The 72,089-nt window shown below is 35.2% G+C and overlaps 3 protein-coding genes across 3 annotated transcripts in view; 2 read left to right on the top strand and 1 right to left on the bottom strand.

Annotated features, from left to right (window-relative positions):
* The window catches only part of st3gal1 (ST3 beta-galactoside alpha-2,3-sialyltransferase 1), a 14,621-nt gene extending 3,504 nt beyond the window's left edge, over positions 1-11,117 (top strand). Inside the window, exons 2-6 of the mRNA XM_056480085.1 lie at positions 2,522-2,715; positions 2,789-2,968; positions 7,596-7,641; positions 7,757-7,876; positions 10,594-11,117. Of these exons, the coding sequence (XP_056336060.1) occupies positions 2,522-2,715; positions 2,789-2,968; positions 7,596-7,641; positions 7,757-7,876; positions 10,594-10,758 (705 nt within the window). The 3' untranslated portion in view covers positions 10,759-11,117. The remainder of the gene's footprint in view (positions 1-2,521; positions 2,716-2,788; positions 2,969-7,595; positions 7,642-7,756; positions 7,877-10,593) is intronic.
* A 2,929-nt stretch (positions 11,118-14,046) lies between these two features.
* On the bottom strand, positions 14,047-34,469 carry st3gal1l2 (ST3 beta-galactoside alpha-2,3-sialyltransferase 1, like 2). Its single transcript, XM_056480517.1, has 7 exons — positions 34,387-34,469; positions 28,320-28,580; positions 22,415-22,608; positions 20,521-20,700; positions 19,549-19,594; positions 17,427-17,546; positions 14,047-14,454 (listed from the first exon to the last, which is right to left on the bottom strand). The coding sequence occupies exons 2-7, from the start codon at positions 28,560-28,562 to the stop codon at positions 14,290-14,292; spliced, it is 948 nt and encodes a 315-aa protein (XP_056336492.1). The 5' UTR covers positions 28,563-28,580; positions 34,387-34,469; the 3' UTR covers positions 14,047-14,289.
* A 7,936-nt stretch (positions 34,470-42,405) lies between these two features.
* Positions 42,406-53,530, top strand: LOC130246945 (CMP-N-acetylneuraminate-beta-galactosamide-alpha-2,3-sialyltransferase 2). Its single transcript, XM_056480116.1, has 6 exons — positions 42,406-42,699; positions 47,209-47,399; positions 48,994-49,173; positions 49,635-49,680; positions 52,946-53,071; positions 53,141-53,530. Exons 1-6 carry the CDS (start codon positions 42,418-42,420, stop codon positions 53,306-53,308), a joined length of 993 nt encoding a protein of 330 aa, XP_056336091.1. The 5' UTR covers positions 42,406-42,417; the 3' UTR covers positions 53,309-53,530.
* The last annotated feature ends 18,559 nt before the right edge of the window (positions 53,531-72,089 follow it).

Here is a 72,089-nt window from a genome sequence, read left to right as displayed (position 1 = left end):
TGCCCTACCTGCATGTCAACCTGTATATTTGTATAACTTTCACTCTGTTTGCATAGACCATGACACTATGCAGACTGAGAATGGAAGACACACAGCACATACCTTATGTTCATCTGAACCAACAACACCTGGCACAGCAAAAGTCAGAAAGTCAATGTAATGTCAATGAAATGTTACAGCATTGCTATTGCTTTTTAATTCTGGAGGCAGCTGTAATACCATTATCACAATTTTTTAGGAATTTATGACATGTTTATTAGGGGCATAATGCTACACCAATTCTATGAGCAATGTTAACAAATACTAGATGCAACTTTGACTTAAAAGCAATCATAGATCTTAACTATTACTTTATATAAATTTTTACTTTTAAAATTAAAGTTATACTGTATATATTTGTATTGGTTTTTTTATATTAGATATTAGATTTACATCCACTCTGGGGTGATTTAGAATAAGTTCCGGCCATATTAAAGCTCTATTTCGGAATGGTTTTTGGTGACAAATCTTATTTTGACACATTTTGAGAAAATGCTTTGAATATAAAAAATAAAAAAAACTTTAATGTTTACCAAGAAACACATGATTCAGTTTGGCTGTAATTGTTTCTCCAGTCCAATACGGCCACAGACATCTCCAAATAATAAACCTTCTTTATTTGTGTTTTAGAGGAGTAGATTTAAAGAGAGCTTTGTGAGTATTGGGCTTTTGCTTTTAGAAATATTACTATAGTCTCTGTAAAATTGCCTGTCCATGCTTTAAATCAGTATAAATCAGACATTCCATATACTCTAACCTGAATTCACCAGATAGGACATGTTCCTGGATTAACATGTTGATCCTGGAACAGCATTCAGTTCCTTCCCCAACCCTAAACCCAACTGTCACAGTTATTAACGTCTACACCTTCCCCAACCCTAAACCCAAAAGTCAGTTATTAAAGTCTACACCTTCTCCAACCCTAAACCCAACCGTCAGTTATTAACGTCTACACCTTCCCTAACCCTAAACCCAAAAGTCAGTTATTAAAGTCTACACCTTCTCCAACCCTAAACCCAACCGTCAGTTATTAACGTCTACACCTTCCCCAACCCTAAACCCAACTGTCAGTTATCAACGTCTACACCTTCCCCAACCCTAAACCCAACTGTCAGTTATCAACGTCTACAACTTCCCCAACCCTAAACCCACTGTCACAGTTATTAACGTCTACACCTTCCCCAACCCTAAACCCAACAGTCACAGTTATTAACGTCTACACCTTCCCCAACCCTAAACCCAACTGTCACAGTTATCAACGTCTACACCTTCCCCAACCCTAAACCCAACTGTCACAGTTATTAATGTCTACACCTTCCCCAACCCTAAACCCAACCATCACAGTTATTAACGTCTACACCTTCCCCAACCCTAAACCCAACTGTCAGTTATTAACGTCTACACCTTCTCCAACCCTAAACCCAACCGTCAGTTATTAACGTCTACACCTTCCCCAACCCTAAACCCAACAGTCAGTTATTAACGTCTACACCTTCCCCAACCCTAAACCCAACCGTCACAGTTATTAACGTCTACACCTTCCCCAATCCTAATACCAGTCACAGTTATTAACGTCTACACCTTCCCCAACCCTAAACCCAACTGTCAGTTATCAACGTCTACAACTTCCCCAACCCTAAACCCACTGTCACAGTTATTAACGTCTACACCTTCCCCAACCCTAAACCCAACAGTCAGTTATTAACATCTACACCTTCCCCAACCCTAAACCCAACCATCACAGTTATTAACGTCTACACATCTCCCAACCTTTAACCCATCTGTCACAGTAGAATGGGCATTTCCTTAGTTGGCATTACAATGTCAACTACTTATTTTACCTGGTCCGGTATGTCATCATGCTTCAGACTTCAGCAAGGACATCTTGAATGATTGACCAAATCTGAAGTTCTGATTCTCAAACACCTGGTGGCAGCAGTGCATATTATTTGTTTTAGATATGTGTGCTTTACACAAAGATGAATAATATTTCTGCAGTTTTGTTCTCATTCAATTAAAACGGTGTTAAAAAAACGCTTTGATTTCTATTGGCTTTAATTTGATAGAATTAATAATAATAATGTAAAGAGATTAAGTTATTATTGTACCTCAAATAGTCATCAAATCAAACCCCTTTTTGTCACATCAGCAGCAGCATGAGTACTATGATGAATGAAAGATTAGTTGCTGGTTTCAGACAATATAATGCAATATACAACAACATACTCAAAAACAAAACCATATACTGTTAGCAATGTTGACAGTAAATGTGTAAACGACAATAAGTATGTAAGCAAAAACACGTTACACATGGAGACAGACAAGTACACAGTCAAAAAGGTGTACACATAGTTTGCCAGTGATGTCTTTTAGAATAAAATTGCACCATTTTGATGGTATTGTGTGCAAGAGCTACATTTTAAAATGCCTTCAGGATCCTTTTCTGGGAGCTCTGAAACCTTATCCTTTAACATTCTTATAGGGTCTGCAATCTGATCCAAAAAAGGCTAATTTCTCAGATGTGGTGGACGTATTGTTTTCTCTGTTCCCCGATGAAGAACACCATGTAGTCACCGATCCAAATCGATGCAGGACCTGTGCTGTGGTGGGAAACTCTGGGAACATCTTGGGATCCCATTATGGTCAACTAATAGACAGCCACAATTTTGTCATAAGGCAAGTTATTGGTAATATAATGCATAAGATTAAAAGAAAAGTGTTAATGTGATTCTTTATGCTCATTCGTAAGGATAAATAAAGGCCCAACTAAAGGCTATGAGACAGATGTGGGGTCTAAGACCACTCACCGGATCATGTATCCCGAGAGCGCTGTGGATTTGGACAACTCCACTCATCTGGTGCTTCTGCCCTTTAAGATCAAAGACATGCTGTGGCTCATCAGCGTTTTCACCACTAAACACGTCACAAGGTATGATTGCTTGTTGAATATATGCTGCTGACAGATATTAAAAGAGAAATACAGCAATTAACTTAAACTACCTGACAAAGTTGCCAGTTGTAAGAGCAACAAATAATAACTTCACTTCTAGTTTCTGATAAATCATCTGTTGAACTGCATCCCAATCATTACAAATACTGCAGAAGACCAAGACGAGAGATCTGTATAGTGGATGGCAACATCAACAGCCTGAGGTGTCAAGACATTTGTGCTGCCCATTACATTACAAACCACAGGATAGGTCAAATTCTTCAGCAGGATAGCGCTCCTTCTCATACTTCAGCCTCCACATCAAAGTTCCTGAAAGTAAAGAAGGTCAGGGGTTCCAGAATTGGCCAGTCCAGTTACCAGACATGAACATTATTGAGCATGTCTGGGTTAAGATGAAGGTGGAGACATTGGAGATGGGAGTTCTTGGATTGGCCACCCCAGTCACCAGACATGAACATTATTGAGCATGTCTGGGGTAAGATGGAGGAGGCGTTAAAAATGAATCCAAAGAATCCTGATGAACTCTGGGAGTCCTGCAAGAACGCTTTCTTTGCTATTCCAGATGACTAATTAATAAAGTTATTTAAGTCATTGCAGAGATGTATGTATGCAGTCCTCCAAGCCCTTGTCTTTCATAGGCTTTTGTAGGCTTGAGCTAGAAATGTGTTTTTTCCTTTGGGAGTTGATAGGAGGAACATAGTTTTAGGGCTGCATGATATGTACTTTTAGCAATGATATTGCAATATGATCATTTGCAATAGTCACATAGTATGATATGCAAAATTTACATTTACTTGTGTTTTTGAGGCCTGTGACTGTATAATAATTTTTTAATAAAAATTCAGTCATACGAAATTGTACAGTTTGTAACTTTTAATAATGATTCATTTAAATTATTTGTACTATATAATTACTGTATCTGAATACTGTTTGACTGTGTAAACATGATCAAACTCACAAAACTTTGCTCACGCGCCAGAAGTGGCAATAATTAACATTTGTTATGGGTTTCAGAAGTGGGTGTGGCAAAATGACTCGACAGCGCCACCTATGCACATTTGAGCTATGATTGACGCGCACATGAAAATTGGCACACACATCAAACATGACATGTTTTAGTGTAACAAACTCCTCCTACACACTTTATCGTATCAGCACCACATTGGGTGGCGTTATCTGAATACTCTAGCAATGATATATTGCAAAAATCCAGAGTTTGCATTGAAAGGCTTGTCAGTGGCAGCCTGACAAACCTCAGTGTTTCGCTACGGAAAAGCAAGGTGTTATAACTCAGGCTTACTATGTCCAGTCTGCCCCCAATTCCACACCTTTGATTATAGTACTATACTGAAGACATAGCGTTACCTGCTGATAGATGGATGAATGACACAAATATATTTATCAGCTTCAATTATTATTGTCCATTGTGCTCTGTATTCTTAAGGCCACCGGGTGGTGGTGAGGCAGTTTTTAAACTGTTTAACTGTTTTACTAAAAAATGTTATGCAGATGCACATCTCTAAATCATCCCAGTCAATCTAAAATGATAAATTCTTTCCAAATAGAGATTAAGTCATCTGGTGAAATTGTAGTCATATTATAATATATATCGCGGAATAACAAAATATCACAAGATTTTGTAAGATTTTTTCCAATATTGTGCAGCCATAGATGGTTTGCTATTAGTTGATCATAGATTTCAACCATATGAGGTCAACCAATAGCAAACCATTTTCCCTCAATCAATTCCCAGTGGACAAAATCAAAATTTTCGAAATGACACAGGGAAAAAGTATCCCACATATGAGGAAATGGGGTTGTAGAAAGGCAATAAAAGCCCAGACAGCAGCTGAAATCTCACAGTATTTATTCAGCAACCCTCTGCCATTTGTCAATATAACTGAATATTAACTTCTTCAGTCCAGCATCTACATTAGCAGGATGATGATGAAACCAAAGTGGACCTTTCAGCATAACAAAAAACCTCAAACTAATCCAAAACACAGCTAAAAAAAACTGCTTTCAGAGAAAGAAAATCAAGCTGTAGAATGGCCCAGCCAATCACCTGACTTAAATCCTATAGAATTTTATAGATGAGACCAATAGCGTGTAAAAATCTTGATGGTTCTGTGGAAGTCTGTAATAAACTGAAACCTAAGCAATTCATGTGACTTCATTCTCCATATGAGAGGCATCTGTAAGCTGCAATCACCAAAAAAAAAAGCCTTTTAATACATTTTAGTACATCTCAGTAGTTCAGTACTTTCTCCTTCTGTCATTCCATTGTTATTGCACAGCAAATTTTTTTGTCTTATTTTTATGTTTGTTTTGTTTAGGTTTTTACCAAAATCTGGTTCACTTCCATATCAACAGCTCCTTTAGAAATCTTATTCCCAAGAAATAACATGTTCAATACTAACCCCCCTCCCTCCCACTGTATTTGGGGTACTTGCGATACTATTTGTCAGTTTGACCTTTTTTTTTTTACTAATTTAACAACTCTTAAACATCGACTTGGAAATGGTTTAAAAATGTTAGTTTTCCATTAGGGGTGACATTAAACCCAAACACTACATGATTGAGTGTATATGGTATATCATGTCATTTAGGACACAACTGTTAAAGTCTTGTTCAAAAGATTACCAGAAAACATACCACCAATGTGTAATCATTGTCAAGCGAGATAACTCGTGTCATTGGAATGTGGAAAATGTATCCCCAATAAGAATTTTAGTTATCAAAAATTAAACTGAAAAATCATATGTAATGTTTTTTGTTCATTTTGCTAATTTAATGTATTTTATATATTTTTAAGTATCATTATTTTTGTCTTTTACTTAAATTTGAAGCTTTTATTGAAGTTATTCTTATGTAATTTGTTTTTGCATCGATCCTGCCGTAAAATAGCCATAAGTTCCTAATGTGCCTAAAAATAAATAAGAGAACACATGGAGTTAAATAAAATGGGTGCAGAGATGAATTCAATGATCCTGCTTAAACTATTGCTACCACTCACACATTGCTCAGGTGATATATTTTGTATTTTTGACATCCTGGTCCCCAAAATGCTCCAAGATTAGTTCCTTACACATCTTAATTAATGTCTTTTTTAGGTGTGATTTTTCTTACTGTTGTAGCTGTGAAATAACTGAAATCATTCAGTGTTGTGAATTTGATCTGTAATGCGGCAAAAACATGCCTGGAACTACTTCAGCTGTGCATTTATCTGAAAATAATTAAACCCCTTATTTTCATCAGCCAATCAGAATCGAGCATTAAACCTCTAGTGGTATAATACTTTATAATCAATACTATTGACTAGGGTTGGGCGATGTGGACCAATTTGGCATCGTAAATGTCTAATGTGAAACATCACCACGGACCATGGCATCGTCGTTGTAGGCTGCGGTGAATGAATTATTTATGAATAATTAATTTATTCATAACTAATTATTTGTAGCCTACTGTTTCAACTACCTGACCCGCATAATCTTTGTTTTACCCATAACCAAAATCATAAATAAATAAAGATAAGTTACACACAAATGACCACCTGTCAGTCACTTTTTTTTCCACGGGACTCTGGCATGAATAGGCAGAGTGATCTGTGTTGTTATAATGGCGTCGACAAACTTGGTCGGTAAAAAAGGTGCAAAACCAACAGCAACCAACGAACAGTATCTGAGGTTTTTGTTTAAATGACTAAGTACTAGCCTGAAAGCCAAAGATTGAAGCCGTGTACTGACGCTGTGACACTTTACCTGATAGATTCAAAAGACTGAAGAGTCGTTAGATAGAGAAAAGATTAATAACTACAGTGAGATGTGATCCAGTGGTACATCCTTGATAAACTGAGCAAAAAACCCAGAGAGCAGCGCACGTCAGACAAAGCACCCACTGACTGCATGGAGCTCAGACGCACACATACGCTGCAGCACATGACAGAGTGTTTGTGTGTGTGTGTGTGGTCACGTGATGTGCGTTTTCAGCAATATAGTGTGGAAGGAGGGTTTTTTAGAAATGCTAGATGAGACACCAGTGTGGACATGGATTGTTTTCATTCTAAAATGCCATTTTAAAGACATATTAGTGTAAACGGGGCCTAAGTGTGTATTTTTCGTGAGTGGGTTGCTGCTGCGATGGGGCAGGGCAGAGGATCATGATGCCAGCTCAGCATCGTGATGTCTATCGGCCGTCGGCAATGGACGATGGTGCCATCTATCGACCCAACCCTACTATTGACCTTGTTCTTCAATGCGGAAATGTGCTCGTTTTCGCGATTGCTTTAGAACTTCCGATTCAGTTGGATATGGGAGAAATGACTAGGAATATAAACGGCAGAAAATGGTCAAACTACTTGCTCTACAAACAAGTATGTTAGAAAAATATCATAAGAAAATATCACATTGCAACATCAAGCAGCAGAACGAGCTGTTTTTAACGTCTAAAAATGAATGGAAGTGAATGAGACCGGAAGTCTCGAGCCAAAAAGATTCAAATGACTGCACCCACTCGTACACGAAGAATAAGGTCAATAGTATTTCAAGGAAAATTTAATTGGGGACTTGAAACTTTCATGATTTTTCCCACTTTTTCTTTTCCTCAGCACTTATACAAGAGTGAGACCTTCCATTAATGCTGTTCGAGAGAAGGTGAGAATCACATTTCTACATAACTTTCACATGTTGATCTGTGCATTTTGTATTAATATTTGTTTAGAAAATCTACACAAAGTCACAATGACCTGAAGTGCAATCATTTCCTTAGGTGATGATTATCCATCCTGCCTTTATAAAATACGTCTATGAGAGCTGGCTGCGGAAACACGGCAGTTACCCATCAACTGGATTCATTACGTTGATATTTGCCCTGCATATCTGCGATCAGGTAAAGGTTTGTCTTTTCATTCCCTCCAGGTTTTTTTTTTAGTTAGTAGTTATGAAGTTTAGTCTGATTGAAAAGTAAAGGGTTTTTTCGGCATCGTTTAAAGGTCCTGTGAAGTGCTTTGAAATGTGCATTTTTATTCGATGTTTGACGTAATCTCAACCGAAACACAAAGAGAAGGTGGGACAAATAGCAGCTCCTCCCCTTTTGAAAGAACTGCCAATAGTGTTTTGCTTTATCAGCGCTCTGCCAGTGAGAGTGGTTGAGCTCAAGCGCATCAAATGAGAAGCGTCTTGAAGGGGGCGGGGCATGTCAGACACTAGATAGCATTTGATTGATTTGAAATTGAAGTATGAGGTGATGTGGAAAAAAAAAGTTGATCCATTTAGGCCGCAGAAGTGACAAACTGCAAGGTTTACATGTTTATATTAGTTTTAAATCTTCTAAAAATGAATTTTGTCACTGTTTTGGTGTGTACTAGCTTATACAGTGCATCCAGAAAGTATTCATAGCGCTTCTCTTTTTCCACAATTTTTTATGTTACAGCCTTATTCCAAAATGGATTAAATTTATTTATTTCCTCAAAATTCTACACACAATACTCCATAATGACAATGTGAAAAAAGAAAAAGCTGAAAAATCACATGTACATCAGTATTCACACCCTTTGCTATGAAGCTCTAAATTGAGGTACATTGTTTCCACTGATCATTCTTGAGATGTTTCAGCAGCTTCACTGGAGTTCACCTGTGGTAAATTTAGTTGATTGGACATGATTTGAAAAGGCATACACATGTCTATATAAGGTCCCAGGGTTGACAATGCATGTCAAAGCACAAACCAAGCATGAAGACAAAGGAATTGTCTGTAGACCTCCAAGACAGGATTGTCTCGAGGGACAAGGCTGGGGAAGGTTACAGAAAAATTTCTGCTGCTCTGAAAGTTTCAATGAGCACAGCGGTCTCCATCATCCGTAAGAGTAAGATGTTTGGAACCACCAGGGCTCTTCCTAGAGCTGGCCGGCCATCTAAGCTGAGTGATCAGGGGAGAAGGGCCTTAGTCAGGGAGGTGATTAATAAGCCGATGGTCACTCTGTCTGAGCTCCAGCGGTCTAATGTGGAGAGAGGAGAACCTCACAGAAGGACAACCATCTGTGCAGCAATCCAGCAATCAGGCCTGTATGGTAGAGTGGCCAGATGAAAGTCACCCCCCACCTGGGATTTGCCAAAAGGCATCTGAAGGACTCTCAGACCATAAGAAACAAAATTCTCTGGTCTGATGACACTAAAATTGAACTCGTTGGAGTGAATGCCAGGCGTTACATTTGTTGAAAACCAGGCACCGCTCATCACCAGGCTAATATCATCGCTACAGTGAAGCATGGTGGTGGTTTTTCAGAAGCAGGAACTGGAAGACTAGTCAGGATAGAGGGAAAGATGAATTAAAGGAATGGGCAAAAATTCCAAAAGACCGGTGTGCCAAGCTTGTGGCATCATTTTCAAAAATTTGCAACATCAAAACTTTTTTTTTTTTTTTCGCATTGTCATTATGGGGTATTGTGTGTAGAATTTAGAGGAAATAAATGAATTTAATCCGTTTTGAAATAAGGCTGTAACAATGTGGAAAAATTGAAGCGTTATGAATACTTTTCAGATGCTCTGTAGATATCCTAAAAACTAACAATACTGATAATGACATCGATACAAACATCTAAGAATCTTTGTTCATTTCATGGCACCTTTTAAAGGTGTGTAATTTCAAAAAAATGAATGATTCAACTGCACAGAATGGTTAAGCTGAAATCCCTTAAGTTGCATCATACTCATTCTTTTAAAAACATAATTTCCATAAGGAACAGTAAAGCCATTCTGTTTTACTGTATATCAGATTTTATATTTCTTTTATATATATTTTTCTTGCTAATAGACCTTTTATATAGATGTCGATGTCGATCTCTTTTGCTACAAATGTTAAAATCGGATGATTTGGTGCTATTTCTCCTCATCAATGTTAAAAACAGTTGTGCTCCCTAATATTTTTGTAGAAACTTTTGTCAGGATGAATAAAACATAATTAATTAATGCAATTGATTTGTGCATTGCAAAAAAATCATAATTTAATTTTTGTATTTAGTGATTCCCAAGTATTTTCCATTTATTTAGATCTCTGCTCTGTTGACTTTTGATGCTGAATTGAATATTGGCATTTTAATGGTTTGATATAATGTAATAGAGAAATAAGTCTGTAAAATAACAGAAAATGTACCGGCAGTTCAGTACAAAGTTTTTGTAGCGTAATATACGACACCAACCCACACAATATATCACTTTAAACTATTATAAATATTATTAAATGTCACTTTTTCGAACTTTTCAAGTTAAAAGTTGTTGGAAGAAAGATCAAGGTCCCATACTGAAATTCAAAAGCATAAATAAATGGGAGAAAATAAAAACATGAACCACAAAATACAGAAAACTGCACAGTTTTACCCATATTGAGGGAGTTTTCAAATGCATCATTTGCTCCACATGACCATCCGTAAGATAACATCAGTCAAGTGTTAAGGGAGTGGATTTCCACGGAGCCGTCTGCTTATCAGCTCTGTTATTGTGCAATCCACACACACATGCAGGCACGCTAGTCTAATTTAATATTTAACTTTCAGTTCAATAAAGTGCATTGGAGTCGCTGATATGCTGATTCTTCTGTCTCCCACACAGGTCAGTGTTTTCGGGTTTGGCGCTAAGCGTGACGGGAACTGGCATCATTATTTTGACAATAGCTTGGCTCACTTTAGCAGAGGCTTACATCGGGGAGATTATGAAAGCAGAACCATACACGAGCTTTTGCTGATGGACAAGATTGCCTTGCATAAAGGGGTATAATATGACAAGTTGCGTGTTTCTGGTACAAGTGAAGCACAAAATTATTTATATGAATATTTATTATTATCTATTTTTCCTGTTTAATCAGGTGGGTTTATTAGCAAAAAGATTCTTACAATGGCCTGACATGAAGTGGGTTAAATAGAGAAATAAATAATAAATATACCATGTATAAGAAGCCAAAATGGTGTCGCAGTTGAAAACAGTTCTGTAAAGTTGTGGATTTAGAGCTGCTGTTACATTAAATCGCAGTATCTAAATATGCAAAATGATGTGCTCTCACATGATTTATTTATTGTATTTGTGTTGTATTTATTTACACTGGAGTAATACTAGTATATTTATGTACTTTTGTCCTTTACAAGAAACAAATGGCTGGGATTGATAAAATGCAAATCAAAAGAACATGATAGCTACATAAAGGATGTCCTCAGGCATAACTATCAATTCAGACTCCATACACTGTAAGAAAATGGTTCATTGCAAATTGTAACTTAAATAAGCTGAATTTAAACAAACAAATTAAACAAATTAAGTTAAATTTAGTCCATGTAAATTGTTTACAGCCACTCACCTTTAAAAATAAATCCATCAAATCATTTCTTTCAGTGTATATGTAACCTGAACCTGGATATGCTGTGATTGAATGACGTTGATCAAGTTTAAATGTTTAAAGTTTGTCAATTTACGTTAAAATAAATGTTAATAATTATTATTGTATTGTAATTATTGTGTCTGTTCAGTAATCCAGGTGTTGCTGTAACTGGAACATTTGACAATGTAGTGAAACCAATCAAACATTTGTCATTGTCCTTTAATACATTACAAAAGGCAGAATTTAGTATAAACCCAAGCCTATTGGCAGTACAGTAGTGTGGTGATCAATAATAATAAAAGCAATGCGTATATGAAGTCACACATTCTCTAATTCGACACACTCACCTTAAATGCTCTTTTATAAATGCGTTGTCACACATTTGTTTGATTTTTAAATATTTGCCTTGAGTCTCATTATGAAGAGTAAATCTAACCTGTGTGTCATGAACCAAAATTAACTACACTGCAAAACTCTAATTTAACTAATTAATTTAAACTAAGGAAACCGATAGAGGCAAAGCATTAAAGTTTTAAAAGCAAAGGTTTTGAGTACTGTAAACAAAGATTCACATACATTACATATAAAGTTGAAGTCACAGTTATTATTAGCCCCCCTGTTTATTTTTTTCCCCAATTTTTGTTTAACAGAGATCTTTTCAACACATTTCTAAACATAATAGTTTTAATAACTCATCTCTAATAACTGATTTATTTTATCTTTGCCATGATGACAGTAAATAATATTTTACTAGATATTATTTATTAAAAACTGATTTTATTCAAGCCGAAATAATACAAATAAGACTTTCTCCAGATGAAAAAATATTATCAGACATACTGTGGAAATTTCCTTGCTCTGTTAAAAATCATTTGGGAAATGTTTAAAAAAGAAAAAAGAAAAATTCTAAGAGGGTTAATAATTCTGACTTCAACTATATTATTTGTTTGATATCATTAACCATTTACAGTATTAGTAGCTTAAACATTTTAAGTTCAGTTAATAAAAGAAATTAAGTCCAAACAACTATACTCTAATAGTTTTGATATATTAAGATATTTGTATATTAACACATAAAACAGATTTGATTCACTCATAACTTGTTCTGTTTGAGTTCTTCTTAATATAATCAGTTTGAGTTGCCATAACTTTTTTTTTCCTGTTACATCCAAGTACCTATATAAAAAAATAAGTTAAACTAACTTAATTCACTAAGTGATTTTCACGGTTAGGTTTTACAGTGTAGTTTCTTTGTGAACAAAGGCCATGTCTGCACCTACATATGTATTATTTATGAAGAGAGTTTTCCCCGCTTTTGTTTAAAAAAAAAAAAAAAAAATCTATCACCATAAAAACGCACTGTAACAGTACTTGAGTGACTGTAATCTAATATTTCCTGTTCTGTTGCTGTTTAAATTTTGTCTTTTATATCTGTCCGCACAAACAGACTGATTATCTGTAATCCTAAATGTATCATAATTGATATGAACATTTGTAATGTAACGTAATGTGTATTTTTTTGTATGTATTATTATTATGTAGTATTATTGTGTATGGTCATACACCCAAAGCACTTCACAATCATGAGGGGAGGGGGGGGGGGGTCTCTTCACACCACCACCAGTGTGCAGCGTCCTTGGATGATGTGACAGCAGCCACAGGACTATGGTGCCAGTGCGCTCAGCACACACCAGCTATTGATGGAGTGGAGAGACAGTGATAGAGCCAATTTGGTGGATGGGGATCATTGGGAGGCCATGATGTGTAAGGGACAATAGAGGGAATTTGGCCAGGACACTGAGCTTACTCTTTACGAGAAGTAAAATGGGATTTTTAATGACCACAGAGAGTCAGGACCTTGGACGTCTCATCCGAAAGACGGTGCTCACTGATAGTATGGTGTCCGCTTTACTGTACCGAGGTTTTCTTGGGCTGCAGGGTGATATGGCTGTGGCATGTATGGCGTCAATCAGCATGATGATTTTACATTGTCTTCTACACTGTAAAAAAAAAAAATCTGGTTGCCTTCAATTTTTAAGCTGAATAATAATAAACTTCTGAATCATTTGAACTTATATTAAACTGACTTAAAACAGCTTGCGTAACTTGTAATTTTTTTTGTGTAAAATTAAATTAGAACATGTTAAGCTTAATTAATTACAATTACTTAAAAACATTCTCTTGACTAATTGATTGTATATTTTTTACAATGTAGATGCTGTTCATGCTGTTTCCCCTACATATCCACTTGAATTAATATATATATATATATATATATATATATATATATATATATATATATATATATATATATATATATATATATATATATATATATATATATATATATATATATATATATATTTTTTTTTTTAATTATAAACCTCACAGAAAACAACACTTGCTATGTGGGTGAATGTCAGTTTGTTTTTGTAGTGTTATTCAAAAGGTACAATACTGTAAAGTGCTGATCTCATTATGAGCTTTATATTAGATTACTTTTATAGAACGAATGTTAACAATGTTTAGTTTGTTGCTCAGATTTTGCCTCTTAACACCTCAATGTATCATCAGGAGCTATAGGTAATCATTAATGTGTTTTTGTTATTAATTTGGATTTCAAGGTAGCCATGGACGTCCATTTTAAGAATCACAGACAACATTTTCAGCTAAAATCTTATTTAATGTTCTGCTGAATAAAAAAATCACATTGGATGGCCTGAGGGTGAGTAAATTGAAAAAAAAATACATTAATGGGTGAGCTATGAACAAAATGTTTATATTTAAGTACACACTAGGAGAGTATTTATGATTCAATAATCAGTGTTTAACAGTAATACATGCAGCAGTATTTAGTAAGACAGTGAGGTATTGTAAAGTGCATTCATAGTGACGCAGTGTTTGGGTTTAACATTGTGGCAAATCTCAATATCCCATTATCTCCCTCTGAACACCTGGATTTTGCTTTCCAAGTACAACTGCATCATGGTGTCGAACTCGAAGCTGCCACTGTGAGCGCCTGTGCGGACTTTACTTGAAGTCTTCTCAAAGTAGTGGTACCAGTTTCCATATTGATCAGCACCAAACCCAAACGTAGACACCTGCACACAAGAGAAGCGCTAAAACATCTGTACAATAAAGTACACTGCAAAAAAATGCAGGGTTCCACATAATGTTTTATCAAATTGATAAAATTAACAAATTGAAGTGGATTGAGCATAAAACAATTAAGTTGTCCCCACAAAAAACTCAAGAATTGTGTTGTTTTGGCTCATTTTAAATGAGTTGTTTGAACATGCACAAAAGCTTTTTGAGTGTACATCCAGGAGGTTATCTAGGATTAAAGCCCAACAGACTTTTTGGCAGCCCTTCATGTGCTTTGTTTCACCTATTACATGGGTACTTGTGACCAAATATAAATATTTGACATACAAAACATTTGTAATAGTTTATTAATTCTTTAATTAAGCACAAAGCTCACAGAAATGAAAACAGCTGATGGAGTATACACTAACCTGTGCATTATTCACTCGCAAGATGACACCAAACAGTAAAAAAAGAAATTCACGAAGCTAATAGAAATGAAACTGGTTGAATGGAGCATAGATGTAGTATTTGTTCACAAGACCGTGCCAAACAGCCAAAAACTTCATAAATCAGACAAACAAATAAATATAAATATGAATGTGGATGTATATGTAGTTATATGACAGTTTTGTCTGGTTTTCGAATCTGATTGGCTGATAGCGGTGCGATATTCTGCAATAACAGCGCTCATATAGCCTCTTCACCCTTCTGTATTACTCCGCCTACATAAAGTGACAGCAGATCAATAAACTCACTAAAGTTTGACAAATAGTGCAGCTGTTGGACAACATAATGTACTTTTGAGGCTTTTTTAAAAGCGAGAATGTAGTTGTTTAGATTGCAACTGTGCAGTTTATTTATAAGGATAGAGCCTATTTTAAATATTTATGATTTCTGAGATACAGCGCATCGGCATCCATCAGCCTGTCATACTGAGTAAAGACTGTTGACGTTGTCCATCAACAAGATAGCAACAGAGACTGCATAATAAGCCTTTAGAGGAGAAAAACTCTTAAGTGTAATTACATTGTAAGTGACATTCTAAGTCGATCTCTTTCTTTTGTATGTTGTATTGCTGTATTTATACCATAGTCTGGTAGTGTTTGCTTTGGCTTTTTCGGGGTTAGTTATTGTAATATCTCAATTACAACAGAGAAATAATGGGAAATGTCTCTAGACTGATGACATTTCATGTTTTCTCATCTCAAGAGAATCATTCAAATACTAACTCTAAATTAATGTTGGTGAATTAGTATCTGTTTCTCCTGTTCTGACGTCAGCTGCGGAAGAAAGTAGTTCCTTATACAAAAAGTTTTTTAGGGTGCTTTCACACCTGTGAATCGATTCAGTTGTTCCGAAACAGGGATTAAAATTGTTACATTGTTGCTCGTTGTTCTTGGAGCGGTTCGCTTTCATACGGCAAAGTTTCTAAACAGACCGAAAGAGCTAAAACAAGTCATGTGTGAGTAAACTCTCCTCACATTGGTCAGTTTCACGGTTTATTTTGCAGAGTCCCACTCAGCTGTCAGGGGGGTGGTGGTTTGGTGGTGTTTGACAAGGTACGCGCGACGTGTCTGAAGAGCGAAGACGGATGCGGTGGGGAGGGGTGAGAAGGGTGCGCGACGTATTTGAGGACCAGGAAGGAGACGTGCGATTTCCGGGAGATTATCACTCGTTTGCAGGCATCTGGTAATCTTTGTGCGTTTGCGGGAGACTCCCGAAACTTACGGGAGACTTGGGATGTCTGGAATGACCTCCCACCCTACTCATAATTCTCTCTTCATATAGCCGTATACCTTTTACATATCCATAAAACACTGTGATATAACCGGGCTCAGATCGTATTGCTTTCTCACTACAATCGATCCGCTCCAGAGTTCGTTTCAATCGAGACCACCTCATTCAAGCGATCTAGGAGCGATTGTTTTAGCGCAGATCCGAGAGCGATTGCTGGATTCACATATGCCAAATCCAGCAAATAACGAACTGCGCTAACTGGGCAAACGAGAGAGGTTCCAAAACAAAGGTCTAGGTGTGAAAGCACTCTTAAAGTCTTTCTTTTTTTAAATACATGATTATGTCGTTAAATTGTTGTATAAACACAATATCACACTCGTAGCAGTGTGTATGGCTGTATATCATCACAGGTGGGACCCTAAGGCCTCCCACCAGTGCCGATTTATAGCCATATTGCACTGCTACGAGTGTGATAATGCTCATATATCTATTTTAACATATTCACTAATGGTTAAGGTGAAAAATTCCCAGATGAGCTTGTGTTATTTAGTAGTTATCTCGAAATAACATATCTTGGAATGTCACGATTGACCAATCAGAATCGAGTACTCCAGGCAGATGCATGATAAGTAAGGAATAAAGTACATCCAGATGGTTATTGCTACATAATAGTGTTGTTATTTTTTTTTTGTACTAAAAAATCTAGATGTACTTTATTCCACTTATTATGGCTACCACAACATTTTAAATTAGACAGGAAACAGTTCTGAGCTGTAATCGTTTATAATTTAATTAAACACAAAGCTGTAAAAAACTAAAATGGCTGAATGGAGCATACACTAACCTATGTATTATTCAGTCACAAGATGGCACCAAACAGTCAAAAACAGACAACTAGATACATAATAATATGTATATAAATGTATGGATTTTAACGTGTTCCTTGACGGTCTAGGCGATTCGAAGTTCCCCAATAAGCCTGTGGTATTTAGCGGTTGTTATCTTGAAATAACGTACCTTGGAATGTCAGTCACAAGATGAGTCAAAAACAGCAGGGTCAGACAAGTGTATAAATATGGATGTGAACGTATTCACAGACGGTGATTCAAAGTACTCAAATTAACTCGTGTTATTTATTTCAGTGGTTGTTATCTGGGAATAACATTTCTTGGAATGTCCTGACTGATCAATCAGAATCAAGTATTTCTGAGAGACGTAGTAATGTAACAATAGTAAAAGTGTGATTCACCTGGTCACAGATGTGCAGGGCAAATATAATGGCAAGAAAGCCTGTGGACGGATATTTGCCATGTTTCACCAACCATATCTCATGGACATACTTGATGAAAGCAGGATGCAAAATCATCACCTATGGGAATAATACATGTTAATCACAGACTTTTAGGAGCATTAAACTGTTCTTTCACATTTTACAGAATTATAGCAATTTCTCTAAACTAATCTGAACTCCTTTTATGGATAGATGTGCTGCTAATTAATTAACTCTCAGGCTATTCAAGATTTGAATTCTAATTCTAATTGGTGATGTTTAGTGCAACGAGAGGATGTGCATGTCCTGTTGTCCTTTCAAAAATTGAGTCATTCATTCATTCAATCATTCATTCAATCATTCATTCATTCATTCATTCATTCATTCATTCATTCATTTAATCCATTCATTCATTCATTCATTCATTCATTCATTCATTCAATTATTCATTCAATCATTCATTCATTCATTCATTCATTCATTCATTCATTCATTCATTCATTCATTTATTCACTCAATCAATCATTTTCTTTTTGGCTTAGTCCCTTTATTCATCAGGGGACGCCACACAGAATGAACTGCCAAAATTAAGGTATATTAAAGATAAATATAAAAAAACTATAGAAATTAATTATGTATTTGCATGTTGTAAATGGCTTACACAAACCCATCGTTTAACTTCGTAAGCCCTCATTGTACTGTTAGGATGTTGTTTTGACACTCTGCACAGATAAAAAAAATGATTCTGGATTTACTCAAATTTTTTAAGCTAAGTTGCAAACAATTTATATGGTGTATGGCTAAATTAGCAAAAGCGATAAAATTAACTTAATCGATTTGTATTGGGACCATAGACTGTAAAAGATATGGACGTATAGTATCCGTGATGTCACCCATAGGTTGCTGAAGAGTGCAAATGAAGCAACAATTGGGCGTGGCTATCTGTTGCCATTTTATGCACACGTCATCACGCTAACCGGTGGTCACCAAACAAGGGAAAAGAGGCGCTTGCTAGCATTTTGCTTAGACGGGCTTTTCTTTGGGAGAAACGCTTAATACGTCATTCCCTGCGACTCGTTGGTGTTCTGATCACATGTGCTTGGCTGTACGCTATATCGATAAAGTGTTTAGACTTTTAAAAACAACTGAGCCACTAAACAATGTTCTTGTGATGTTTTTCTACAGGAGGAAAACAAATTACTTACAAATACACCCTCTGTGCACCCACAAACCTCTGTGCACCCACAGTCCTGCTGCTTTCAAGAGCTCAAGATTTAAAAAATATATAAGTAAGCAGCTTATTTTGTAAGTAGCAGCGGTCACTGCTTTCCTTTGAATTATTCTTTGAACAGATTATTAACAGGCCTAACATTAACCGTGTGCGTGTGATCATCCTTTTATTATCACTCACGGTATGTTTTTTTTATACCTGCTTTCTTTTGCTTACAGTTATTTTTGTTATAATAGTTTATCTTTTTTTACAATAACATTGCTATAATATGAGATTAACTCCCCATTTATGTTTATGTGTAGTTAACTGGTGATCTGGGACCTTTAGCCAGGCCAAACTACTGTGCATATTTTAGATACATGACAATAATTCTTTCTAAAATGTCAATATTTTTTTAAAGAAAAGTTTTGTTGAATTAAAAAGAGCATGTATACAGCTATATTTAGCTTGTTTTGACACATTTAAAATTTGTGGCTAAGAAATAATTATTTATTTTTGGTGTGATCAGAGATCAATTTGGTAAATTTGGCCCTGAAAAGTCATGTCAAGTAAAAAATTATTTGCAATGTGACACAACCCATTTGCTTATACACAACACACACAAAAAAGTGAAATGAACGAGGAGGCATGTGGACATAACATCTAAATCAAGTAATTTTAGCATATCAGTCGAATTTATGCATATAAAATATATTTTCCCAACAACAAAATTGTGGCTAGTGAAAATACAGAGTGGCTAGTAATGTTGGAAATCTTCTAGCCACAGTGGCTGATGATCAAAAATGTTAATGTCAAGTCTTGCATACAACTGATGTGTCGCATAAAAGATGATTTGAGCCTCGTATCAGCGTGTCAAACTCAGTCACTCACCTTATGTCTGTTGGCATTTATGCTCGCCCGTACTTTTTTGTAAGTTCTGTTAAAGACAAGAAGAGGAGAAATTAGAATACAAGGAAATGTAAGATGTCACATGATTAAGACATCAAGAATTTTGTTGGGCGTCTTTTGTTATTCTGGAACAACCTTTGATACCAGCCTGATCTCACGAGAAAATGTAAGTATTTTACGTTTTGACAGTTTAGTGGCTAATTCGTAGGAATTCGTACGAGTTCAGTCGTATGAAATTGTACAATTTTAAAAAGGAGGCGTGGCACCTAACCCCACCCCTAAACCCAACCGTCATTGGGGGATGAGCAAATCGTACTAAATTGTACGAATTAGTTCGTACGAATTAGCCACTAAATCAAAAAGTTACGAATTGCCGTGAGATTGTGTTGTTGATACTGTAAAAAAAAAACCAAAAAACATTGACTCAAAATTGTACGGCAAATTGTGGCACAGATTTTTTTTGTTGTTGTTGTTGTTGTTGAGTCGACTTTCCCAGTGTTGGGTTGCAGCTGGAAGGGCATCCGCTGCAAAAAACATGTGCTGGATAAGTTGGCGGTTCATTCCGCTGTGGCGACCTCAGATTAATAAAGGGACTAAGCCAATAAGAAAATGAATAAATGAATGAATGTTGAGTTGACTCAACTTGAATGGAGTGAACTACAGTACTTGGGTTAAAAGTTAAATCAACTCAAAAGAGCTGTGCAGTAGGTTACCTACAAAACATTAGTAGTTCAACTGAGATGTTTAAATGTCCATACTGCACTTTAATGATGCCACTAAACTCCACATGTCTTAATTCCAATTCTGTTTGATTATTTTTTGATTATGTTGATTATGACTTTAGCTGGATTAAGCTAATCAAATTGCTGTTTACATAGTAGACTCTTAATTAGAGTATGGTCTTAAATCAGAGTATTGGTGTCCATGTAAACATTCTCAATCATTAGTTCTCACCGTGTGATGTTCTTCGTGGTGAAGGAACTGATGAGCCACTCCATGTCCAGGACTTTGAATGGGGAAAGCACCAGGTAGGTGGAATTGTCTAAATCCACAGCGCTCTCGGGATAGATAAACCGGTGAGTGGTCTTAGACCCCACATCGTCCTCATAGCCTTTTGTTGGGCCCATATTTATCCTAACTTGAAAAAGCACGACTGGGTCAAGAAGCATGTGAAAGACGAGAGCATATACAGTTGATGTCAAGGTGAATTTAGGTTTTCTTTTTTTAAATCTTTCCCAAATGATGTTTAACAGAGCAAGAAATTTCACACAGTATTTCCTATAATATTTTTTCTTCTGGAGAAAGTCTTATGTTTTATTTCGGCTAGAATAAAAGCAGTTTTTAATTAAAAAAAAATCATTTTAAGGTCAATACTATTAGCCCCTTTAAGCTATATTCTTTCAATGGTCTACAGAACAAGCATCGTTATACAATGACTTGTCTAATTACCCTAACTTGCCTAATTAACATAGTGTCAGGGAAAAAAAGGAAATTGTTTTTTATTATTTTTGACTTTTTATTAAATAAATATAGCTGTCATTTATTAACCAAACTTCTTCTTTGAGTGTTATATGCTTTTAACACAAACTAATGCTTTAAAGAACTAAGGTGGAAAGTGCAGAGGCCTCAGTGCCTGACAGTGGTGTAAAGTAGCAAATTACAAATACTCAAATTACTGTAACTGAGTTGTTTTTTTTTTCAGGAATTTTAATTTACTAAGTAGCTTTTACCAAGTTAATCTATTAAGTAGAAATTTAATTTACTAAGTAGCTTAATTTACTAAGTAGCTTTGATTTTAGGTTGTGTTGGAAACTGACCAAAATCCAACATCGACCCAACATCTTAAACCAACGTCATAATGACGTCCAATACTTACATTTATTTGTCAGACATGGCAACCAAAATCCAATATCTGATAAACGTCATAGCTGTAACGTAATTAGACGTTGATATTTGATTGATTTTAGGTTGTGTTAGAAAGTGAGCAAAATCCAACATCGACCCAACATCTTAAACCAACATATTGTCATCAAATACTGACATTTATTTGTCAGGTATGGCAACTAAAATCCAACATCTGATAGACGTCATAGCTGTAACATTATTAGACATTGATATTTGAATGATTTTAGGTTGGATGTTGGACATTGACATCATACTGATGTTGGTTTCTGATGTCAACCCGAACATCCCCATGATGTTGAGGTACAACGTCAATCTGACATCATGTTGACGTCCTATACCTACTGGGTGTTTAAGGCCATTTCGGTCATCATACAGTAAACATCCGTCATCTTCTCATCAGTGATATGCATCTAAACAGTCTCTGGGTCCAAGCGTGTAAAGATTTTGGGAATCTCAAGACAGTTTTAATGTTTCCAAACAGTCTGCTGCAATTATAAATCGCCATGTCTTGAGGTAGTTCATTACGATGTGATTTACCTTCTACGTGCGATTTGATTGGACAGGAATCACAACACTTATTTTTCTAATCCCCATAGACAGGACAAAATAAAGTAGTGGAGTAAAAGTACAAATACAGCGCTAAAAATGTAATCAAGGGGCTTAGAGTACTCAGCTACTTAGTAAACTACAATTTCTGAGAAAAAAAATACTCAATTACATTAATTTGAGGATTTGTAATTTGTTACTTTACACCACTGAATGTAGAGACACATTTATGTGGCCAAATGTAAATAAAACCATTTTCACGAATCAAATAGCTATCTGATTGGAGAAAACACGTGAAGCGACCAGAAGTAAACAAGCCCATAATGAGACCAAACCAAATGTTTTTAATCATGTCTTGGAAACCAAGAATTGAGGAGTTATTCATGTCATTCTTTACCTGATGACAAAGTTATGAGCATCTATGAGGCGTCCATAACAGGATCCTTTAAGGTTGCCTGAGTTTCCGATTATAGCACAAGTCCTGCAGCGGTCTGGACTTGCGTCTGTGTATCGTGTTTTATCGGGGAAGAGAGAAAACATCTTTTCCACCACTGCTCTGTAGTCGCTGTCCTTCTTACTTTTCTGAAGGCCCTGCGAAGTCATGCAAAAGAGACTTGAATGAAGAGCTTTCAGTGAGCTTCGCAAAAAAATACACTTTACTTGAAGCGCTGTTCAAAAGATTGTCATGAAACATTTATAAGTTTGACATGACGTATGTCTTGAATATGAAGATTTTATGCGTACTCAAGACAACTGTCATTAAGTGTCATTCGCTATGTTATGTCACTTTAAATGTAAAGGTGACACTAGCTATGTTTCCATCCACCTATTTTTAATTTTATTTTTATGTGCAAAAAAGCGGTTGATGCGCATAAATTTTGAGGATAGGATAAACTCTTTATTCGATAAGAAAAGATGCGCATGAACTATGATGGAAAGACACTTTTACTGCACAAATTTCAGTATGCGCATTAAAAAAGGTCATGTGATTTTATGATAAGAGATCATGTGATGATAAATATGTGTGTAAATGGACAAACCAGCAAGCTGAGCAAACTGTAAAACACCTGAAATATTGTTTTATTTATTCTAAACGCCTTTCCGTTTAAGTATTAACGGGCACGTAGTTTACCTCTTTTTTATGATTTAATATTAATATTATGGTTCTTCTGAGTGTGCCAGTTTAGGTTCAGTTTAAAACACAATTCAGATTTTTTTATTATAATGTGATAAAAAGTGTCATGTTGGGGGCGTGTCCACAGTTCGCTGATTTATGGGTGTGTTGCTTTACATGTAAATTAGTTTCGGCTTCCCGCCCAATGTAACAAGGGGGCGGGGCTATGAGCTCACCCGCTCTGCGTTTGCAACAGAGTCTGACAGGCAGACTCAGAGAAGGAGAAGGAGAGAGAGGATCACCATTTAGTCTTACATGTACGACTCGGACACAGACCAAGCAGAGAGTACAAAATCATTTGTGTCTTTGTACAGTTTTACAGCCAACTGTGTGCTAGTTTCAAGTGCCAAGCTTGTACACAGAAATTAATAACCACGCACACTGAATTAACTTTGACTGAGGCACCGGATGCGCCGCTCAAAGCCGCGACATGGCACACCAGACACTTCCTGTGGCGCGGCAGAAACATAAAGTGTCCCGAATCGTCGTGCCACGCATTTTTGAATTCTAAACATAGGTTTCTGCAACGGTCTGCGGCGCCCAGCCGTCGACTTGAGTGTACCCTGATAGAAACCTATGTTTAGAATTCTAAAACGCATGCTAGTTAAGATCACAGGGAGCTTCTGGGATCGCGAGAAATGCAAACGGCTGAAGTATAAGGTAGACTCGATGAGAAGTACACATGTTTGCAAACCTACCTAAAGATACAACCAATAATTCCGATTAGAGCGATAATGTGGAGAATATTGATCTTGTGTTGAGCCCAATGAGCCTTGTATCTAAAAATAGAGCAAGGGTGTTCCTTTAGTGATATCGCTTCGACTCACGCTGAAAATGGTGGACGTGAATCAACAAACTGAGGATATGATGACGCGCCTGTCAATCAATATTGGTGGGCGGGGCGACCGCTCTCCTACGTAAAGTTGCGGTCGATTTGAAAACCGCTCCATTTGGTCCACCGTTTTTTATGTTGTTAAATTGAAAAAAAAAGCACTGGGTGTGTTTATATCACCCCAATATGACAGTCTATACACCATACATGCACATATGTCTGTCCAAACAGCTTGAAATATAGATTTTTTACCATAGGTGCCCTTTAACGTTATTATATTATTAATGACCTTCAGAATCAAGAGCGTCCGTGCTCTGACACCTTCAAACGCCACCGCGCATTCACAGCTTGTCATGATTGTCTTCTGAGGCGCATGTCATTTATTATATGAAGAAAAGATTGACGCAGCTTCTCCTACTGCAGCAAATTCAGGTTTTACTGTTGATATTTGGCGCCAGGTGATCAGGAAGTGACGATTTTATTCGATTTGACTCGTTGGATGGAAACGCTGCTTTATTCGCACGTCTTTTATGCAATAATCCAGTTTTGCGCATAAAGTTCATTCGCATTTTTGGATGGAATCATAGCTATTGTTTGAGATGTCTTTATTAATACAGCTTGACATTATCAAGACAATGTAACTTCTCATAAATCTGGCATAAACATGATTGTCAAGAGGCCATCATAATTTTGTCGTGAATTTTACAACGATGCCATAGATGTTTTTCTTGACTAACTACAGTGGTGCAAATTGAATTTGTCATTAAATATTACAAATGCTCTTTTTGAATTGATTTGACGATTTTTATGACAAATTCTTTTTGTTCCACTGAAAAAAAAAGTGATCAGAAATAAATTCCTGACACGCTTATAATGGCTTCATGACAGTCATTTTTATGATAGATTTATGACAACTTGCATATATAAAAGTATTATATAAATAAATGTACTATTATGTACCCTTGTGGTAATTATGAGGACCCTTTAAATACATGTACCCTTCAAAAAGGTACCACCCCAGGGACAGCTCTTGTACCTTTATTTCTGAGAGTGTACTTGCACTACATTTTTGAGCAAGTAATGGTACTTTTACTTGAGTATGATCTACTCTTTCCACCACTGGGGCCTGAGAATAACATTTACTTCCTGAGTGGGTTTCCAGTGCAACAGGGACAGCTAAGGACCAAATCTTTCCGCTGATATCATATATGTAGTTGTGAGCTGTCTCAACAGAGCTTATGTTAGATACTTATGTTATTAAAGTTCATCTATGCAGGATGTTTGCAGGAAGTCTGTGGCACAAATGCCAGATATGTGCAGGATGGTTGAAAAGCGATGGACTTAACCAATCTCCTCTCTGTAACATCAGTTGTTTGTGTCTGGATTTAAATATTGGGGTCTCAGGAATAGTGTAATAGTTTGTGTTGTGTAATGGATTGGGTTTAAACTTGCCGACCCAGAGCGGTGTAAATTGAGTTATTCACTTGTATCTAATAAATTACTAATATTTTTGGTATTGAAATTGCTCTCCTGATTTTTTTGATTGAACATGTATTGAATTTAAGACAATAATTCTAACACTAGTTAAGCCTTTAAATGTCACTTTAAGCTTCATACTATCTTGAAATATATCTAGTCAAATATTATGTGCTGTAATCATAGTGAAATGAAACGAGTTATTAAAACTATCATGATTTGACAATTTTTATGACAAATTCATTTTGTTCCACTGAAAAACAAGTGATCAGAAATATATTCATGACACACTTATAATGGCTTCATGACAGTCATGTTTATGATAGATTTATAACAACTTGCATATATAAAAAGTATTATATAAATAAATGTAATTGACTGCAGTGCAAATTGCAAAGTGTGAGGGAGCCGTAGGTGAAGACATGGAGGCTGATTGAATCCAAACGCTAGAGGTTTATTAAATAAACAGCGAACATCAAACAAAGGCAGAATCGTAATCCTAACCAGGCTAAGTCAAGCAAACAAAGAGGCAGTCCGAAAAAAGCAAAGAAGGCAGAGTCCAAAATCCAAAAAGCAGTAATCAAAAGGCAGGCAAAAAGGTCATAACACAATGGCAAACACAACAGTAGGAAACCGCTTGGTAAGGCAGTGGAACTGGCAATACTTTGCAAAGAACAGACGTAAACAGTGTGCTTATATATGGTGGCTACCAGGAAGTACCACCAAGGAAGTACCCAGTCAATATTCGGGATAGAGCTCCCTCTGGTGGACGGATGAATGATAATCTACCACATTCGTTACACAAAGCGAACATACAGTTGAAGTCATAAATATTAGCCCCCCTTTGAATTTTTTTTTCTTTTTTAAATATTTCCCAAATGATGTTTAACAGAGCAAGGAAAATTCCACAGTCAAAATTATTAGGCCCTTTAAGCTATTATTTTTTTGATAGCCTACAGAACAAACCATCATTATACAATAATGGCTCGTTTCCACTGACTGGTACGGTACGGTACGGTTCGGTTTGGTACGGGTCACCTTTATCAGGCTTGCGTTTCCACTAACAAGGGTACCCTTTTGGTGGGCGTGGTGTATGACAGAAAGTTTCAGTCGATGTCATTCTCGCTCGAGGAAATGTCTACAATTAAGCTGTACGGGTCACTTACATATCATATGAGAAGCACTTCTCACAAAACAGATGCTTTACACACATAAATACTTGTGTAGAAATGTTTATTACTAACTTTTCAATGAACATGAGTTGATTATAACTGCAGATCAATGACAGTGCGGAACAGCCTACTGTAACGTCTGTAATTATATTAAATAACTAAATAAATGAACATATATAAACACATACAGCCCCTTACAGTCTCCGATATGTTACCAACTACAGAAGAACTACATATAGCAGACATTTCGCCCGTATTTAGGTTTAAAATCAACACAAATTATAGCCTAGTCAGTGAAAACCTCTTATCTGTGTCTGTAATCTTCAGCAGCACATGTAGCCTCTGTTAGAGAGTAATTCCGTCATTCCCGTTCATATTAGTCCGAAATGTGAAGATAATAAGTTAGTTAATCATGGCATTTTGTTCGCGTTTGCTGAAAAAAATAATGTGCTCCTTTTTTCCGGCTTCTCTTTTGTTTCTTCGCGCTTCACTCTCGCGTTCTTTAGTGTCTGACAGGATCGGGTTTTAAAAGCACGTCAATAATCAAGCGCAGGTTATTATTATCAGCTCAAGAAGTTTGTTATTTCAGATATGATGTTAGACGCGCGCGAGCGCTAGCAAGAAAGCGAAACCGCTCGCGCCTCAGACTGCCTCGTAAAAAACTATGGGGCACAGGGTAAATCTGCTCTTTTTCTTGGCTTTGTGGTTGTTCTTCCAGACGACGACAAGGTTTGTTTGAGCCCAGATCAACCATGGCTCGTTATTATATGTATAAATAATTCCGCTATAATCTCTCGGCTGTGTATTTCAAACATGGCGGGTTTTTTGTTTTCATTCTGGCTTGTTGCGTAAGCGAATGACGCCTCTCTGTAAACCAATAGCGTTCAGCTGCGCGTCTAGCTCCGCCTTTTGGTACCCTTTCTCATGTTTGGTACCCTTTCGAAAGGGTGCCGAAAAAGTGGTACGGTACGGTTCGGTTCGGTACGCTTTTTGACAGTGGAAACGGCCATAAAAGCGTACCAAACCAAAGCGAACCGTACCGTACCCTCAGTGGAAACGGGCCATAACTTGCTGATAACATGTCACTTTAAGATGTACACAAGTGTCTTAAAAATATCTAGTCAAATATTATTTACTGTCATCATGACAAAGATAAAATAAATCAGTTATTAGAAATGAGTTATTAAAACTATTACGTTTAGAAATGTGTTGAAAAAAAATCTCTCCGTTAAACAGAAATTGAGGAAAAAATAAACAGGGGGGCGAAGAATTCCGACTTCAACTGTATTTTACTTGCTATTTTCAAATGCGTTTCTGCTGTTTTCACACTATTATTTATTTATTTATTTATTTTTAATGATTTTTTTGATTATCTTGGTTTTAAGAGGAAAGTTCACATCTAAATGCTGCTTCTATCAACCTGGATGGAACTGGGAAGTGTGCTAATAGTACACCACATAATATTAATACACAATAAACTTGAAAAATGCTAGAAGAATTCTAAGAAGAATAAAGAATGTGAGGAAAATGTACCATAAAAAGCGATATAAACATGCCACCCTTTATAAACTGCAGTACAAGCAAGTCACTAGAATTCTTTTTTATATATTCATCACAGCTCATGTAAAAATAACCTTAAGTTTGATACCTTCCAGTACGTGTAGACGTCTTTACTAAGCACATAGTTTCCCCGGGTGAGCAGTAGTTGAATAGAGGGGTCGTAGAGTTCATTAAACCAGGTACTGTGGCTTTGCTCTCTGACACAATCTTTGCATGCACAGCGTCTTTCCGACGGATCGGTGGGGGGTTGAAAAACCAGGTGCATGCAAAGGATGATCACACAGATGACAACTGTCACATAATGACCCCGGTAGTGCGTTAACACCCGCATCTTTGCTCTTCTGCTCTCCTGACGAAAAAAAGTTTGTTCAAAACACACTTCAGATGGATGACACAAATTCAGACTCAGCTTTACTGTTATTTACAATATTCTGTTGCTGGATACCACAGATGTGGACATAATTTATGGTACCCTCGCATTGAAGAAAGAAAAGCCCACAGTGGTCAGTGAAATAACCTGAAACTAAAAATATATATAATTTATTTTAAATAAATAATATATATATAAACAAAATATATATAATCAAATATATAATTCATCAAAAATTACAGAAAATAAACGAATGAAAATCAGATATTGCTTTCGAATTTTGGTTCAACGGACGCATTAAAAAAGGCAAACTAATGAAACTGGCCTGGACAAAGTTTAACGTCTATATATTATTTTTCTAATCCAGAAAGACATAAAAGAATTAGACATTATGTTGAAGTCAAATGAGCTTAATTATAAAAATGTATATATAATGGTGTATTAAAATGACTCTTACATGCAAACAATGTTTAAAGTAAGACAATATTATACAGTCATCTGGTCATTATTACAATAAGTAGCAGAAGCAGTGAAATAGTACGTTAAAAGAAGTAGTCCCATCCAAAATAAAAGTTAATATTTACAAAATATACTGTGTAAATGTATGCAGTACTATACTGTTTATAGCACTATACTTTACAGTACTATAATTGTTTATATACAGGGGCGGATTTAACCAATAAGCGAGGTAAGCAGCCGCTTAGGGCCCCGGGGAATTAGGGGTCCCCGACCAATGCCAAGAAGCCTATATTAATCATATAGCTCTTTTATAAATTTATGTTACTCATATAGATTAGTTTTTGAACTTAAATGGTTTGTAGCAATCGGTTTCCTCAAACGGTTTGAGCTGCCTTAAATTATTGGGTTTTACAGTGCTCTGAGTGATAAATGAATAAAATTAAGCATTTTCAACTAATGTTGATATACTTTGTGTTTCTCTTGATTTTTCATCTTTTAAAACTTTTTATTTAATATTTTTCTCTAATATACAGTTGAAGTCAGAATTATTAGCCCCCCCCTGAATTATTCGCCCCCTGTTAATTTTTTCCCCCATTTTCTGTTTAATGGAGAGAAGATCTTCTCAACACATTTCTAAACATAATAGTTTAATAAATCATTTCTAATAACTGATTTATTTTATCTTTGCGATGATGACAGTAAATAATATGTAAGAATTCATTAAGCTGTATTTCTCCTCCTAACCAGAAGGTGGTGCTCCTGTCTACTCACACAACAGGATGCAATTTCTATGATTTCTCCACTTTCTCACTATCAGCTGTGTGCCACCACTCAAGCTTGATTAGCAACACCTGTGTTTTATGGAGAGAGATTAGACTCAATAATAATTCACGCAAAAGACACGATGTACACGTGCGTAGCCAAATTCACGTACGTAAAATATTTATTTATACTTACAAAAACAATTCACATGCACAAAATAAAAATACATTTTCATAAAATACGTTTCACAAATGCAAAACACCATTTGCAAATATATAAGAGTGTACAAAAAGTTTTGAATGTTTAAAATTCACGAGTTCATCCTGAATGAGAATGTGCAAATCCTCTCTCATGTACGACTCACCCTGAATACGAGTGTGTGCATTTTTGAGACTTTCCTGTCAGTACACACCTCCAACGTGAGTCACTCGTGCCCTGTAGCCAATAAGATGCGAGCTTACTGTTCAACCAAACACAACTCCCTGAGAACGCGGGAATGACCGAAGCGCTTCACTGTGCGCACCATTTGCGCAGTCTAACTTAATTAACGGAGATGATCCTCTAAGAAGATCCGCTAAATAGAGGAGTATTCTTCTTCTTAGAGGATCATCTCCGTTAATTAAGTTAGACTGCGCAAATGGTGCGCACAGTGAAGCGCTTCGGTCATTCCCGCGTTCTCAGGGAGTTGTGTTTGGTTGAACAGTAAGCTCGCATCTTATTGGCTACAGGGCACGAGTGACTCACGTTGGAGGTGTGTACTGACAGGAAAGTCTCAAAAATGCACACACTGGTATTCAGGGTGAGTCGTACATGAGAGAGGATTTGAACATTCTCATTCAGGATGAACTCGTGAATTTTAAACATTCAAAACTTTTTGTACACTCTTATATATTTGCAAATGGTGTTTTGCATTTGTGAAACGTATTTTATGAAAATGTATTTTTATTTTGTGCATGTGAATTGTTTTTCTAAGTATAAATAAATATTTTACGTACGTGAATTTGGCTACGCACGTGTACATCGTGTCTTTTGCATGAATTATTATTGAGTCTAATCTCTCTCCATAGTGTTTTGCCATATATAAGTGTGTGTGTTACAAGCTACAGTGTTCAGTTTTGAGCCATTACTGCCTGGTGTTCTCCAGTTTGTATAGAGAAGCTAAGTGACATCTGTAGAGGAGTTTGCTCAGCAGGGAAAATCCCCAGCATTGTTTCCAAGAGACCCGGGTTCAAACCTCACCTAATCCGACACCTTACATAATATTTGACTAGATATTTTTTCAAGACACTTCTAGACAGTTTAAAGGCCTAACTAGGCTAATTACGTTACCTAGGCAGGTTAGGGTAATTAGGCAAGTTATTGTATAATGATGGTTAAATCTATAGACTATAGAAAAAAAATGGCTTAAATGGGCTAATAATTATGACCTTAAAATGGCTTTTAAAAAATTAAAAACTGCTTTTATTCTAGCCGAAATAAAACAAAAAAGACTTTCTCCAGAAGAAAAAATATTATCAGAAATACTGTGAAAATTTCCTTGCTCTGTTAAACATCATTTGGGAAATATATAAAGAAAAAAAATCAAAGGGGGGCTAATAATTCTGACTTCAACTATATATATTCGGACGATCTCTGTGCTCGAATTGAGAGGGGGTGCAGGGGGATGGCATCCCCCTCATAGAAAAAAAAATGACAAGGCATCCCCCTTGTAAAACCACCACCCCCCATTACCTTCCCCTTTAGATTAACAACAGTATGTGTAATGTAAAACTTATCATGCTAATTAAATATTACAATTCTCTATTTATGGTAATTTGACTCATAAACAACGACAATTTGCCAATCAGAACTCAGTATTGCTCTAAGGTGCCACGCACAAGCGCAATACAGTTCATTGCGTAATTTCGCTCAATTTTCAAAATGTCTAATTGAGCAGTTCAAACGCGTCCCCGCACCATCCCACTTGAATTTTATAATTTTTTTTTACAATTCGACCACTGGGTGTACTAATTATTAGTTCCAGATTTGGCTTCAGTACTGACTAATCTAATTTATATGCACAAATATAATATTGTATAGCATTCTATTAAAAATAATAATTTAAAATATATATTTGGCAGGGTGTACTCATATATGATGAGCACTGTATAATACAAATTATATATATATAAATATATATGTAATTATATTTCTTTAGTCTGTATTTTTGGATATTTTATGTACAGTTTTTATATATATATATATATATATATATATATATATATATATATATATATATATATATATATATATATATATATATATATATATATATATATATATATATATATATACATACATACACACAGTTGAAGTAAGAATTATTAGCCCCCCTTAGATTTTTTTTTTCTTTTTTTGACAGAGCAAGGAAATGTTCACAGTATGTCTGATAATATTTTTTCTTCTGGAGAAAGTCTTATTTGTTTTATTTCGGCTAGAAAAGAAGCAGTTTTAAATTTTTTAAACCAATTTTAAGGTCAAAATAATTAAAGAGCCACTTTAAGCTATATTTTTTTTTCTGAACGTCAACAGAACAAATCACTGTTAACTTGCCTAATTACCCTAACCTGCCTAGTTAACCTAATTAACCTAGTTAAGCCTTTAAATGTCACTTTAAGCTGTATAGAAGTGTCTTGAAAAATATCTAGTCAAATATTATTTACTGTCATCATAAATCAGTTATTAGAATTGAGTTATTAAAACTATTATGTTTAGAATTGTGTTGGAAAAAAACACCTCTCCCTTAAACAGAAATTAAAAATAAAAAATAAAGAAAAAATAAAGATGGGGGGCTAATAATTCAGGGGGGCAGATAATTCTGACTATATATATATATATATATATATATATATATATATATATATATATATATATATATATATATATATATATATATATATATATATATCTGTAAAACACAATCTCAAACTTTGAGAAAACTGATTGCAACAAACCATTTAAGTTAAAAAACTAATCCTAATGAGTACTGTGAACTTAATCCATTTGAGTAAATAAAGCAATCTGAGCACAGTGAAACCCAATGAATGAAGTGAACTCAAACTAACAGAGTACTGTAAAACCCAATAAGTATTAAGTAAAATACCCAATATTTAAAATTAATAAATTAATAATTGGTTGAAATATTCAATAAAATAATTAATAAATTATTAAATATTCAATGAATTGAATCTGCCGAAATTATTAGGGCTACAGATCTGTTTGTATCTTTTGTACGTTTCGCACAAACTGTACTGTAATAACACAGGGCGTAAAGAGAGACAAGATGAGTCAAAGTTCATCCCACATGGCCCCTATACTAGCTGAGATAAATAAGTTTATAGGCATGGATTCATGCACACAATCAGAAACACTCAAATATTGCAGTTAATCTTTATTATTGTTATTATAAATTTAATAATATAAGATACAACATAAAACTCTGATGCATATAACTGATTTAAAAAACACAATACATTTTTAAGCATCAAATTATCATGTGATATTTGATGCTTAATAATAAATATATATATATATATATATATATATATATATATATATATATATATATATATATATATATATATATATATATATATATATATATATATATATATATATATATATATATATATATATACTGTATATATATATAGCCAGAATCCATTAGGATCATTAGTATTTTTCCCACTATTAAAGTCAGATTGTTTATTGTGTTCAACAGAAAAATAAAGCTCATTAAGGTATAAAATGAATGTTTTGAGCTTGAACGCTGTAAAAAAATATCAATTTAGTTCAAAGCAATGTTAAAAAAGTCTTACTGCCTTACATTTTTAGCTGAATCCAACAAACTTTTCTAGTCATCTCACCTTACATCACTCAAACTGACTAAAATATTATCTTAAACTTAATATAACTTAAAAATGAGTTGAAACCCGATTAACATAACTAAAATAAGTTAAAGTAACATAAAGTAACGTCTTTTTATCATATTACAGTGTAATACATACAGTTTTGTCATACATACAGTGTAAAAAGAGTGAGTAAATATTCAATTTGGGTGAACCATCCCTTTAACAGGTGTTTTACTGAAGCCTATACCTTATTTACATTTATTTTACATCATTTTTCACAGCCTAAGCTACTTATTTTCCGCATCATAACAACAAACAGTGTCAGTCCGTGTAATCTGCTGTTTATCTTACATGCTGTTATCTGGGATTGATTTGCTCAATAAATTAATATTTACTAACAGTATCATTACTGCAGTTTAATGTTATTTTTATTATTGTTATAAGTTAATATACACTACGGATGCCGCTAATATGTACATTTACAGCCTGAGTTGAATTTGCTGGCTACAGTATCTTCATAAGCTCTAGAACTAGTTGACTACATGTAAAATGGCTCAGTTTAATAAAAAACAGCATCAGTTGGAGATAGATTAAGCTTTATCTTCCACATTAGTTTTTATCCCAAAATGAGGTGATTTTATTTTTGAGAGAAGAACAAATGGATTTGGACGTACCTGAATGATCCCATCTGTTTCCAAACCCAGGCTAACTGAGAAAGTCGCACCTGCGAGGGTTGTTCTTCCAGCTGACCTTTGCTCCCAGGCTATTTTCATTTACATTGCTGGTTCATAAAGCACGCCTATGTAAATCGGTGGAGTTTTCCATATGCCATCGAGCTTTTCCATATGGGGCTTCCAGAAAATTGTGGTTATTTAACGTTTCATTGGATTTTCCATTATTAAAATTAAGCATGGTTTTATTACAGTACATTTGTTGTAGTCTAATTGCTTTTTTTGGCAAATCGGTTGCTACACTGTAAAACCCCAAAAGTTAAGGCAACTCAAACCGTTTGATGAAACCGATTGCAACAAACCATTTGAATTCAAAAACTAATCCAAATGAGTACTGGGAACTTACTCCATTTAAGTTGAAGTAATGAGGTATTTAATTAACTCATTACCTTCAACACTGAGTTCAAAGCTCTTTTCAAATGAGTCGAAACAACTTTCAGTAAATTTTGAGTTAACTACACTCATTTCATTTGATAAAGTTGACTGTTGGGTTTTAACAGCGAGATTCGGGAAGTGTCTGACTTCTGATGTATTTTTTGAGCCCTCCTCTTACTGCAGATGCCTGCTCTCATCTACAATGCAGTCAAGGGGCGGCGCACCTCAAACGAGCCTTATGACATATGGTGATGTGTGCAGGTGCTGTAGCGCTGTCCCTTTTCTTAGGGGTACATTTTGAAGTCCTTCCTCTTCTGTTAGGGGTAAGGGCACTCTGTTAGGGGTGGGGGCTCTGTTAGGGGTCGGGGCAAGGGCGTAGGTTTTGCACTTGACATTGGTGGGGACGGGTGAATCAAACACGTGTGTGTGTGTTTGTGTGTGTGTGTGTGTGTATATATATATATATATATATATATATATATATATATATATATATATATATATATATATATATATATATATGCTGCTATTATTTATTTAACTGCTATTAAAATATATTAATAATTAATCCTCTCTTCATACAATTTATTACGTTTCAGGCCCGTAGCCAAGAGGGGTTCTGATGGTTTGAAAGACCAAAAGTTGGATTGTTATTATTTTTGACTTTTTTTAGTTTAAATGGCTAATTTTATTATTCAAATGGCTAAATTCGGACTGAGGAACACTGAATGTGCTGGCCAGTTTGTTATTTGCCTGTAGGCCTCAGTGTTTAATTTAAAACTAGTTTTAATAGATTTCAAAAAAAAAAAAAAAAATGATAGATGATATTAAAATTGTATTTAAAAAAATAAGAATATTTACATATTTATTCAAATTTGTCATTTATTTATAATATAGTGATATAAAACTAACAGTTTAAATGCACAGTTGTAAATAAACACTTAAAATAGTCAACTAGTGTGGTGAGCTATTTGGCAAAATCGTTGAAAATATTTTTGGTACATCAGAAAGTGTGGTTATGATAACCATCCGACAAGATAATCCAGCAAAAATTAGTTCTTAATATGTCACTAATAAAAATATTCAATATTTATACCTCATAATTAAATATTACAAATCAGACAAATAACTGTAAAAAGGTTCATTTTTTCAGTAAACAAATAGATGCCCCTTTCAATAAGCTGGCTACAGGCCTGATAGTGTAATGTTAGAATAATGTTTATTAACTGATTAAGAGAGAGTTTAATAAAGACTTCAGTTCATTTTAGCCACAGTGCAAATATAACATGTCTCATATACCAGTATCATGCCTGTACACAGGCTGTATTTTTTTTTAACAAATTGTTTAATCCGAAATTGCACATGCTAGAGATTAGGAGAACTGCGGGATCATATACTTCAGCTGTTTACTCTAGTTCACGAGTTCACACTTGCAATAGTTTCAGAATAAAGCGTATTTGGCGTGCTGTCCGGGGAGAGGGCTCTGAGCTCGGGGAAGACACCCAAACTCGAGTTATTCCCCTTATCAGGAAACAGAGAGGAATAGGGATTCGAGCCCGGCCCCAGAACGCTCCCCCCGGGATTGTAATGCTTAAGAGGTGAGGTGACGGGGGTGGTGGAGGGATGCTAAAGTCGTAAGATGCTGCAGGTAAGACAGCTTTGGTATATAAAGGGGTTTGGTCAAGAACTGATTGGATAATAGAATAATTGTCAATGACGTATTTGATACTGAAATTTCTGCGCAATTTCATGCTCCTCCCGAAATTTATTTATAAAACATCACTTAGTTTTCAGGGCGCATTATACACAGACTAGCCTATATCAGTCTGCTATAATGACAGACTATCCGTTAAAGTGGGGAAAACACGAGCATTAATGGCATTATCATGATGGGCTCATTAGGGGTACAAACATAGAATTGGGATTGGGCCTAAGCTGAAGGACTTGACGTACACGTCACTGATTTAAAAGTGAAATCAGTGTGGGTTGTTTGCTTTACAGGGCTAACCAGTATTTTCTCTGTTCTTAGAAAGACAGTAAAGTCCTCCTACACAATCAGATCTGCGTTTGACAGGCATGCAGGCATCACTGGATTCCAGACAGGACACTTTAATATTGACAAAAAAATGTAAGTTATCAGTAAAATTGTTCTTTTCCTTTCTGTGTCGATTACAGATGTTTGGTTCATCATTTGTTCAAGTTAGTTTTGATCAAGGGATGATGTTTGTGGTTGAAATTTGATGTATAATCTTTTTTGATCAGAATCAGAATGAGCTTTGCTTGTCAAGTGTGAGCAAACACAGAGTTTTTTGTGGATTAGAAATCAACGATACATTTATAAATGCATAATTTTATATATATAAATGAGCAATTCCATGCAAATGTCAACCTTGCCATGAAAAAATTAAGTTTTAGCCAAAATGGCAATACTGTTTCTGCGTTTTTTGTGTAGGCTTGTATTTTACAGTGCTTTAAACATACTTAACATGTCTCTGTCTGTGTTTTCAAACTATAATATTTAATTTACCAAAAACACACAAGTGCAAAAATGTAAAATCAAATAAAATCAGTCATTTTTGTTCCATAAAGAGCCAACTCTTAAGCTTTTGATTAGCATCATTTCTTTTGGGTAATTCAATTCACAGAGTAAATGTGTGATATGGGTTATGCAAAGTAGCTTACTTTAATGTAAAATTAACACGTATTTCGCTAGAATACTATAGTATTGGTCACAAAATTGTTATTTAAATCGATATTTTTCGAGTGACTATTTTAACAAAATATCGAGGGCTACTGTAAATGTGGAGGTCAGCACAAAATAGTACTTGTAAATTATATTACGCATGCTGTTGGTCACAAATGGATATTTAAATCGATATTTTTCGCGTACATGTTTCATATATTCTTGATTTCTCTGTGTGTGATGTCTTTAGATATGTTAAAGCAAAAGTGACGAACTACATAGAGGATTCACAGTGAACAGTGTGTGTCTGTGGCCACTAGAGGGCGGTTTGCGCCTTGGAATCTAATGAAATGTTTATTTTGATGTAAAATGTATATTTAAATACAAAAAAATGTGTACTTTCACTTTTACGTAATATTATGCATCCATACTAAAGTGTTAGTTTCCTTAGAAACAACCATCATGTTTAAGGGACATTCTAGCAGTACATTTTCACTTCTAAAAAATGTGACAGGGCCTGACCTTAAGCTTGTCATCCTCACAAAAATCATACAAAAACAAGCATAAAATCATACAATTTAATGATAGAACGCATCCTTGATCACTGTCAGCTTCTCCATCAAACGATGTCATTTCTGAGACTTAATGGCATTTTATGTTCAATTTAATGCAACTGTGACAGGACTGACAGAAACATTAGGACAAATGAAAATTTATTTGTATTATTTATTTGTAGTTTTTTTTTTTGTAGAATTTATTTATAATTTCATGTTTTTAATCAATTGATGTGAATGATAACAACTTAAACTTGCTATTTCATAAGTTTTTAAAGTTTTTAAACAGTTTTTAGCATTTTTGAAGTGTTTTTAATGAAGAAAAAAAATCAGAGAACCATATGAATGACATATTCCTCTACAGAACAACTCGCATAAATCAACCGTCAGTCCGTTTTAGCAATTTTGGGGATGAAATACATATCATTCACTGTATTTATGTTTTTATTTCAGGCACAGATTATGTAAGATTCTGGTAGAATGTTCCTTAAATGACTGAGTAGGGTACTCGTTTTTAAATCATTTATGTTTCCTCGTGAGATCAGGCTGGATTTGTACCATGGGAAAACAAAATTTACCTTTTGATTTTTAAAACCTGCAGATAAAATGTTGTGCCTTCAACAAAGGTACAAATCTGATCCATGAAGGTACCGCCACAGTGACAAGACACTTTGTTCCTTAACAGTGTCAAATGTGTTCCTTTACAAACTTTTAAAAGGCATTTTGCTACTGTATATCCAAAATGGGTCATTTTATTTTCAGTAAGTATAAAACATCAAATACATTTTTAAACAATGTAAAATATTTAAAAATATATTAAAATATTTAAAGTTTTTTTGTGTAAATGCACCTTTTCCTTTTACAATAAAGAATAAAAAATACTATATGATCGACCAATAGATCTGTTTTGCTAAACATTTCACAACACTTTTCACAGAAATGTTACAGAAACACGTTCTCCCATGTACAAGATAACACATTTTTTTCTCCAATTTTCACACAACACCTTTGTAATCACTTAAGTCAATTTAATTTACTTGTAGTAAAGATAGAGTTATGCAAAAGTATTGCAGTAAGATATGCACAATGTTTGATTAGCTTTGTAAAGCAAACGCCAAAAGGTGCGGATATCAATAATGAAAATGTATTTATCAGAAAATGCTTACCAAATGTTTATTTAAAATGCCTTAAAGGTTTAGTTTAACTATAGTTTTGTTTTAACAGTTGTTTTGTATTATAGAACTTAATAATGAATGTTTATGAGTTTCTTTAAACGTATGCATTTAAATGATGATCCATGTTTTAATATGAGATTATTCATAAAATCACTTTGCCTTTCCATTAATATTTATTTTCATAGATATTGTAATAAAGAAGTTGTCCGACACTTATGTACCTTTTTTATGAGAACAATTCTGTACCTTCAGTTTTGCCATAAAAGGTACAGAACAGTATCATAAGAGGTCTTTTCTGTACACTGTAAAAATGGCTGTGACTTCAACTGTAAAAATGCTACGGTAAAAATCCGTAACCTGGTTAACGGTATGTTTCCTTAATATATACGGCAAATAACTGTAAATTGACTTTCCCATAATTCCCTGCATGGCACATCACGTTTTATGCTTTTTGTTGACATTACTATGGATCTTTTTAGTTGTTTCTACATCAGTGATGTACATTAGAGATTTATGCTAATGTTGATAAACAATGTTTATTTCATGACCTTAATTTTATGTGTGTTGGTGTTTAGTAGCTGTGCGAATGACACTGAGCACCTTCTATACACTTATACACTTTTCTACTTGTGGGAAAAGTCGTTAGTGATGAGCATTGGTTCATTATGTAACTTTCTCATCATCACCTGCATATGGCTGTGTTAACGTGTCTAACTGTGTAACAAGAGATGTGTAGATGTTGGAAATTCAAAATACAGACATATTACCTTTTATAAATTAATGAAATACGGTAGTTTACCTTAAAAATCAGAAATTACTTTTACAGTTTGTACCGTATTTTTAACAGTAAAGTCATAGGCGGAGCGTGTGTAAGGCTGGGGAAGGCTTAGCCTCCCCCTGGCCAGAGACCACAGAGATAGCAGCAAAGAAAAAAAATGCATTGAAAACATGTAACGGGTGTAAGTGGATATGACGGGTGCATAATATGAATGTAATTTAATGGTTGATGATTAACACAACACTTTAGCTATTGTAAATTTGTCAATCAAATTTAAAATCCCCCTCCGGACAAAAATGAAACTACCCAACCCCGCACGCTGCACTGATGAGCGTTTATTACTGGAGTTCGCAAGAGCTCTGAAAACAAAACCAAAAGTGCTGGCCAGCGGACTATTTTGTTTTGCTGGTCAAGGACATCAGTAATAAAACGACAAATGAGTATTACGAGAGAGGTATAATATATTATTCTGGTTTAATTTGTTTTCAGCATTAAATTGGCAGTTTCATTGTAACATAGTCTAGCCTATATTGTAGTAATCTTGTTTAGGCAATCGTTTGGAGTTTTACATTTTAAAGGTCAAATATTTATTGCTGAATTACAAGTTCGGTTTTCGATTGGCCTCGTGAAAAAGAGAATGATTTTATATTCTGGGGGCCGGCGCATCCAGAGGCGACCTAGGCGGGCGCCTGGGGTGGCAGAATAGTGAGGGCTGTATCCGCCATGATGAATTTTCAGCTTTATTACTTCTGTCTTCAGAGTCACACAGTTATTACTGGTAATAGTAATAAAAGCAACAAGTAGTAATAACTTAATTTTAAACTGCATACAGAAAGTAATAAATACATTTTTAATAAATAAGTATTTAACAATTTTTTTATATTTAATAAATGCCACCTTGATGAACAGAATAATTTTAATTAGATTTTAAAATAAAAGTAATTATAATAAAAAAATAAATAAACTGACCCCAAACTTTTGACCGGTAGTGTAGATCAGTGGGAGAGTTTAATACAATAATTTAATGCGCGTGTTGAATATAATAGACTTTTGTTAAAACCTCTTCTTGGTCTGTCGCAAGTCTTTTTAAATGCATTAAAGGGCAGCGCATATATTAGCCTTACCCTGTAGTTTCTTCACCCTGCGCCTATGAGTAAAGTACTGGCAACCATAGCTGCTGTTTTTTTACCGTAAATTTTACGGATTTATTTATATATAATATAATTATATATATATATATATATATATATATATATATATATATATATATATATATATATATATATATATATATATATATATATATATATATATATATGTATATATATATATATATATATATATATATATATATATATATATATATATATATATATATATATATAATATATAATAATATATATATAATAATATATAATAAAATATAATAATATATTTATATATAATATAATAAGGTACAACTTTTACAAAGGTACAAAACTGTTCTTTAAGGAACTTTATTTGTACCACCGTGTACCTTTTTTTCTGAGAGTGTTTATACATCTAAATGAACCATGTGCAATTAAATTTCTTGTAAATCTATTTTAAGCATTCAGGTTTTTCATGTTACGTTGTAAAGTTCTACCATTAATAAGTTTATGAATGTTTATGGTTTAACACACCTTAAAGACTTTTGCTCGTACTCAGATCGTACTTTGAATGTACTCAGGTCATGTTTTTACACTTTGAGAAGATGTGAACATTAAATTGTATTTAAAGACCCCCTATTATGCATAATAAAAGGTTATGTTTTGGGGATCACCAACAATACTGATATGCATGCAAGGTCAAAAAACACTTACGTTGTCTTATAACGTGTGTTTATTTTTACCTAATTACCCCAACGACTCCTATATGGTTTGTTTAGCGATTCATTTCTTCCCAAACCACTCCTTGGCGCGATGCTAATCTGTGCTGTTTGGTCCGATGACCCAGTCTATTGCGATTGGTCGACTGTGTTTAGTGCGAGACAGAGAGAAATTTTGAAGTAGTCAGAGTGCAGAGTGTATTAAAACAATTAAGATTTCAGATTAACACCAGCATATTTCTCTATTCGTAACTATTAAAACAGTGACACACATTTAGTATTAATCCACACAGTAGTAAAAGCTGAACTACCTCTCTGCTCCATTAAACAACACTTGAGAAATATGTGAAAAATAATGACATATTCACAGGAGGGCTAATCATGTATTTTTGGAAATCATTTAATAAATCTGGATTAAAAACTATAGGCGCAGTGAGAAAACTACTTTTGTTTTCATTACTCCTTTAAAAATGGCTTTCATTAATAATTTCTTTCCATTGTAGTTTCTGACTTTCTGACGAGGAATCACCTAAACTAAAGTCCCGCAAGCAGCTTTCAAAAGCATGTTCTGTAGGAATCACATAAAGACCATCTTCATGGTTCTGCTGAGCACCACCATCTGTACCCTAACCATCAATAATGTTCCTTACAAAGACATTATGAAGAGCGCGATGAACAACAGCATAGTGGAGCATTTCTTTCATGAAGAAGCCTGTGCGTGTATGGAGCGATGTTTGGCTGCCAGTGAAGACAAGTGGTTCACGGAACGATTCAGAAGAGAGGTCCCGCCGCTGCTGTCCCTCTGCAACAGCACTCTTCCAGATCACATCTACACATGGTGGCAGGTATTCACTTCATAATCACATCAAGTTATTATTTCATTTCGTTGTGAAACAATAAGTGGACTTATATTCAATAGAACTGAAACGAGTATTTTTAAAGGGTTAGGTCCTGTTCACGTGAACACAGGTGTGAACACAGTTTCTCTGTTTGTCCACATGAAAACGGAGTGTGAAGTGACTAAAACCAAACCTTTCTGAAAACTCCAGCTAGGATGAAGATTTTCCAAAAATTACATAGTCTCATGATGTCAGCGTCCACGCTGTTTTTCACTCTCTGATAGGCCAACGTGGCTGCTTTCTGCACAAATGCAACGCGTACTCCATGCCATCTGCTCCGTGGTGCAGTAACTAGGGTTGGGCGACGTCGACCAACTTGGCATCGTACAATATCTAATATGAAACATCACGATGGACGATGGCATCATTGTCGTAGGCGGCGGTGAATAAATTATTTATTAATAATTAATTGATTCATAGCGAATTAATTATTTGTAGCCTACCGTTTCAACTACCTGACCCGCATGGTCTTTGTTTTACCCATAACCAAGTGATAAATTACTAAAGATAAGTTACACACAAATTACCACCTGTCAATCACTTTTTTTCGTGGGACTTTGGCATGAATAGGCAGAGTGATCTGTGTCGTTATAATGGCGTCGACAAACTTGGTTGGTAAAAAAGGTGCAAAACCAACAGGAACTGTTGTGGTTTCTGGCTTTCCTCTTACTGAATCAAGCTCAGACTGGGGTTATGAATATCAGAAGAATATACTTTATTGGAAAATTTCCCAAAAAAGCAGAGACAGCCTGGAGCAGACCCAACTCAGTCTCTCCCCAGGACAAATCCAGTGTCCCTTAAATTTGCTATCCCCTATATCCTTGCTTCCTCCCACCTTTGTGTTTTCACAGCTGTTTACTAGTTCAACAGGCCTCTCCCAGCTCCTACTCCTTTACGACCCCTATTTAAAGACCCCTCTTCTTGTTGGCCCTTATAATGCACAGATCTAATATAATCATCACCATTTTTCCACATACAGTTCACATTTGGTAATCATGACTAGTATCTATGTTTCAAACATCTAAACTGGACTCTTCTCTCCCATACAGTATGTGTCTTTTCAAATATACATGACAGTTTCAACATGTGTTGTATACATTTCATGCCTTTCTGACACAGATGGTTCTCAATGCATCCCAAAGTCCTTTCTCATGGTCTTTTATGACCCCGTTGCCTTAACCTATCACCTGTTTTCAAAGATATATAATGGCAGGTTCGTAGGGCCCTCCACTCACCCAATTAAATGTGTCTTCATATAGGTTTAGTAAATAAAAATCTTCTTCAGAACCAACCAACAGCATCTAAGGTTTTCGCTAAAATTACTAAGTAAAAGCGTGTCAGATTCATGAACTGTACTTTTAAAACCTGAAGTGCATGCACAGAACAACATGAGCATTTACAGCAAATAAACAAATGTAAATAACCTGCTCGCTTTCTGAGCCTTGTCTAGTGCGTTCTTACACCCTTCTGATTGGTCACGCTCTCAACAGTTATAGCAGATAAACAAATGTAAATATGTAAATGTAAAAAAAGGTGCAAAACCAACAGGAACCAACCAATAGTATCTGAGGTTTTCGCTAAAATGACTAGGTAAAAGCGTGAAAGATAAAGATTGAAGCAGTGTACTGACGCTGTGACACTTTACCTGATAGATTCAAAAGACTGAAGAGTCGTTAGATAGAGAAAAGATTATTCAAATATCATGTTTAACAACTATAGTGAGACGCAATCCAGTGGTACATCCTTGATAAACTGTCCGACGTGCACTGCTCTCTTGGGTTTTGTGCTCAAAGCACCCACTGACCTAAACTTTTGACCTGTAGCATATTTAAGACGCAGCTTCAAAATGGAGCATATTCACGTGAAATACAATTTCTGCTTAATATAAGTGTTCAGTCCAATGCAACAACTAAAACTAAAAGTCACTTTTCTGTGTGACTCATTTGAAAGGAATTGCATACATTTTTCTGATGAGTAGTCATTTTCTGTGTGGCGTGGCCACTTCTATTCATATTGGCATTTACGACTGAAATGGAAGTGAATTCTTTAAATGCCTCACTGTGAAAGGAGAACAATGAGGAAATCATGTGTCTATTTAAAAAAATATATGAAACGCAAATATTGTGTGTACACATGGTTTTGTAAGGTTTGGTTTTGTGTATGGGGTAGGGTGATAGAAAAGACAGCTTATTTTACAGTGCGATAACATTGGAAACCTATGGAATGTTCCAACAATTCACAAAAACAAACGTGTGTGTGTGTGTACACTGTACCAGTCAAATGTTTTGCGTTTGTAATCCCAATTTGAAAGGCGCACTAAACGGTAATATTGTGAAATATTCTTTTATTTATTCTATGAGGGTTTTATTTCTGCATCATATATATTTTTCAGCATCAATACCGTCTGTACTGAAAAAAGTGGTGCTAATATATACGCCCACACACACGCACATAGAGTTAATAGAGTTCAGCTGTATGTATATATATACACAGTATATATATATATATATATATATATATATATATATATATATATATATATATATATATATATATATATATATATATATATATATATATATATATATATATATATATATATATATATATATATATATATATACTGTGTATATATATACATACAGCTGAACTCTATTAGCCCCCCCTGTTTATGTTTTTCCCTAATTTCTGTTTAACGGAGAGATTTTTTTTCAACACATTTCTAAACATAATAGTTTCATTAAGTCATTTTTAATAACTGATTTATTTTATCTTTGCCTACATGACATTTAAAGGCTTAACTAGGTTAATTAGGTTAACTAGGCAGGTTAGGGTAATTAGGCAAGTTATTGTATAATGATGGTTTGTTCTGTAGACTATCGAAAAAAATAGCTTAAAGGGGCTAATAATTTTGACCTTAAAATGTTTTAAAAAAAAATTTACTTCTTTTGTCTTAGCCGAAGTATAACAAATAACACTTTCTCCAGAAGAAAAAATATTATCAGACATACTGTGAAAATTTCCTTGCTCTGTTAAACATCATTTGGAAAATATAAAAAATTAAAGGGGGGGGCGAATAATTCTTGAATTCATACTTCAACTCTATGTATGTATGTATATGTATGTGTGTATATATATATATATATATATATATATATATATATATATATATATATATATATATATATATATATATATATATATATATATATATATATATATATATATATATATATATATATATATATATATATATATATATATAAATATATAAATAAAAATCACCTCATACTTCCGTTTCTTTGAAAATCTTTTTTTTAGATTTTTTATATATATATATATATATATATATATATATATATATATATGTATATATGTATGTATATGTATATATATATATATATATATATATATATATATATATATATATGTATGTATATATATATATATATATATATATATATATATATGTATATGTATATATATGTATGTATATATATATATATATATATATATATATATATATATATATATATATATATATATATATATATATGTATATGTATATATATATATATATATATATGTGTGTGTATATGTGTATATACGTTTTTTTATTTATTTAAGTATTTGTTTAACCTACACTGGTCACACGGTTCGATTACGCTTATCATGCCTTTGATTTGGTTCAATTCGATATTTCAGTTCAGTGATGATGCTTTCTGTACACTTTTATATTTTACTTCACAACACAACAATTCTTGTATTAAAATTTAGAAATATATTTATATACTATTTGTAATACAATCTTGTCCTGTAAAACAAACAGTCAGATTCATGAACTGTACGTTTAAAAACTGAAGTACATGCACAGAACAACATGAGCATTTATAGCAAATAAACAAATGTAAATAACCTGCTCGCTTTCTGAGCCTTGTCTAGTGAGTTCTTACACCCTTCTGATTGGTCATGCTCTCAACAGTTATAGCAGATAAACAAATGTTAATATTCCGCTTGCTCTCTGAACCTTGTCGAGCGAGTTCTTACAGCGATTGGCTCTAGCGCTCTGGCGATGTTCACTGATGAGTGTCAATGATAAACAACAATATATATATATAATTTTTTTTTTTTTTTTTTTTTTTTTTTTTTTTTTTTTGCGTACAATAAAAAAGGAGCCATGTTTTCAGGGAGAGAAACTGAAGTATGAGGTGATGTAAAAAAAAAATCGATTCATTTAGGCGGAAGTGACAAACCTTTGGATGTTTATATTTTTTAAATGTGAATTTTATTACTGTTTTGGATCACAGACAAACATACTTGTACAAATATCTAAAAAAGCTGTATTTTAATTTCATGGAAACTCTAATTTGAACTGTTTTAATTGTTCTCATGATGAGTGTCGAAGACCTTTCTTGCTCCACTTTAAATGACACCCATTTTTTCTTTAATCTACAGAGTCTGCAGTCAAAGAGCAAAACTAGTTACTCTAAGGTGATTCAGGAACTGTTCACGGTTGTTCCTGGAGAAGGACACTACACAGACGCTGGTCCTGATCGCTGCAGAACCTGTGCTGTGGTGGGAAACTCCGGAAATCTCCTAGGAACCAAATATGGAAAGCTTATTGACAACCACGACTTTGTGTTTAGGTAAACTTTTGTAGGTCTTCGAAGCTATCATGCATATTAATGATGTTGCGCCTTATACACAATAAAGCGCACTGACTGGTTCGAACAAAATCTATCTCTTGAATTAATGATGAAAGCTTAAAGACATCACGTTGTACCGGCCAGTACAGACATCCAGTCTCTATGCTGGAATTTACACAGGGATGTCATGGCCTTGGTGCAGCTTCTAAATTTCTTTTCAAACCAGAAGAACGAATTTGCTTGAAATAACGCAAAAACAACCAATTTTCACGTTTTTTTTGTGAAATATGTGTCCTAATAGTGTTTTAGCAACATGGGACACATGAATCAGAATCAGAAAGAGCTTTATTGCCAGGTATGTTCACACATACGAGGAATGTGTTTTGGTGACAGAGCTTCTACAGTGCAACAGGATTACAGAGACAGGACAAAAAACAGATAATAAATATATTTTTTTTAAAAATAGAAGTAAGTAGTGAGTGCAAATATTCAGATTGACAAGTGTATGTACATGTTTATTACTATATACAACGTTATATGTGCAGCTGTTATGTGCAAATTGGCATGTAAAGTGTGTTGTTAAATAAGTGTATATGTGTATAAAAGTGTATGGCAAGTAGTGATGTTGGTTCCACAATTATTGTCATCAAGTATTCATGAGATGGATTGCCTGAGGGAAGAAACTGTTTCTGTGTCGGGCTGTTCTGGTGCGCAGTGCTCTGTAGCGTCGACCAGAAGGTAAAAGTTCAAAGAGGCAGTGTGCTGGGTGTGAGGGGTCCAGAGTGATTTTGGCAGCCCTCCTGCTCGCTCTGGATAAGTACAGTTCTTGGGGAGTAGGAAGGGTTGTTCCAGTGATTCTCTCGGCAGTCAGAACTATTCGACGTAGTCTTTGGAGGTCGTATTTAGTAGCTGATCTAAACCAGACAGTTATTGATGTGCAGATGAATGATTCAATGATGGAAACTTCCTCAGCTGACGAAGAAAGTACAGCCTCTGTTGAGCTTTTTTGACAATGGAGTCAATGTGAGTGTCCCACTTCAGGTCCTGAGAGATGGTGGTGCCCAGGAACCTGAATGACTCCACTGCTGCCACAATGCTGTCCATGATGCTCAGTGGGGGGAGAGCAGGGGGGTTTCTCCTGAAGTCCTCTATCATCTCCACTGTTTTCAGCGTGTTGAGCTCCAGGTTGTTGTAGCTACACCAGACAGCCAACTCCTTAACCTTCTGTCTGTAAGCAGACTCGTCGCCGTCCTGAATGAGGCCGATAAGTGTGGTAATGGTGTGGTAATAAAGTGTGGAATGTCAACATCTCAAAAAATGTGTTTTGGGGTTTCGTGACCCTTTAAGGTGTTTACATGTCTTTACTGCACGTCAATAATGCGACTAAAATAGGAATACTCCACATCTCTTAACTCCATTTGTTTAGTTCAATTATGTCGGACTAAGCCAATTAAAAAAAGCTTTTTACATGATAGACTCTTAATCAGAGAATTGTCTTAATCGTATTAAAATTGGGGTATTTGTGTCCAAGTAAACGTACTCACTGATTATGAGGCTTTAATATTGCAATATAATTTTCTTCTACTTCCCTCAGGATGAATAAGGCACCGATTAAAGGTTATGAGAAGGATGTGGGGTCGAGGACGACCCACCGTATCATGTACCCAGAAAGTGCCACTCATCTGGACAACAGCACCCACCTGCTGCTGGTGCCCTTCAAAACACTGGACCTCCAGTGGCTCACCAGCGCTTTAACTAATGGGACCATCAAGCGGTGAGAGAAAGGTTAAATATCACACAAGTATAAGGTCACATTATTTCGGCTTAGTCCCTTTATTAATCAGGGGTCACCACAGCGGAATGAACCGCCAACTTATCCAGCATATGTTTTACGCAGTGAATGCCCTTCCACTGGGAAACACCCATACACACTCATTCACACACATACACTATGGACAATTTAGCTTACCCAATTCACCTATAGCGTATGTCTTTGGCTGTGGGGGAAACCAAAGCACCCGGAGGAAACCCACACCAACATGGGGAGAACATGCAAACTCCACACTGAAACGCCAACTGACCCAGCCGAGGCTTGAACCTGCGACCTTCTTGCTGTAAGGCGATCGTACTACCCATTGCGCTACTGTGATGCCCCATTGGTTTTATTATCTTCTTGAATGACCTGCACATTTATGTTGTCTCATGACTTTTTTCTTATGTTATTTTACTGAACAGAACACGAATGAAGGTTATCAACAAGATACAAGCCGACAAGAACAAGGTAAAACCACACAGTACCCTGATTTATTTTTCAACAATAAACCTTTAAACAGGTAAGAGTTCATTTAAAGATTTTTGGATTAACAATTAGGAGACATTAAGTTTATCTAATGGGATTGGACAGCTATGGAGACTAATGGGCTTCATGCGCAGCTAGGGTTTAAAGCCAACAATAAACTTCCGCTGAAAGCTTAACGTGACTGTTTTTCATTTCACAAGGTTGTTTTTACAGCATCGATGTTGTAATGTAATTACAATGCATTCAGTTAAATAGACTTAAGTATTCATTTATTTGGTTCAAGCGCAAAATTAGATGAAAGGCCGTTGTAACCACTAGTACTGTCAGTAGCAACAGGCTAGCGCAGAAATTCCATTGAAAATACTGGGGTAAAATAAACGGTCATATTTGCTTCTTGTCTGATCTGAGACCCACTTCACATCGTATTTCTAACAGGCAGTGAAGATAGCTGATTTTTAAAGAAATCAGATCTTAAACGTGACAATTTTGTAATGGAAAGAGAGCTCACCGGAAGTCCTTAGGCTGCCTGGCTGAAAATTAGTCTGTGTGCCTATAGCTAGGGCCTGACGGAATCTGTGGACGTTTCTGCTGAGAGTTTTAGTAAAAATCTGTGGATTTATGCGGATTTTATGATTTTGGGAGTATCATAACTAAAATCTTTATATGTGAAATAAAAAATAATATCCTTTTAACTTTTATTTAATGTTTAAAATGCAAATCCAATTAGATTCACTTTATTTGGTAAACAAAGCAAGTCTCTCATATAATATATCTACTAAAAGACACACAATATTACTTTATAAACTTGAATTAGTCAAAAATATTACTGTAATTAATTAAAAAATGGAATAAATTTAGATTTACAAACATTTACACAAGTGAATAAACAAAATTAATGATGGCCTAAAAATCTGCAGAAATTTGCAGAATTCTTTGCACACAGATTCCGTGTGGGCCTACCTATAGCCCACAGCCAATGAGCTTTTTAGGGTACGCAAAATAATACTGAAATACTGTCACAACAATACTTGATACCATGACCGTTAAAAAAATACTAATTATTTTACCAGCTCTGAATGTGTATGTGCATAGTTCATTCATAATCAATAGGGAAAACTCAAATTTCAGATAATAAAAATATCTAAAAATAATTATTATTATCATTTATTAGATTTTTTATATTAATCAAAAGACAAATGATGTATCTATAAAGAAATATCTAACACTAATATATTCTTATGATTTTTTATATTTCTAGATTTCCAATCACACAAGATCTTATAAACCAAAGTTAAATCATTTTGATTTTTTAACTTACAAAGGTGCACGTTTATGATTATCTAAATTGTTAGTGTGTACATTAGACCAAGACACATTTAGACAGGTTGTGAACCTTGTTTTGTGTTTGGACTATTTATTCAACAGCATTTCATAAAATGTTTAATACAAATACAGTTGAAGTCAGAATTATTAATCCCCCTGTACACCCCCTCCCCCTAATTTCTGTTTAACAGGGGGGATTTTTTTTCAGCACATTTCTAAAGATAATAGTTTTGATCACTCATTTCTAATAACTGATTTATTTTATCTTTGTCATGATGACAGTACATAATATTTGACTAGATATTTTTCAGAATGCTAATATTCAGTTTAAAGTGACATTTAAAGGCTTAACTAGGTTAATTAGAGAAGTTAGGGTAATTAGGCAAATCATTGTATAATGATGGTTTGTTCTGTAGACAATCGAAAAAAAAAATGTTGCTTAAGTGGGCTAATATGGCCCTTAAAATGTACAAAAATAAAATAAAATAAAAACTGCTTTTATTCTAGCCAAAATAAAGACTTTCTCCAGAAGAAAAAATATTATCAGACATACTGTGAAAATTTCCTTGCTCTGTTAAACATCATTTGGGAAATATTTGGAAAAAAAAAAATGCACAGGCGCGTATAATTTTGACTTCGGCCCAATCCCAATTCTACCCTCCCCCTTCCCCTACCCCACGTTTTGCGCGTTCCCGTGAGGGGGTAGGGATGTCCCAGTTCTTTTTAGCTTGAAGGCATAGGGCTAAGGGCAAGGGGTATACACCCATACACCCCTTCGAACGAAGATTTTTCAAGACCACACTCGAACCCAAGGGGTAAGAAAATTTCCCAGAATACACCAGCCACAGCTGCACCCAGAAGTAAGGAGATCCACAAATTAGTATATATTTTTTTGTCATTATTACAAATTTTTATAACAAACAAGCACATGTTTTAATACATTCATAACCGCGTTCATGTTTTACCGTCATGCTTTAAAAAAAAAAACTTTAAAATAAAAACCGCAAAATTTTGCGATCTATAATCCTCAATAATAACTCCTGTATAGCAGTCCTACAACATTCTGACACTCAATGACAATCAAATACCCTGTCAGAAAAGTCTAGTGGATGGGAATGAGCTTTTTACAGTGTCTCCTGTAATGTTAATGTTGTTTTCTTGTGTTTACATAGATGAATTTGTCCACGGTGTAAATCACAGTACAGTTACGAGCTTATTCCCACATTATTTCATTATGATAACATTATATATGCCTTCAGTGATTTCCTAAAGATAAATACCAAAAAATAACACAACTGGAATAACTACAGCAGTCGTGATCGTCTTATCTCATATGAAGCCAGAGATCGCGATGACATATGAGGACGTGTGCAGGTGCTGTAGTGCTGTTCCAATTCTAAGGGGTAAATTTTAAAGCCCTTCTCTTTAACACTCCATTTTAAGGGCCAAGGGGAAGGGGTAGGGGTACAAAATAGAATTGGGATTGGGTCTTCAATTGTATTCCAATACAATGCCGTCAAAACATGTTCAACCATTTGAAACCCTGTTTACGTCTGTATTTATTGTCCTCCACTTATAATCAAACCAGAAAAAACCTGCATCTTAATAAATGCAAAAAAGGTCTTTAGATTGTATCTTCGGTTCTGAAGGGGTTTGTTATCTTCCCAACACGATCTCACGGCAATTCTTAACTTTTTGATTTAGTGGCTAATTCGTACGAATTCGTACGATCTAATTCGTACAATTTAGTACGATTTGCTCATCCCCCAATGACGGTTGGGTTTAGGGGCGGGGTTAGGTGCCACGCCTCCTTTTTAAAATCGTACAATTTCGTACGACTGAACTCGAATTAGCCACTAAACTGACAAAACGTAAAACACTTACGTTTTCTCGTGAGATCAGGCTGATCTTCTTGTTCTTCCAGGTGATGGTAATGCACCCTGCTTTCATGCATTACGTGCACAATACATGGCTGCATATTAAAGCTCGAAGATCTTATCCATCCACCGGCATCCTTGTGTTAATGTTCGCCCTCCACATCTGCGACCAGGTAAATCTTTTCACATCTATTTAAACTCTAATATAGGCTACTGTCACTGACGTGTTTTCCGGTGTTTAGGTCAGCGTGTTTGGCTTTGGCGCGGACAGCAAAGGCAATTGGTATCACTATTTCGAAAAGATACCCAGGTTCTTCAGGCGCAGCGGCATACACAGGGGAGGGATTGAGCATGAGATCATTAAAGAGCTTCAGAAAAGAAAACTGATCGATCTTTACAAAGGATGGTGAGGAGGACAATAAGCTTGATGTTGTTTAATGATAATTGATTGGTACTTTATGATAAGTATATTGTGATATACAAGTTGAAGTCTGAATTATTAGCTCCTCCTGCTACTGTTTGTACACTACCCTCCACTACTACAACTGTTTGTTTTTGCTCCAATTTGCAAGTACATACCAACCAAGGGTCGCAAATCTGTCTGATAATCTAAAAATCCATATCATTTGTAAAACTTTACAAATGTAGCAAAATTACAGCCTTTCTTAATTAATAATAATAATTCCTTTATACAGCGCTTTTCTATACACTCAAAGCGCTTTACACATAGGGGGAATCTCCTCATCCACCACTAGTGTGCAGCATCCACCTGGATGACACAACTGCAGCCATATTGCTGCCTGCACACCACACACCAGCTGATTGGTGGTGAAGAGACAGAGTGATGAAGGCTATATCAATAATGATATAGGGATGGTTAGGAGGCCATGATGGACAGAGGCCAGTGGGCAAATTTGGCCAGGATGCTGAGGTTACTCCTTTTTTTTTTTCTCCAATTTGCAAGTACATACCAACCAAGGGTCGCAAATCTGTCTGATAATCTAAAAATCCATATCATTTGTAAAACCTTTTTTTTTTTCGAAGAACATTCTGGGATTTTAAACGACCACATCCGTGGATCGCTTTAACGTCTCATCCGAAAGACGGCGCTCACTGAGCAGTATAGAGTCCCCTTCACTATACTGGGGTGTTAGGACCCACACAGACCACAGGTTGAGCACCCCCTGCTGGCCTCACCAACAGCACTTCCGGCAGCAACCTAGCTTTTCCATGTGGTATCCTACTCAGGTACTGACCAGTCGCAGCCCTGCTTAGCTTCAGTGGGCGACCATGTGAGAGTTACAGAGAGCTAGCTTGCTAGCTACTTAGCTTGAATTGTTTACTTGCTACGTAACTTCAATTTAAATTAATAGACTGAATTATGTGCTTAATTATAAAAAATTAAGTAATTCCAAGTTACGTTGGGTTTAGTCACTTTAACTAATCGCTTTTTACAGTGTCAAACATATGTGTAGAAGTTTACATTGTTGACCCACAGATGTCCTTTCCAACTTTTGGACCTAATCTCAGAAGCATTAAAAATGTTTAAATATGCGAAACTCATAACTTAATTAGCCAATCGTAGCAGTGGGCATTTACATTTGAGTCAGAAATTGTTCAGATGGTCAAAACAGGACAGAAAATACTCCTAAATATGCCTGTTACTCCTACATTGTGAAAAAATCCTGGTTGCCTTCCATTTTTAAGCTGAATCAAATGAACCTTATGAGCCCATTGAACTTATATCATGTTAAACTGACTTAAAACAGTTTGCATTACTTGTAAAATTAAGTTAGAACATGATTAACTTTGTTTTAATAAGTTACAATGAGCTCAAAACTTATGCTGTCACGACTAATTGATTATAGAATTTTTTACTGTGTAAATTGTGATTGTTTTTGAGCTCACAGAAGATTACAACGTATTAAAAAGCATTCCTTATGTTACAAAAACAACTTTCTATTCATCAAAGCAACCTTAATAAAATGAGTCAGAGTTTCCACACACAAAATATGAAGCCATTGTTGATGATAAGACCTGTTTATTATAGCAGCAGGTTTTGTGGAAAGTGAAAATGTGAAACTGAAAATTCAGCTTTGCGTCACAGGATTAAAAAAAAAAAAAAAAAAAAAAAAAAAAAAAAAAAAAAAAAAAAAAAGGCAGACACATTAAAATAGAAAGCAGTTAATAAATGTTATGTAAATTTTTTAAAATGTTATTTTAATCATACTTCACAGTGCTTTTGATCAAATCAATGCAATTTGACACCAAACTTTGACTTGAATTGTGTTTACACTGAATGAAATGATAGCGAATGAATGAAAATAAATTAGTATTGGCGTTTTGAATTATATTGTAGTTATATTTTGTTATTTTTCAGTTATAGTTATGCTAGTAATCATTCTTTGTTTGTTTCACTACCACTGGGAAAAAAAAAAAAAAAAAAAAAAAAAAAAAAAAAAAAATTGCTGTATTTGGAACTGTTTAAGGCTGTCAGGGATGTCTGTATAAAAGACATTAAATTAAATAAGCAAAAAGAAAATGACTCAGCAACTTGCTGAGATTCCAGAACAGATCTTGGATTTTAGCAAAAAATAAACTGAAGACTGGACCACAGGCAACAATACAGGATAAATTCCAACAAAAATTAAGCTAGTCTTTGGTCCAGGCCTGGTAATGCAGGGAAAGGGCAACGGCAAGGCAAAGGATCAACTTTCCAGCAGGGCAGACCAAATCCAGAATGTCTCCAGAGAACTGGACAGAGAATACAAAGGTAACCCACAATAGACCAACAAGAAGGCTGTAAGATACTCAACACTCTGGCAAGAGAAGAAGCGAAACACCCTCAGATATACAGTAGGACCAGCGATCAGCAGAAATGAAAGGCAGGTGGCAGTAAACAGGTGACTAATTGGCAAAACGATCAGCTGTGTGAAGTTACACAGCAATTTGGAGACAAATTAGAAAGTTGTCAGTAAGAAAAGATAGAAAACGCTGTCAGAAAAGAGAGAGAAAAGCAAAGTTCAAACCCGGGTTCTGACAAAGGCTTTACATTTTGTTCTAACACAAGTAAGCGATTGTAAATCCCACATGCATGTAAGTATCATTAAGACACGCCTCCAGTGAAACATATATGGCCACACAGTAGTTGTATTCATAAGCACTGTATGGTTTCTCACATTTGTCACAGTTGACTTTTAAGGTTTGACAGCAGTTACGCAACTTGTGCTTAAACTTGTCAATTTCCAAAATTCTTCAATATGTTTTCTTTTGTGTTCAACAACAAAAGAGGAATGAGTGACATATTTTTCTTTTTTTTTCAGTGAACCATCACTTTAAGTGTTAAGTCATTTAACCATCTCAAAGCCTTTTTATTAGTTGTCTTTGTGATTGATGAAGTGAAGCGTGGAGCTCCTGAATAGCCCTGCGATAGGAATGCATGCAGTTTTGTTTTATTTGTTTTTACTGTACAGATTCAGCCACGCCTCTGTTTCTCAGTGGCTTTGGTGCATTTCTCACAACACTATTTACATTTGCAGTTAATGCATTTCTCAAAACAATTAGTACGATCTGCAAAACCTAGTCGATAACCTGCAAAAGCGTGTCACTTGCTCGAAATGGATAGCTCATTCTTCAAAAGCAAGTATTCATGTCAATGAAAGTGTTAGTGTCATCAGGATGAAAAGTCCTGACGCCATTGTTTATGCACAAGATAGTCAAATGGCTTTGTCATGTTTTCATCATGACAGTTTACTCTTTACATCTTTTTTCCAGTGCAAATAGTCAGATTTTGTTGACACGTCCTGAAAATGCTCAAGACAGGACTATATACTGTTTGCACAGCCATTAACAGTCTTTGTCAGTGGCTTTGGTGCATGTCTCACAACACTATTTACATTTGCACAACAGTTAATGCATTTCTCAAAACAATTCGTCATTTGAGGTGATCATAGTAGCAGTTTCTCTGCACATTCACGAGTTTAGTTAATTTTGACTGACATGACATAAGCAAATGATAATGTTATAAAGCAACAGAGAGTTGCATCAAAGCTATTGATGCATGTCCAAAAGCATTTACAATTTGTTGGAAGGAATGAGAAACTGCTACTGTGATGTGCACAAATGACTAATTGTAAAACTGTAAATAAACTGTTGGTATTCATCCAAAAGAGCGAAGCAAACCAGGCAACGTAAGTGTTGACATGTTTGGCAAATGAGTAGCCCTGAAGCTGTTTTATTGTACGCTGAACGTTTCACTGTCACATTAATTGGCCACACATATGAAACTCAATTGATCTTGCTAATCTACCATTACTGAACACTTCTATAAACACACAGTGATGATAGATTAGCAAGATCAATTGAGCTTTATACAGTATGTGTGGCCAATTAATGTGACAGTGAAACGTTCAGCGTAAGATAGATAGATAGATAGATAGATAGATAGATAGATAGATAGATAGTTTGTCTGTTAGATAGATAGATAGATAGATTGATAGATAGTTTGTCTGTGAGATAGATAGATAGATAGATAGATAGATAGATAGATAGATAGATAGATAGATTGATAGATAGTTTGTCTGTGAGATAGATAGATAGATAGATAGATAGATAGATAGATAGTAAAACAGATAGATAGATAGACAGACAGACAGACAGACAGACAGACAGACAGACAGACAGACAGACAGATGGATGGATGGATAGACAAATAGATAGAAAAATAGACAGACGAATGGATGGATGGATGGATGGATAGACGAAGAGGCAGACAGACAGTTGCTGGAGGCCACCAGTAGCAGCAAACATCGGACTGAAAGCTGAGTTTTTCTGCATTACAGCTTCCAGTCGGGAATGTTTACAACTGCAAGGAGCCATTGGAACACACACACACGCACGCACGCACGCATGATTATCATACCATATCATTAAACAAAAAACTCCTTGCATTTCGACTTCCACTGAAACCACACACACATTATTTAACAATCCAGTCAGACCTGAAATATTTATTTATTTACTCACACACACACACACTAGCAAACCGTTCAGACTATTTTGTCACATTGTTTTGATTAGACTTCAGATTTTAAACAACCTACAAAAATGCTGGGTTATTTCAAACAAAATTTGGATAAAATATAGACAAAACCAATCACTCGGTTAACTTGAGTTCAATTTATAGACCAAATTTACCCATATTTTACCCAAATTTAGGTTAAAATATCCCAGCATTTTTCAGTGCAAGAAAGGTAGCACAGTGGCTCAGTGGTTAGGACTGTCGTCTCACAGCAAAAAGGTCACTACGAGTGCTGACTGGACCAGTTGGCATTTTTGTGTGGAGTTTGCATGTTCTCCCTGTGTTGGCAAGGGTTTCCTCCGGGGGCTCTGGTTTCCCCCACACTCCAAACACTTGCTCTGTAGGTGAATTGGGTGGACAAAATCGTTCATAGTGTATGAGTGTGTGTTTGAATGTGAGTGTGTATGGGTGTTTCCAACTGGGTTGCAGCTAGAAGGGCATCTGCTGCATAAAACATATGCTGGAATAGTTGGCGGTTCATTCCGCTGTCGCGATCTCTGATAAATCAGACGCTAAGCCGAAGGAAAATGAAAGAATGTTCACATATTTGAAGACAAACAATCATTCATTCATTTTCATTCGACTTAGTTCCTTTATTATTCAGGGTTCGCTACAGCGGAATGAACCACCAACTATTCCAGCATATGTGTAACACAGCGGATGCCCTTCCAGCTGCAATTCAGTACTGGGAAACACCCAAATATTCTCACATTCACACATACACTCATGCACTATGGCCAATTTAGTTTATCCAGTTCACCTATAGCGCATGTCTTTGGACTGTGGGGGAAACCAAAGCACCCGAAGGAAACCCATGCGAACACAAGGCGAACATGCAAACTCCACACAGAAATGACCCAGCCAGGACTTGAAACAGCGACCTTCTTTCTGCTAAATAAACAAGATAGATAGATAGATAGATAGATAGATAGATAGATAGATAGATAGATAGATAGATAGATAGATAGATAGATAGATAGATAGATAGATAGATAGATAGATAGATAGATAGAGATAGGAAAACGGATAGATAGTAAAACAGATACGATAGATAGACGGACGGACGGACGGACGGACGGACGGACGGACGGACGGATGGATAGAAAAATAGACAGATGAATGAACGGACAGACAGATAGATGGATGGATGGATGGATAGACAAAGAGACCGACATGGGCAAACAAGCAAACTCCACACAGAAATGACCCAGCCAGGACTTGAAACAGCGACCTTCTTTCTGCTAAATAAACAAGCAAACAACCAAACAAATGGTATATACAGTATAAAGCAATATTAGACACTCTGATGTCGAAGTCTGATGTGAATGTTAAAAAAAGTGAAAGGCAAGATCTGCTATAAAATGATGACAATACTGATGAGATATTCAATGTTACACATAATATTTATGGTCCTTTTCATGTCTTAATATTCTGTTTGGCTGGTTTCAAGGATTTTGATTCATGTTTTGTTCATATTTCAGTCAACCACACCGTAGTGCATGTGGATGCAGACCACACCGACAGAGCAATCTCATCAGAGTTTGTTTTAATCAAAACAAACCTCCCAAATATGAACATATCTTACTAGGCTTGATGATTTCATTAAAGAGATTCATTATTTAAAGCAAGCAGATGCTGGTGGTGTCCAGTTCCCACAACCTTTGTCCTGCTCAGGGTGGTCAGAGGGGCTTCAGAGGTCGCGAAGGTCACCTGAACTGTTGTTTTGTCACAAAGAAGGTCGCGTGTAACCCACCAATCCAACTCTCCCTGTCTGCTCTGGCAGATGGGACAGTTTTTTTTTCTATCAAAGTAACAAGGGACACAGATTCTGAAACCTGCTTGGTTTTAAACCACATATACAAATGCAGAGCAAAATTATTATTCATAAAATGAAGAATCAATTATATGCATATTAATTTATATTCACATTTAAAATGAATAAAAGGACTAAGCTGAAAAGAAAATGAATGAATAAATTTAAAGCAAAAATGTAATACTATTATGATATTGCTTTGTTAAATAATCATGACAAGATGTAGTAATAATTACATTAAGTTACACCAAGTGTACTAATTTGTAACTAATATAGATTTACTTAATTAGATAAAAGCAATGTTTCTTCTCCTAAAATTAACATGACTTAAAATCAATATATACTGAAAATTAATGATAATCAATTAAATTTAACATAATTTATTTAGTAGTGCTAGGTTAAACATTAAGTAAATTTGACACGATATTGACAAGTAAATTGTAATTGATATAAGATTTAAGATGATTAATTTTGATTACTTTTAATTATTTAATTAGATTTTATCATGTTTTCTCAGTGTGTGTGTGTGTGTGTGTGTGTGTGTGTGTGTGTGTGTGTGTGTGTGTGTGTATATATATATATATATATATATATACACACACATATACTTATTATTAAAAAAAGTACATAATTATTGTCTTAATTGATAAATGCACACATACATTGATTTATAAACACATTTATAATGTCTTAAACAACATTTTAATACCTTTGTTAATCAAACATGACAAGATTTTACACAAATAAAACAATAAATCACATTTCACCACTTAAAAAAATAATTCAAACTACATTAATCATCATAATGTTGTTTTGTTCATCAAACATGACACAATTTACTACTAATAAAACAAAATAAAAAAATAAAATACAGCACAAATCCTCATCATGTGCTTGTTCAGTTGTGGATTATCCCTTCAGTTAACCCCTTAAGTTTATAGGTGTTATCCTGGTAATAATAAACGTACATATTTGCATTATGCATTCTTACCTCTGTCTTCTCTTTGCAGGAACATATGAGTCCATGAACTGATAATAAAAGGTCATTGACTGTGTTTATGGTCCATCTCTTCCCCTCTGCATGTCCACTTCATCCTTTGGTTACATCAAACTGACAATGATGTCACTGTCAAGGAACAGAGCTCCACCCACTAGTTGTAGAACACGCCCACTGATTGGTGCATGAGCTGTTTAATTTGTCAGAATAAAATTAGATTTGATATTAAATGAACATGTAAATCTTACAAGTCTTGCTTGGTGATATTACTTAGCAAAATATTACAAATACATTTATATATATATATATATATATATATATATATATATATATATATATATATATATATATATATATATATATATATATATATATATTTTTTTTTTTTTTAAATAAAGGCAAACTAGTCCCTTTATTAATCAGGAGTCACCACAGCGGAATGAACTTATCCAACATATGTTTTACACAGCGGATGCCCTTTCAGATGCAACCCAACATTGGGAAACACCCATACACACTCATACACTATGGCCAATTTAGCTTATTCAATTCACCTATAGCGCATGTCTTTGGACTGTGGGGGAAACTGGAGCACCCGGAGGATATCCACGGGGACTTGCAAACTCCACAACTTTTTATTAATAGGGCTAGTAAATTGACACAAATATTCAGTTTTTGATTGAACTAAAACGATTATTAACAGAGATAGAGAGAGAGAGAGAGAGAGAGAGAGAGAGAGAGAGAGAGAGAGAGAGAGAGAGAGAGAGAGAGAGAGAGAGAGAGAGAGAGAGAGAGAGAGAGAGAGAGAGAGAGAGAAAGAGAGAGAGAGAGAGAGAGAGAGAGCGCAAAGTCACTGTAAATCCACAAGATGGCAGCAGCTGCTTTCTTTTCTTTAAGATTACCTCAACACCAAAACACAGAGTTACAACGGACATCCGAAACATTCAAGACTTCTTTTATTTTACAGAAAATCAGTGTCCTTCGCCACAGGACAGATTCCTTCGTTAAAATGTGTCTCTGTGTTTACATCCCTTTGAAATATCCATCCCTAATCATTCACGTTGACATCAGATCAGCCTTGATACAGGTAAGTTGGTATCGAAGGTGAAATATCTCTATTTGCATATTTATCATTAAATGATTCATGTTAATTTTGCATCATAAAGTTCCTGTGCGAATTCAGGCAACAGATGGATGAGATTCTAGTCAGAGAAGCTTAAAGGAGGTTGGAAATATTCTGTTTAGAGTCTATAGAGAGCAGTAGTAGTCCAGGTGCATTATTTTACTGTATTCATTGCTAAGTTCTTTTGCTTTTCCTCAGTAAACGCACCTTAAACAGCAGCTCTATTCACAGTAGTTGTGTAATCACACAATTTTCATGCTGGTTTCCTGCATTTAAATGACTTGAGATATATATTAAAGCAAGGCAGCAAAGTAAAAAGGCTCAAAAGTACCACCTAGGATGCTATTTTAAAGCTTCCTGGTTTTGTTTCGGAGTCTCTTACAGACTCAACATCCATTTAATTTCATCAAAACACTCTTATAATATTCAGGGATTCAGGTTTGCTTTTCTGTGAATCTACTTTTTTTGGATTGGTTGGGTCATGGCCAAGCCTGTTGTGTTTGGTCAACCGTTTAACAGTGTGTTGGAATTAAAGCCCCAATTATTATGGTTGCTCCAACTGATTGGCTACCAGCAAAGTCCCTTTAAGGCAAGTCATTTCACTCGGCCGCCATCTTTGAAATGCCTCTCGGGCAGTATGCTTGGACATTCTGTTTGAATGGGGAAACATCAAATTCTTCTAAATTGCTTGCCAAGGTTATGATTAAATTTCATATTAGAAATCACCAATGAAATTAAACCAAAACTTGACTCTTTAGTTTTATTTCTAAACATTTGAATCACACAAAATCTTTAGCAACTCATGTCTGATTTGAGCTCCTGCCCTGGAGAATATAATAGCGATCGATGATTGGCTCCTGTACTAGAAGCGGGGCTTCATTCGCCATATTGACCGTTACACCTTTCCCCATTTAAAACTATATGAATGACACATCTTGCGTATTCTATATTCCTTGCTACCAGTCATACAGTAAGTGATTATTTAAAAACTAATAATGGAGGCAGAAGATGTGTGTCTTGATGTAAAATCAGACATATTTGCCATGATGCCATTTTGGTCTCTTTGTGCTTTCCAAACAGAATATATTTCCCTCCGTATATGTGTGTGTGTCTGTCTGTCTCTCTGTCTGTCTGTCTGTCTGTCTGTCTGTCTGTCTGTCTGTCTGTCTGTCTATCTATCTATCTATCTATCTATCTATCAACCTGTTGTACTTTCATTTCTATCTATCTATCTATCTATCTATCTATCTATCTATCTATCTATCTATCTATCTATCTATCTATCTATCTATCTATCTATCTATCTATCTATCTATCAACCTGTTGTACTTTCATTTCTATCTATCTATCTATCTATCTATCTATCTATCTATCTATCTATCTATCTATCTATCTATCTATCTATCTATCTATCTATCTATCTATCTATCTATCTATCTATCTATCTATCTATCAACCTGTTGTACTTTCATTTCTATCTATCTATCTATCTATCTATCTATCTATCTATCTATCTATCTATCTATCTATCTATCTATCTATCTATCTATCTATCTATCTATCTATCTATCTATACATATCTATCTATCTATCTATCTATCTATCTATCTATCTATCTATCTATCTATCTATCTATCTATCTATCTATCTATCTATCTATCTATCTATCTATCTATCTATCTATCTATCTATCTATCTATCTATCTATCTATATATGTATATATATACAATTTATCTATATAAAAACAGTACCAGGTCAAACAACTTCTTTGACCAGTGTTTTAACAGCAGCAGCCTTTCAGTCTGAAAACATATAAAAATCTCCCCTGAGTCTCTTGTGATTTTTGCCGGGAAAGAGTTCCTTTCTGCTCAGTAATGGTTCAGTCCATTATTACTTAATTTCATTATAAAAGTGCATCAGCTCAGGTTTCAGGCTTTATGTTTAAGAGAAAGGTAAAAAAAAACCCATAATATAAGCAGACATGCCAACAGAAGAAACTTTTATATAACCAGCAAAAATAAGAAAAGAAAGTATAATAAAAAAACAACAACAATGTTATATATTTTGATGCCATAATCTTTTTTCCATATTACAATGAAGTCAATAAAGCTATAGACCATTCTGAGGGATGTTAACATTAATAACAACGGTCTTAAAATATTTCCTGTTTTTAATTTTAATTTTTAATGCTTCTGACAATCAAAAAAAAGTTAATTTACCAATAAAAAGTGTAATGTTATGACAATGATGTTAACGTTAGTTATGACTTAATTGCTTCTTGTTACAGTTTGACGACAAGCGGGAAGAACTGTTCATAGGCCAATGAAATCGGCATATTGAAATGGTCTATGTCCCAGATGCCCAAAGTAGGGCCCGCGGGCCAAAGTTGTTGGCCCATTGCAACATTTGATTTGGAGTGTTGTAGAGGGGTGGGTAGGCGGTGGTTGACATGGTGGCGCAGTAGGTAGTGCTGTCGCCTCACAGCAAGATGGTCCGTGGTTCGAGCCTCGGCTGGGTCAGTTGGCGTTTCTGTGTGAAGTTTGCATGCACTCCCTGCGTTCGCCTGAGTTTCCTCCGGATGCTCTGGTTTTCCGGTTGGGTGTTCCCCAGTGATGGGTTGCAGCTGGAAGGGCATTCGCTGCGTAAAACTTATACTGGATTAGTTAGCGGTTCATTCCGCTGTGGTGACCCCAGATTAATAAAGGGACTAAGCCGAAAAGAAAATGAATGAATGAATGATGTTGGGGCGTTTTATTGCTGAGCTACAAAAAAAAGCTAATTGAAACTAAATGTTGGAAAAGAATCTGATTTTTTTAAAATGTAAAAAATATTTTCTAGTTATTTTTAAATTTTATTCAAAAAATTGGGAAATTACCCATGACAATAATATTTACCTCCGGCCCACTACTCAATTAAATTCAGTTCACCTTTATTTCTGTAGCACTTTTACAATGTAGATTGTGTCAAAGCAGCTTAACATAGAAGTTCTAGTAAATTGAAGCTGTCAGTCTAGTTCAGTTTAGTTCAGTTCAGTGTGGTTTAATTTTCACTGCTGAAAGTCCAAACACTGAAGAGCAAATCCATCGATGTGCAGCTCCACAAGTCCCAAACCAAGCAAGTCAGTGGCGAAAGTGGCGAGGAACAAACTTCACCAAGTGACGAAAGTGAAAGAAAGAAAACCTCGAGAGAAACCAGGCTCAGTTGGGCACGACCATTTTTCCTCTGGCCAAACATCCTGTGTAGAGCTGCTGTCTAGGCACAGGAGGCTGGAGAACCCTGGACGTCCATCGTGGAGAAGCTGCAGGTATGAGAAGTCACCAGCTGGTGTACAGGCTGGCCCACAGGATCAGTCCAGAGACTCGTCTGTCACTGGGGTCTTTCAGGAATCAGTCTCATGCTCTCTGCTCCTCCGTGACCACCGCATCATCTACTCAGGATACGGCCTGGTCCAAGATTATGGAAACCTAGGGAATAATAAAAACAGAATAACATAATCGCAGATGCTGTTCAAATTATAATGTTTTTGCGAAGTGTTCCCGGCTCCGGTTGCCCTAGATAATGCAGACTAACAATCCTTTAGAGGATTTGTGTTTTATGTGTATTCTAATGCAAAGAGATGTGTCTTTTATCTAGTTTTAAACTGACTAGCCTTAATCAGTTTGGTTTTAAGCCCTGCATAAGAAAAAGTTTGGGCACTCCTGGTCTATGGTTCTTCACTTGAAAAAGGGTTAAATCAGTCCATTGCAGTAGTTTATGTGGAGAAAATGTCAGATGCAGTTGTGTTCTATGTCAATTCTTTGTCATTCTGACTGACAAACCTCTCAAAATGGACAAGATTTTTAGCAGAAGCAGTCAGTATAGGCGTGACATGCTATTAGAATAAACACAAGAGAATAAATTAGACTTTAAACTGTGAGATTAGATGTGCGAAGTTTTCCAACTTGACAAAGGAAACTAAAAACAACAGCTGTCGTCTTTGTCTGGCATGTAAATGAGACGCTTAAAAATAGATGCTTTTTGATTTAACGTTTATATACTCTCATCCATAATGTGCAACAGCTGTATTTGATTGCCGTGTAAAAAGCGCCCTTTATCTGTTTGTAGTGTTGCTGTTGTTGTTTGGATGCAGGTGTTGGATGCACTTTTCTTGAGATGAGATGATGGGGACATACATTATGGAGATTTCTGTCTTTTTTTGAGTTGAGGTTGCTAAAGTCACTTTGCGACATCCCGCGCAAACTTTACTTTTATGGCATGCCTGGGAGCAGTGTTGGAAAGTTTACTTTGGAAATGTAATAGGTTGCCGATTAGGTTACTATTTAAAAAGTAGTGCAAATATGTCAATTGCCTTATTAACGTAATATAAACAATCACAAAGTTAGCCTTAGTAGGAGTAGGAGTCAGTCCTGATTACTGACGGATTTAAATGTATATTATAATGCAGACACGATTATATCACACAGTGCCTGAAAATTGTCCCCAGCACCAAGCCCTACACCTACACCAAAAGTTTAAATCCATGTTATATCATTGCTTCTGTATCAGTAGCAAAGGTCCTTGATTATTACACCAGAATGAGAGTATAGTTCCTATCTATATTAGCCTAAAATAGCAACTTTTCAAATTCTGTCTTAGTAAACAATGAAACAGAAGTACAGAAGTGTCATGCTTAAAATAGGAAAAAGGATCTCTTTTTTGTGACATTTTTGAGATGCTAATGGTCTAATCCGAATCAATGATTTATGCTAAGCTAAGCTAAAAGATCTCCCGCCAGATCCAGAGATCAGTTGAATGGATTTAGAAATGGTAAAACGCAACTGTTTAAGTCACACTGAATGCATTTATTTTTTGAGGTTAGTGGCACCTTCTTAAAAATGGTTTTCTATTGACAGGGAGTGTTTAGCATCCATGCTGGATGCCTCGCATTTGAACAGCCTGCTTCTCCTCACGTTTATGATGGAGCGCTGTGTGTCTGCATTTGAAAAAAGTCAACTCTATCTGGAAAAAGTGCCCGACGTCACGCGGTCCGGCATTAAGACTGTTGATACAGTAGTTGTCGAGCAACATAAATTCATATCGCCTTTTGATTTTGTTTCTGACGTCAATAAAAAGGCAGTGCTCGTGTTTTCAGAATTGATTGATCGACCCTTTTTGTAAAATGAGCCTACTTTTAAAAAAAGTAGAGTGTTCTTTAACATGTTTGTGTGAGATGCCAATGTTGAAAAAAGTCAAGTCTGTCAAGGAAAGTTGAAAAACGTCAACTCTGTTTGGAAAAAGTGCCCAACGTCACACACTCCAGCATTAAGACTGTTGATACAGTGGTTGTCTAGCAACATAAATGCACATTGCCTTTTGTTTCTGACATCAACAAAAAGGCAGTGCTCATGTTCCTTGACATTTTTGAGTGAAATGCTAATGGTCTAATCCGATTCAACGATCTATGCTAAGTTAAGTGTCCCAGCTAGACCCAGAGATTAGCTGAATGCATTAAAAAAAATGGTGAAACACAACACTTTAAGGCAGGATTTTATTCCAAGGTGCGCACAAATCCAGCACCGCCCCGCCCCCTTCCACCAATCATGTCAAGAATCACTGATGCTTGCTGTCAAAGGCATTTATTACGACATAATTCATTTCCTTTTTAATTTTAATATTTCGTTGAAATCTAATTGTAATAACAGCACATCAGCACCAAGGAAAACTCAGACGCTCAAGGCGTAATCTTTAAAATTATGACATATTAAAAAAATTACATATGACAGATGATTGTGATACAATACAATTAGTGAAGCATTAATTAAATCCCTACTTTCCACTGAGCGAAAATCATCCACCCCCATAGTTAAGTATAAAAATATAATTCGTAGATTTTCTTGGAAAAAAAAATCTTTTTAAAACGAATTTCATATGCAGTTTGTCTCTTTGTTTAAATATTTTTCTTGGTCTGTTATCTTCTAGATAAAATAGCCTTGAATGGTAGCCGTTCCATGCGAGGAGGAATGGGAAAGAGACAGTTTCCCCGGCTCAGATGCTGATGAGACTGCAGTCTCCACCCCGTGTGGGGGATCAGTATTTGTCTCATAAGTTTTAGGCCTTTTTGCAAATGTCTCAATTAAGTTGATCTGTTTTAAAGAGCTTTTACCCATTTTGAACCTTGTTTTAAGTGAAGTTTATTTATAAACTAATTTCGAGAGGATCACGTGCTTATGATTGCTAGTGGCTGGATCCGCATTATCCAATTCTCAATGCACCAATCAGATGACTCCTAAGCTACTACAAATACCCTGGGTTACGTACCACCTCTATCTTCGTTTTGAAGAATCCCCCCATCCACCCCTACTCCTCCTTCTTCCTAGATGGGTGACACGGTGGCCCAGTGCTTAGCACTGTTGCCTCACAGCAAGAATGTCTCCAGGCTTTACCAAACCAGAAGACATTTCTGTGCGGAGTTTGCATTTTCTCCCCGTGCTCACGTGGGTTTCCCCCGGGTTCCCTGGTTTCCTCCCACTGTACAAAAAACATGCAACATAAGTTAATTGACAAATCCAAACCGGCACTAAAGACATGCTCCTAGTAAATGGTTATCTCTCAAGAGCAATCACTGGCTGTTCATTGGTTATTACAGCAGGGGAGTTCTCGAGATCTACCTGAGCTCAAACTCCCCTCTCGTCTGCAACGGGAGGGAGCCCCGGGCTCGAGGACCTTATGAGCTCAGGGCTCTCTCCCGGGACAGCATGCCAAACAAGCTTATAATTAATCATCAGCTAAGTGTGAACTCTTGAAATAATAGCTATCTGAATTGGAATTTTTAGTGTGCGGAAAAACCGGCAGCAAAAGTAAAGACAGTAGATTTCTTTATCCATCTACCACCATGCACGTACTTAAAACACACAAACGCACACCTTTATTTGTTGTCATTCTTTCTTGATTTGTCAATATATCATAGTGTATACTGTTTAATAATCAATTTAAGTTATGTAATAAATAAATAAATAAATAAATAAATAAAGTGCGATTAATTCCCGCCCTCTCATGGTAGGTACGCACAGTGAGTACAGCCGTACGACTGCGGGCGCCACTGGTTTAAGGTGCCGATCACACAGAATGCATTTTTCTTTGCAGTTAGAGGCACCTTTTTTTAATGGTTTTTATTGACGGTGAGCGTTTAGCATACTGCTTATGCACCCAGCATGCCTCACATTTTTAATGGAGCGCTCTATGTGCCTGCAGTCAAAAAAGTCAACTCTGTCCGGAAAAAGTGTACAACGTCACACGCTCCTTGCAACAAAAAAGGCAGTGCGATGCGCCTCGCGTTTTCAGAATTGATTCAATCCCCTACTCAAGGGCACTTAAATGAGTCTATTTTCAAAACAGTGGGGTGTTCCTTGAGATTATTCAGTGAGATTCTAATGATCTAATCCGATCTATGCTAAGCTAAGCTAAGCTAAAAGATCTCTCGCCAGAGATCGGCTGAATGGATTCAGAAATGGTAAAACGTAACTGTATATTTGCAGTAACTGTTTTTAAAATGGTTTTCTATTTACAGTGAGCGTTTAGCATACCGCTTTTTCACCCAGCATGCCTCAAGTTTTAATGAAGCACTCTGTGTACCTGCAGTTAAAGATAGTCAACTCTGTTAGGAAAAAGTGCCCGACGTCATTCACTCCAGCATGAAGACATTTTCAGAATTGATTGATTGACCCCTTGCTCATTGTAAAATGAGCCTATTTCAAAAAAGTGAAGTGTTTCTTTACAATTTTGAGATGCTAATATTCTATTCTGATTCAGTGATGTATGCTAATTAAGCTAAAAGTGCCCTAGCTGGATTGGCTGAATGCATTCAGAAATAGTAAAATGCGACGTTTAGGGCCCCGATCTCACCGAATGCGTTTATTTTTTTGCAGTAAGAGGTACAGTTTTTCGATTAAAAAATGTGGTTTGTTAAAAACATACTGAAATATAATAAATTATTAATTCAAGCAATCATTTACAGAGAACAACAGGCCTTCTTCACCCAACATTGTGGTATATACACATTTTTGACATTTACAAAAAACTTAAACTCAAAAAAACTAACAAAAACTACTAATATTATCCAACAGCAAGCTCTCACCACACACCTTTTTAAATATGGCACCTGTTGCCACCGTGAGGCTCTCTTTTACATTAATATACTGTAAATAAATTACATCGACCAAATGAAAATAAATCCAAGTTTTGACAGAACGTATAACATTTAAGTCAGTCTTATTAAATAAAAATGAGTGGGCTTGTCATTAGATATTTTATCTTAATTTAAAACATTTGAAATGTGCCATATCTATGAATCATTTCATCCAAATGACAGATTTTCAATTTGAGGTGCTTGTAGACTAATGTAAAATGACTGAAACTTACAGGTTGTTTTTAGTAGAACGACCTCAGTTATGTCTAAAGATCAAATTAGTACATGACTTCTTTCATTTTAAAGTCTATTTTTACACAAAGTCAGCATTTGTAACGCTGTGATTCTTTTTCTGAGAATATATTGTTCTTAGCAACCTCTAAGGAGAAAATGAATGAGTAAAAAAATACAAGGGCAATGGAAAAAGTGGGCGATCGCTCTATTATTTGACTGTTTATAGCAGCCTACATCTTTAATTTGCATGTGAATAAACTTAAACCTGAGCCAATAATCGAATTTACGAATGCAGCTGAAAATAAGGTAAAAATGATGGAGGCGTTCTCTTCTTTTTACTGAAGCAAAAGGGCAAAACGGTGCCAAAACAAAGCAAGACTCCTGCGTTTGACAGAAGCGCGCTCGAAATGTTTTTCTTCTTTGATTACTGCAGACAGACGTTATTGGATGAAGAATACAGTGACAGCAAAAAGATGACCCTCATATCAACCCCGTGACATCTCTGAGGGCTGAAGCGTGCATTATTGAAAAGGAAACCGTTCAGTGTGCACAGATCTGAGTTTCGGTCTTGTTGAGAATTTCCGATAACACAATCCATCTTGCCTCCATGAGTGTAACCGAATAAGTCTCCTTCGATCAAAACACTATAGACGTTTTTGTGAAGTCTCAAACTGCCACATGAATTGACGGTAATCACATGCTTTCCTGTACTGGCTCGTTATATATGCCGACGCCATAAATTGAGGGCTGTGATTTTGAAATATCTTTCATGCAGAACAGCAGCAGCTCTAACAGCAGTTTTCTAAATGACTGTACTGTTGCTTTGTGTCATTTTTATTTCTGTTTTTATATATAGTTTTTAATATATTTTATTTCACAGGCTTTTGTCAGGTTGTCAAGGTGAGATAAAGGTTCTTATTACATAATAATAATAATAATAATAATAATAATAATAATAATAGTAATAATAATAGTAATAATAATAATAATAATAATAATAATAATAGTAATAATAATAATAATAATAATAATAATAATAATAGTAATAATAATAGTAATAATAATAATAATAATAATAATAATAATAGTAATAATAATAATAATAATAATAATAATAATAATAATAATAGTAATAATAATAATAATAATAGTAATAATAATAGTAATAATAATAATAATAATAATAATAATAGTAGTAGTAGTAAAAATAATAATAATAATAGTAATAATAATAATATTATATTATATTATATTATATTATATTATATTATATTATATTATATTATATTATATTATATTATATTAATTTTATTATTGTTGGTAGTAAAATAAAAAAAAAAAATCTAAATTATATCATATTATTAAATTTTTTTAATATTATATTGCATTATATAAAATTTTCTTATTTTATTTTACATTGATTTGTTATATTATATTATATTATATTATATGCTATATTATATTATTGTTGGCAGTAGAATATAAAAAAAAATAATAAAATAGTGAAAAATAATAGTACTGTCATTTTTCAATTTTAATAAGGCGAGACAAATTATGATTTAATATAACAATGTGTGTGTAGATATTACTGAAATTATGATTTTAATTAACAAATAGTGTGAAGATATATTATATTAATTAGATTTATTGTTGGTAGTAAAATATTTAAAAATGTCTTAAAATGACTACTGCAGCATTGTGTAATTTATCTATCTATCTATCTATCTATCTATCTATCTATCTATCTATCTATCTATCTATCTATCTATCTATCTATCT

Source organism: Danio aesculapii, chromosome 19 (assembly GCF_903798145.1).
Source record: "Danio aesculapii chromosome 19, fDanAes4.1, whole genome shotgun sequence".
NCBI lineage: Eukaryota > Metazoa > Chordata > Actinopteri > Cypriniformes > Danionidae > Danio > Danio aesculapii.
This window is presented reverse-complemented; position numbering and strand designations above follow the sequence as displayed.

Coding starts and splice junctions, on each gene's coding strand:
- st3gal1l2 (XM_056480517.1), bottom strand. CDS start 28,562: ATGCGGGTGTTAACGCACTACCGGGGTCATTATGTGACAGTTGTCATC. Junction 19,595..20,520: donor ACCACGAAGAACATCACACG/GTGAGAACTAAT, acceptor TGTCTTTAACAG/AACTTACAAAAAAGTACGGG. Junction 14,455..17,426: donor CCCTGCACATCTGTGACCAG/GTGAATCACACT, acceptor TCTTGTGTGCAG/GTGTCTACGTTTGGGTTTGG.
- LOC130246945 (XM_056480116.1), top strand. CDS start 42,418: ATGTTCTGTAGGAATCACATAAAGACCATCTTCATGGTTCTGCTGAGC. Junction 47,400..48,993: donor AACCACGACTTTGTGTTTAG/GTAAACTTTTGT, acceptor TACTTCCCTCAG/GATGAATAAGGCACCGATTA. Junction 49,681..52,945: donor TACAAGCCGACAAGAACAAG/GTAAAACCACAC, acceptor TTGTTCTTCCAG/GTGATGGTAATGCACCCTGC.